Source organism: Salarias fasciatus, chromosome 9 (genome assembly GCF_902148845.1).
Source record: "Salarias fasciatus chromosome 9, fSalaFa1.1, whole genome shotgun sequence".
Lineage (NCBI taxonomy): Eukaryota > Metazoa > Chordata > Actinopteri > Blenniiformes > Blenniidae > Salarias > Salarias fasciatus.
In genome coordinates this window covers 19258898-19312448 of record NC_043753.1, presented here as the reverse complement: position 1 = coordinate 19312448, position 53551 = coordinate 19258898, and the positions used below count along the sequence as shown (strand labels likewise).

At 44.9% G+C, this 53551-nt stretch overlaps 3 protein-coding genes across 4 annotated transcripts; 1 reads left to right on the top strand and 2 right to left on the bottom strand.

Moving 5' to 3' along the window:
- Positions 1 to 3203: 3203 nt before the first annotated feature.
- On the bottom strand, positions 3204 to 9895 carry LOC115394750 (highly reducing polyketide synthase alnA-like). The gene is given in 9 exon segments (XM_030100097.1): positions 3204 to 4291; positions 4739 to 5729; positions 5967 to 8693; positions 8774 to 8955; positions 9033 to 9242; positions 9337 to 9457; positions 9460 to 9493; positions 9587 to 9740; positions 9838 to 9895. Coding segments are annotated over 9 exon segments (5565 nt in total).
- Positions 9896 to 10830: 935 nt separating this feature from the next.
- Positions 10831 to 17752, bottom strand: LOC115394347 (ATP-dependent zinc metalloprotease YME1L1-like). Of its 2 annotated transcripts, none has more exons than XM_030099645.1 (18): positions 17535 to 17752; positions 16177 to 16296; positions 15872 to 16040; positions 15677 to 15778; positions 15482 to 15591; positions 15149 to 15299; positions 14916 to 15023; positions 14371 to 14544; positions 14129 to 14281; positions 13900 to 14032; positions 13748 to 13810; positions 13461 to 13573; positions 13098 to 13253; positions 12819 to 12970; positions 12603 to 12729; positions 12222 to 12295; positions 11836 to 11922; positions 10831 to 11737 (listed from the first exon to the last, which is right to left on the bottom strand). In XM_030099645.1, exons 1-18 carry the CDS (start codon positions 17568 to 17570, stop codon positions 11597 to 11599), a joined length of 2169 nt encoding a protein of 722 aa, XP_029955505.1. In that variant the 5' UTR covers positions 17571 to 17752; the 3' UTR covers positions 10831 to 11596. The 2 variants fall into 2 exon arrangements, with proteins under 2 accessions (XP_029955505.1, XP_029955506.1); XM_030099646.1 differs by having other exon boundaries at positions 14940 to 15023.
- Positions 17753 to 19318: 1566 nt separating this feature from the next.
- On the top strand, positions 19319 to 29412 carry LOC115394574 (DNA topoisomerase 2-binding protein 1-A-like). The gene is given in 36 exon segments (XM_030099918.1): positions 19319 to 19548; positions 19725 to 19821; positions 19922 to 20056; positions 20420 to 20563; positions 20936 to 21117; positions 21300 to 21493; positions 21638 to 21811; positions 21973 to 22139; positions 22268 to 22431; positions 22613 to 22689; positions 22692 to 22793; positions 22796 to 22870; positions 22995 to 23115; positions 23117 to 23283; positions 23286 to 23293; positions 23438 to 23546; positions 23549 to 23609; positions 23876 to 24087; positions 24271 to 24584; positions 24666 to 24728; positions 24730 to 24837; positions 25007 to 25122; positions 25369 to 25411; positions 25413 to 25493; positions 26130 to 26288; positions 26398 to 26491; positions 26570 to 26771; positions 26922 to 27025; positions 27028 to 27150; positions 27255 to 27397; positions 27518 to 27614; positions 28054 to 28217; positions 28441 to 28569; positions 28659 to 28748; positions 29010 to 29171; positions 29279 to 29412. Coding segments are annotated over 35 exon segments (4497 nt in total). The 5' UTR covers positions 19319 to 19548; positions 19725 to 19737; the 3' UTR covers positions 29408 to 29412.
- The last annotated feature ends 24139 nt before the right edge of the window (positions 29413 to 53551 follow it).

The window sequence follows — 53551 nt, the reverse complement described above, 5'->3', positions numbered from 1 at the left end:
CCGCATAGAAGACCACTGACGACACTATGGTGTCATAGAAGGTCCTCAGCAATGGTCTGCTCACACCAAAAGATGCGAGCCTCCTCAGCAGGTACAGACGACTCTGACCCTTCTTATACAGAGAGTCAGTGTTGTCTGACCAGTCCAGCTTGTTGTTCAGGTGAACACCCAGTTACTTGTAAGTCCTCACTCTCTCGATGTCGAGTCCCTGGATGCTCACTGGTGGAGTAATTAACAGTGTCCTGTGGAAATCGATCACGATCTCTTTTGTCTTCGTGACATTCATCTGGAGGTGGTTCTGCTCACACCAGAAGACAAAGTCCGTGATGACCTTCCTATACTCGCAGTCGTTCCCCTCTGACACGCATCCTATGATGGCAGAGTCATCAGAGAACTTCTGGAGATGACAGGTGTCTGTGGAGTAGCGGAAGTCTGATGTATAGAGGCTGAAGAGGAAAGGTGAGAGTACTGTACCCTGGGGGGCTCCCGTGCTGCAGACCACCACCTCAGACACACAGTCCTGTAGCCTCACATACTGGGGTCTGTCTGTGAGGTAGTCCATGGTCCATGCAGCCAGCTGGTCCCTAACCCCCGCCCTCTCCATCTTCACCCTCAGCAGTGATGGTTGTATTGTGTTGAAGGCACTGGAAAAGTCAAAGAACATGATCCTGACGGTGTTCCCAGCATCCTCCAGGTGAGACAAGGATCTCTGCAGCAGGTAGAGGACGGCATCATCCGTCCCAATCCCAGGCTGGTACGCAAACTGCAGAGGATCCATGTATGGGCTCACCAGGGAGCGTAGATGGTTAAGAACCAGTCTCTCCAGAGCCTTCATCAGGTGAGAGGTCAAGGCCACGGGTCTAAAGTGGTTGGGTTCCTTGGGGCGCGAAGTCTTGGGGACCGGGACCACACAAGACGTCTTCCACATTGCAGGAACCCTTTCCAGTCTCAGGCTGAGGTTGAAGATGTGGCAGACCACCTGACAGAGCTGGTCTGCACAGTCCCTGAGGAATCTGGAGCTGATGCCATCAGGACCCGTGGCTTTCCTGGCTCTGGTCTTCCTGAGCTGTGTTCTCACCTGATCCACTGTAAGTGTGAAGAGGAGAGGAGAAGGTGGAAGGAGGGAGGAGAGCCCCGGGGATGGTGGAGATGAAGGAGGTGAGGGGGAGTGGGTGATCAGGCAGGAGGAGCTGGAGGTCAGCTGGACAGGGCTCAGGCTAGAGGGGGATATGGTGAGACCGTTGTCAAACCTGTTGAAAAACAGGTTTAACTGGTTGGCCCAGTCTCTGTCCCCAGGTTCAGGTTCCCTCTTCCTGGCCTTGTCCTGCCCTGATATGGTCTGGAGTCCTCTCCAGACCTCTCTTATGTTGTTGTTCTGCAGCTGATCCTCCATCTTCCTCCTGTAGGTGGTCTTACAGTCTCTGATCTTCCATTTAAGGTCCCTCTGTACCCTCCTCAGGTCTTCTCTGTCACCGGACTTGAAGACCCTCCTTTTCTCCAGCAGCAACGCTCTCAACTCAGCAGTCACCCATGGCTTGTTGTTTGAGAAACACCGTGCCCTCCTAGTAGGCACGATGGTTTCTACACAAAAGTTTATATATCCAGTGATGCAGTCTGTTAAACTGTCGATGTCCTGTCCATGTGGCCCACAGAGCACCTCCCAGTCTGTGGTGTCAAAACAGTCCTGGAGTGCCACACTGGCCTCCTCAGACCACTGCCTCACACACCTCTTGGTTGGGGGGTGTTTCTTCGCCAGAGGTGTGTAAGCAGAGAGCAGATGGACCAGGTTGTGGTCTGATCGACTAAGCTGGGGGAGGGGGGAGCAACTGTCGGCCTCTGCTGTATTTGCATAGAGTAGGTCCAGAGTTTTGTTGTCCCTGGTGGGACAGTCCACGAACTGGTGGAAGGTGGGGAGGGTGGCAGACAGGGAAGCATGGTTAAAATCCCCAGTGATGAGGAAGAAGGCTTGGGGGTGTGCAATCTGTAACTGTGAAACCACACTGTGGAGGAGCTCGCAGGCTGAGTCGGCATTGGCCGAGGGAGGAATATACACCGTGACTGCAATCACATGTGAAAACTCCCTCGGTAGTTGGTAAGGCCGAATACGAACAGCGAGCAGCTCAATGTCTCTGGTACACCGTTGCTCCTTTACATAGATGTTCCCAGGATTACACCACTTGTTGTTCACAAACATTGCAACTCCCCCACCTTTCTTCTTACCACTCTCCCTTGTGTCTCTGTCCGCTCTGATCAGATGAAACCCGTCCAGCTGCACCATTGAGTCTGATGTAAGTTCGTTCAGCCAGGTCTCCGTGAAGTGAAGTAAACTGCACTCTCGGTACTCCCGTTGTAGCCGCGTTAGCGCCGTTAGTTCGTCCATCTTGTTGAGGAGAGACCTCACGTTTCCAGTGATGACAGATGGAAGACATGGTTTGTACCGTCATCTTCTTTCGCGGCGTCTGACCCCGGCTCTGCATCCCCTCCTTCTCCTCCGGAGTTCGGCAGGGATCTCCGGTTGCGCATCGGGATGTAGCCTGGCATGGCTAAGCGCTAACAGATGCTCCCGAGTGTAAACAACAGCTGAGCCACGGCAAAAAGTGTTCGCTGATGCAGTGTTTAAAAGTCCAGAGAACAGTAGAAAAAACAGCAGTAATCTCACCAGCTTAACACCAAAAGATGTACGTGTGCCAGAGCGACGACTGTATAAAAGAAAGCAGTAGATGAAGGCTAAATATGCGAAAAAATTGCTGTAAACAAAGAGAAGGGTCGAAGCTGCTGTAACTGGCTGCCGCTCCACCAGCGCCATCTTGCTTTCACTGGAGCTCATTCCAGATGATGATGTCTGTGCCTCCCCAGGCATGAACCTCACCGGACATCACTGATACAGATATTCATAATGTTGCTCACCAGACAGTTAAAATATATAAAGCAGTGTTATGCGAACTCTCGAACATCTTTCAAAGGACTATTACAAAATAATTATGGTAACGAGTTACAAACTAAATTAGATCAGGCCTTAAATACAAAAACAAAGTAAGACACATTTGTGTTAGCTAAGGTTAATCTTTTCACAGAATTTCTTGACTAAAAATACTTGAGTCAATCATATTATAATTTGTCATCATCAATACATAGAAAGTACACTGTAAAACAAGGAAGGAGGCTGATTGACAGTTGCTTTATCAGTAACTTTACAGCTAATTTCACCCATTCTTTGATACAACTGCTACCAACTTGGCCAGTGTACTGTTTGGGTCCAGTATAGTAATCAAAGGTACATTTACTCCTGTTTCCTGAAAAATTTGGTTCTGCAGAGTCATTGCTGACATGGAGTCAAACCCCAGTGCACCCAGAGTGGAGTCATCATCCAGTTCATCCACACTTAAATTGGTTATCAGACTAACCATTGCCTTCACATTTTCATATGTACAAGACACATGATGAGCTGGCGATTCCTTGCAAACATGGGATTTGAGTTCCACCTCCACTAAAGCTGACAGTCGCTCTCTTAGAGACTTATTTTGTGAAAGGACATGAATGTTAAGATTCTGAAAGTTGAATTTGCATATCACTTGTTGGGGTCTGTTCATTACAAGACATTTTTGAAGAGTCTTGTGAACCTCACACACGTTCATTGTCATCATGCCTTTTGCTTCCAAGAACTTTTGGAAATTGCTTTTATTCAGCAGGAGGCCCAGATTCACGGGACCCCAGTTGATGGACTGTCCAGCAAGTCCAAGGTTTCTCCGATAATGGCAGAATGAGTCGAGAAAAGAATTGGCTGCTGCATAATTACACTGTGAGGCATTGCCTATGAATGATGAGATGGAGGAATAGCACACAAAGAAATCAAGTTTGTAGTGAAGTGTTGCATAGTGAAGATTCAGTGCACCAAGGACTTTGGGCTGCAGCACCTTTCTGAAGAGAGGCTCATCAAGAGCTTCAATCAGTGCATCATGCAACACCGCCGCACTGTGAAACACTCCTTTGACCAGACAGGACAAGAAGCGTCGTTTGATATTTGAGATTGCGTCAACTACCTGCTTTGACACAGACACGTCACACTGGACATGCATGATTCTGACCCCATACCTCTTCTGCAGCAGATCAACTTCAATTTGCTTTTCATCAGACAAAGTACTTCTTGACAGTGTGGCAATGCAACCACCGCCATTCTGCGCAATGAACTTTACAGTCTCAAATCCCAAACCAGAAAGCCCACCACTCACAACATAAACACAGTTTGGCTGAAAGAGCTGTTTGGGTTGCGTGAGCAAAGGAATATCAGACACTGGGCGGTCAAATGTTCCATTGTCTAAAACCACCTGCCGCACTGTATTTGCTGTGAAATAGGATTCAGGATCTGTGTTGTTCTGAGGATTGAACATGCCTGATGAATGGTACAGCTCCTTCTTCAGAGGAAGACTTGGTGTATCAAAGCCCAACGACTGCAGCCAACTGATGATATCCTTGTTTTGTGCCAGTACATTAGCTTTCTGAAGAACACTAGATACATCAAGCTTGTGTACATGAATGTGATCACACTTTGATGCAAACATGGTCTCTGCTAGAGGTGCAATGTGACTGCTACACACAAAAATCATGTATTTCTCAGAACCACCACTGTCCTGCACCTCCTGCCAAGAGAGATCGAATGGTGGCAGGAAAATGAATGCATGACTGTCATCAAAATGTGGAGGTTCCTGACTGAAATGTGTCTGTGAAGACACTTTCCAGCCTGATCTGTTGGCTGTAAGAGCCAAAACCTTCGTCAGGACAGAAGCTGAGTTCGAGGTGATGATACACAACTTCCTGTGCTGTTTTTGCACATCAGACAACACTCTCTGCATGATAGACCATGCTAGTATATAGTAAAATACACATGGAGTCTCTTTCAGAAATGGGAGTGTCTTTGTGCTGTAGCACACTCCTTCTGGAATTATTATCTTTTTCATAGCGACAACTGGGTAACATGAAGCAACGTGGTCTCCCACTCTCAGATCATGAACATCTTTACCCACAGCTGTTACCACACCACTGAAATCCAAAGCCAATAACTTATGATTATGTGATGTTTGTTTGTTCCAGTACATTGTCTTGCCAAAACTCCAATGTGTGCAGCTCACTGGGAAATAATCTGCTGAATGCATGCACACACTGCCTAGCTGAATTTCAACTGACTTGCCATGAACATGTCTTTGAATTGCATCAGCTGCTATCGCTGACAAGTGAGTCATTTTGTAAGGATCCGAAGTCTGTAGAGCAAAGTTCTGCTGAAACATAGAGAGTTTTTCCTCGTCACACATGGCACTGTCCTTCATTGAGGTCCTAGTGATAGTTGTTGCTGAAGCCTGCCCTCTATTGATCCTGATGTCTTGTTGTTTACATGTGTTGATTACACGGGCCAGTGTTTCAATGTCTTCAGTGGTCACAGAAGCAAGGTCGACCAGCTGAAAGGAAATACTTGGCATCTCAGCTGCACAAGCCCTCAACATACCAGAAAGCACGAAACCTGAGTTAACGTGGTCCGCAGTCTTCTCTGTAGATCTGTAAGTTATGACATGAACAGTACAAAGATGCTTGCTCTCTTTCAGTCCTAAGACTGTCTGGCGAAATATGTCGCAGCAAGTCACCAAACGATCCAGCACCTGCTCACATGACAGGTGGCTGAGGTCCTCTACACCCCAAATGAAAAGGATATTTTCAGTATCCACATTATTTCTGAGTGACTGAAGCACAAACTCTCGAATTTGGTCTGCTTTCCCGTCTTGTTTTGTCTCCACAAAGATTGACTCTGGGGATACATAAGGCCTGAGTCTTCTAGCAATGCCAAGATTATCCTCAAACACAATTGCTTTCATTTTGCAAGTATGCAAGTGTTGCTCCTCAGCTATTTCACTTGTTTCATCGTGGAAGAACAATGACTGAGGAACATTGGAGGAGCCTCGCAAAAACGAAAATCTCACCCCTTTGAGTTCCACCAATACATCCCCCCGTAGGGTCGAAAAGCAACCACACACATCCAGGTAATCTGGGCCCTGCTGGGTGGCTTTCATGTATATGACCATTTCCTCCTGCAGAGGGCCTGATATGGTAATGCTCCCGATACCCGATGGTAATCCTTGCTTTACTGTCATGTATCCCATTGCCAGCACAGCAGTCATTTGGAGAAAACAGTCCAGTAGCACAGGGTGAATATAAAAGTCATGGAAATGTTTGAGAAGTTCACCAGGGACTCGAATCACAGTCACAGCTTCCTTGAATTCACTCCCAATACACACACAGTCAAGCTGTTTCAATAACGGCCCGTACTGAAATCCTGCCAGAGCAAGAATAGAATAAATCTGTTCTCTCTTTAAAATCAATTTGCACCGCTGATTTATCACATCAAGATGAATGTTTGATTCCTCTAGTAGAGACGGACTCTCTGTACACCTGTATGTACCAGAGGCATGTGTCGCAGCAGCAGACTGTATTTTGAAAGAGACTTCTTTATCTTTGTGCTCAAGAATCACCCTCAACTTTTGGCAGTTGGAGTTGAGTGTGAGCACGCTCTCAAATCGAACACTGAGATGGAGCTGGGAAACAGGAATCTTGAGCTTCATGTTCGTCATCACTGAAGCAAACACCAACTCAACATAAAATGCACCAGGCATGATGGGAACATGGTTGACTTTATGCTCCCAAAGATATGGTTCCTTCTCTGCAGAGATAGTGCACACAAAGTCTTTATTGTGTTTTATTTGATGTATGAGCAGATGTGGTTCAACAGCAGAAAACTCCTGACCTTTTCTCAAGGCTTCAAAGTTCAGCTTCCTCTTGGTGTTGTCAAACTGATAAACTGGAAGAGGCGTGAGCAATGCCTCACAACCCTTGTAAAGCTGGTGCCAGTTAACATTAACTCCAAGTTCAAACAGTTTTGCCACTGTTGAGAGGGTTGTGTTGCAATCGTCATTTGAATCAGCAGAAGACAGAACTTCAGTGTCAGCTCCAAGAGTCTCACATATGTTTCTATAAAGAGCTCTACGAGGTCCAATCTCTACAAAGACCATTTTACCCCTCGATGGTTTGTCTCTGATAACTGCTTTTAATGCTTTTTCAAACAAAACTGGGTCTCTTGTGTTCTTCGCCCAGTATCTGCCTGAAGTAAAATCACCATCTGAATACTTTCCTCCAGTTACAGTTGAAAAGAGTTCACACTTCATGTTGTTGGCTTCCAAGACATTGATACCTCTTTCGATATCATCCATTACTGGATCCATCATGTGGCTGTGATATGCTGCTGGAACATCTAAGACATGAAGGAAGACGTTTTGATCTGAAAACATGCTTTTCAGCCTCTTATGAAGGTCGTCTACAGCCTCTGCATCCCCTGAAAGAGTGCATGACACAGGGCTGTTGAAAGCAGCAATACACGCTTTTCCAGAGAAGACTGGAATAATATCCACTATCCTTTTCACATCTACATTGCCAACTACAAGCATTTTACCTCCTAATACTTTACTCTGGTGAATACTGCGGTAGTGCAGCACTTTCACAGCATCCTCCAGGGATAAAAGGCCTGAGCAGTGAGCGGCGGCAACCTCACCAACAGAGTGGCCCAGTGTTGCATCGGGTTTGACGCCCCAGTGCTTCAGGAGAGTTTCAATGCCAACCTGCATGGCAAAAAGAAGAGGCTGTGCCACATCTGGCTTCCTGAAATCCTTGTTTTCAGGTTCACCAGCCAGTGCTTCACTGATACCAGTGGTATTGTATCTCTGGAAGACAGTATCTATTTCTCTGACCTTTTCTCTGAAAACAGCAAACTTCCTCATAAGGTGCCTGCACATCCCCCTGTAGGCAACCCCACTTCCACAGAACACAAAGACAACCTGAATGCTAAATGTTGTTGATTCAACCTTTGTTTTCAGTGTAGAGCTCAGATTGTGTTCTAACTCAGACAGAGCGGAGGATGGGAAGACTTTCCTATATTTGTGTTTGTAATGACTTCTTCCACAGGCTGAGGTGTAGCACAGTGCCTGTGTGTCAACTCTTTGATCGCTCCTGAGTCTTTGTTGAGTGTCCATCATGGTAAGGATTAGTGATCTTTCTGTGGCTGCAGATAATACAAAAACATTTGGACAATGTATTTGTGTCTGCGTGGTAAGCGTGGTGTGATTACACTCTCTTAAAATCACATGTGCATTTGTACCACCAAACCCAAAGCTGTTGATCCCTGCCATCCTTCCCTGTAACCCATTTATCTCCCACCTTTGAACTTTAACTGGAATATTTAGATGTAGAGATTTAATATCTATACTTGTGCTGTTTTCTGAGGAGAAAACTGAGGGAACAATAGTCTCATGCTTCATCATTAGAAGTACCTTAATGAGTCCGGCCACTCCAGCTGCAGATTCCGTGTGTCCGATGTTGCCCTTTACAGACCCAATCAGGAGTGTCTCTGAATCAGAAGGTCTGTTTTTGGCGATGGCATTTGAAATGCTTCTCATCTCTGTCGGGTCCCCAACTGGAGTTCCTGTCCCATGCGCTTCAATGTACTGAACATTAGCAATGTCAGAGTCTGAGTAGATTTGTCTCAGCAGCTCCTCTTGTTGATCCATGGATGGTTTGGTGATTGGTGTGGCACAGTGTCCATCCTGGTTGACCGCCGTTTTGGTAATGATTCCCCATATTTTGTTGCCATGCTCTTTAGCCTATATGTAAAGAAGCAGACTTCTCAGCATTTCGCCATATAATTCATTAGTCACAGAAAAATGATGAGTATCAAACTTACTTTTTTCAGAAGTTTTAGAAGCACAACTCCACAGCCCTCTCCTCGGCCATAGCCATCTGCCGTGCGAGAGAAAGTCTTGCTGGTCCCGTCAGCTGAGATCATCTTCGTCTTGCTGAGAGCAACAAAAACTCTTGGCTCGATGATGCAATTAACTCCTCCACACAGAGCCATGTCACAGTCACCTATTTGAAGGAATGAAAAAATTCAATGTGGAATATTTAAATATGCTTGAAATTTTTTGGCAAACAAGACTGATTACCTTGTTTTATAGCCTGACAGGCTACATGAAGAGCGACCAAAGATGAAGAACAAGCACTGTCGATGGCAAAAGAAGGGCCAGTGAGATTGAAGGTGAAGGAAATTCTGTTGGCAGCAATACTCATTGCTGACCCGGTGCTGCTGTAGTGGGTTATTGTGCTCGGACTGTTACTTCTGAGCATCTCGTAATCTCTGTTCATGAGACCTGCAAGGAGCGCAATCACAATTAAAGCGTAGCAGTATGATGAACTCAGGAACGGGATTAGAAATGAAACATAAGCTGATTGTGAAGTGGATATCGATGTAAACGCCGGTTCTGCTCCCGCTGATGGTTTCCATAGCGATTCCCGCATCCTCCAATGCTCTGTATGAACACTGCAGAAGGAGTTTCTGCTGAGGGTCCATGTAGTCAGCCTCCACCTAAGAAAAACACCAAAAAACTTGCAGTCAAACTCATCAAACCTGTGAAAATGAAAACAGTGCATTCGTCATTGCTTAAAATCTTTCAAGAGAAGAAATTTGTTCTCATTCTTCCTGTACTGATCTAATACTTACCCCTCTATAAGAGCTGCTCGGGTTGTCTGTGTCTTTCCCGGTTTGTTGTCATCAGCATCGAACCAAAAAGCGGTGTCAAACCTCTCAACTGGAATATCGACTGCGCAGTTCTTTCCTTCCAGCAGAAGCTTCCAGAAACTGTCCAACCCCTCACCTAATTCAAAATGGACCACAAGAACTGTTGTTCATCGTCACTTTAGACAACACAAAAAACATGGTGTATCCTTGCAACAACATCAATTAAGCCATACCTCCTGGAAAATTGCATCCAATCCCAATGACTGCAATGTCCTCCTCTGCCTCCTCCATGATTCTTCTGAAGTGATTTTTTTTTCCCCCTGGAAGTTTCGCTTCAAATCCAAATCAAAGCGTAAAGCCTCTCCATGATGAAGTATAACGCTCTGTGCTGGTTCCATCTGGTGCTGCTGTATCTTCACAGCTCTTTATAAAGGGTGAGCCAGCTCAGAAAACAGAAGAGGACATTGAGAAGGCTTGTTTCATGCAGCTGGCCTCAACAAAAGGCACTAATTACAGGATCAAGTTATTCAAAGGCAGCTGTGGAAAGACCTGCTTACAAGAAGCACATTCAAATGTATCGCTTTCAATGATTTTTTTTTTCAAGATAAAAAAACCTTTGTTTTAGCTACTACTAATCTACGAAGACATCTTCTTTTGATCACAAAAACATATCTGATATATTCATTTTGAATCTTTTCTTGACACCGACCATAAATAACCTTTCCTTTTGTTTTGTTGTGAATATTGTATGTGTGAATATATTGTAGTCCTATAAATACACTGATCCTTGCTTGTAATGCTTGATAAAATGCTTGCAGTCGTTGCATATTTTCTGACATATAACCTAATTGCTGAGGGCGAGATTTATGTTTTAACGAGTGTTTAACAAAGAGCTGTAGAAACCAAATGTAGGTCATCTTAAAAATTGAGCTCATCATCACGACTTTTTATGGTTTAAGAGATCACATCACCAATATAAACACAACCTCAAGCTTTACTTTATAACTGTCCTGATTTGGTTTGATAAAGCAGAGAAGACATGTGTTGTTTATAGCTGTGACTGGCTTGATACAAAACACAGAATCTCACTGAGCTGTATTTACCATATCATGAAATTTCCTCACATGCCTCTAAAATTTAGAAAAGTTTTAAAGAATAAAGAATATTGGAAAGGTCAAGAAACAACAAAACCAAATGAATATCTCTTTGTCGATCACTACACAAACTCATAAGAGCGATCTTTATTTTTGCTTCAGGAAGGCCTAAACGCAAAGGGTCTAAAGGTCTAAAGCAGTGAACAGAAGCACCGAGCCACTCCTTTTTAAACACTTACAGTATATACACTCCTACCCGTCATCAGTCACAGGTCATTCAGGACGAATGGATCTCCCGCTGACTTCAAAGAAATAAGACACACCTTTGGGCACTTGAATAAATAAGAACAAAAAATGCATCGTATGTATGGTAAAGCAAGAAAGATACAACAAATAGAGACAGAAATCTAATATGAGGAGTTCAACAATTACACAGGGGTGTCACCTGCACCTTGCTACAGCAAAAGAGCACATTCTAGATTGAGGTACTTTAAGGTCCTATGGTGTTCACTAGTCTATGCAGATGAGAGAGACTGATCATATCAACTCTGATGTATGAAAACACTCTGAAGGTCATTTGCTGTGAGAGTCGTCCATGATAAAGCATGTCTGTTGACTTAAGCGAACAATCATTTGTAGAATCAAACTTTTATTGTCATCTGATTAAATTAAAATTGCTTAAAAATCGCTGTGAACCCGACCGCCATCTCTAGAGGAAAGAAAGGTGAACTGAAAAATGGAGGAAACATGGTCATTTCTCTGTTATCTGCACATCGACAACAGAGCCGATACAAACAAAAAAAAAAAGAATTAAATACAGGGCCTCCAAAAGGCCTGAGCTCATTCGCACAGCGTCATATTTACATGATTAAAGAGTGTAACAGGTCTACTGAGGTATCTAGTGGTCCAGGGATTTGCCCTCCAGCACCATCTGGATCTCTTTGGCATCAAGAGTTTCATATGTTAGCAGGGCGTCGGCCAGCTTCTTGTGCTCCTTGCTGTAGGTCTTCAGGATGTTTTTAGCGCGGTCGTATGAGTCCTGGATAAAAAAAAACAAGAAAAATATCAAAATAAATAAACTATACTTCAGTTAACAGTGAATTGAGAGCACTGAATTTGTCGGCGTTGGGCGTTCACCTTTAACAAAGCCCTGACTTCCTGTTCGATGGCTGCTTGTGTCTCGGGGCTCTGCTTGGAGACGTCTCCGTAGGTCATGACTCCGAGCTGCGAGAGAAAAACAAATTACATCCATGAGATGCGCAGAAGCTTGAAGTGGAATCCTTCAAGCTATAGAATCAATGACTTTATTTCATGGTGTATAATCACACAGTATGTCGTGGTAACGCTAAAGAAATGTAGTTTTGAGGCTGTTTTATCACTGTTGTCTGTAGCTTATCAAAAAATCTGATTTACTTTCATTTTAGTTGGAGACACTCACCATTTATTAAGATGGAGACTGATGAGAACTAATATGTAAAATTCATCACTCTAAATTGATTAGATTACTTTTTTTTTTTTTTTACCTTATCACTCATGCCGAACCTGGTCACCATCATTTTGGCTATTTTGGTGGCGCCATCAAAGTCACTGGAAGCTCCTGAAATTCACCAAACAAACACAAAGCGTGTTAGTGCTGGCCAACAAACAACCCAGACGTTTGAGATGCTGTGATTAACTTGTGTAGTAAATGATTTTAATAAATTATATTGCTTCTGTTCACAAACACACATTATGTGCCGATGTTCAAGATAAAAACCAACATTATCATGCATGTCTGGTTTGTAAAGCCAATCAAAGTCGTGCTACTATAATAGATTACGGCACTTAGCACTACCTTTACTCGTAATATGGTATGTCTGGCCTCACAAATCTTATGACTAAAGCAGCTTTGTTGTTTCCTGCACCTGTGGTAATGTAGTCATCCCCAAAGATGAGCTCCTCTGCTACTCGACCGCCCATGCTGACGTCCATCTGAGCCAGGAGCTGAGCTCGTGTCTCACTCCAGCGGTCGTTCTCGGGGAGCATGGACACCTGGAGGACCGAAGGAACAGAAGAATGTGTTACAAGTAAATAAACTTATGGATAAATGACATTCTGTAAAGTAAATTTCTAGAGCTCACATGTCCAAGAGTTGGTCCTCTGGGCATGATCGTGGCCTTATTGATGGGCATTGCATCTTTCGTGTAATAGGCAACGATGGCATGACCAGACTCATGGTACGCAGTAATTGTCTTGTTCTTTTTGTCGATTTCTACACTCCGCCTCTCGGGGCCTGTCATGAACATGATACACAAAGAAGAAATGGTTTCCAATCACAGGTCTCATCCCGTTTTGTGCACAGATCAGTAATATAATGAGAGATGTGCTGTGGAGCAGATCAAAGCATTGTGTGTATTCACCCATGAGGATCTTGTCCTTTGCGAACTCGAGGTCCTTCATTGTCACCATCTCTTTCCCGTCCACAGCTGCCTTCAGGGCGGCCTGGTTGACCAGGTTCTCCAGCTCCGCGCCAGAGAATCCCACCGTGCCCCGGGCAATGATCTCTGCCTCAACGGCTGTGAATCAATACACAATGTCTTCAAAGCACCGATCACAGACAAGTGTGTCCTTCACAGCAACAGCCAACAAAGACACTCTCTGGGAGGAACCTGGGTTGCTTATCTAACATTTGATCAGTGCGTGAAAGGGTAAAAAAAATTAACAAATTCCAAAGTCTGAACTATTCTTTCTAATATTAAAGAGTATTTCACAGTCAAACCTACCAGGATCCACTTTGATCTTGGAGAGATACCAGTTGAGGATTTCTGTGCGTCCTTTCACATCGGGGCGAGGCACCGTCACCTGCATGTCAAACCTTCCAGGCCTGACCAGCGCACTGAACAGCAACAACGATCCAGCAGTTATTAGGACTAAAATTTTATTTTCTTTATTGTATTAAACAAAACAAAACTACAAATCTGACTTTACAATGAAAATCTGATTTAATGACAGCCTTACATCTTATATACTTAAGTTGCATTTTCTTAAAAATTCTGAATTGTAAACGTACTTATCCAAAGCTTCAGCAAAGTTGGTAGCACCAATAACGATGACGCCCTCATTTGGTTTAAATCTGCAAAACAGCAAAGCAATTGATCAGTATCGTTGATCATCCTTTGGAGCCTTTTCTTCTTCACAAACTTTACTTGAGAGCAAACTGACCCATCCATTTCAGCCAGCAGCTGGTTGATGGTTTGTCTGGAGTAAGGATGCATCGGAGACTCAATCCTTTTCCCGCCCACGCTGTCCAGCTCGTCAATGAAGATGACACAGGGAGCATTAGCTTTTGCCTCCTCTGCAAGCCACAAAAAAAGGAAAAAAAAAAAAATCATAATTTTTCTGGACATATCTTCAATAGTTGCACTCTTTTTCTCAAATGAGGCGAGCTTACTGAATAAGTTCCTGATTCTGCTCGCACCGACGCCCACAAACATCTCATCAAACTCGGATCCGGAGGCGTAGTAGAAAGGAACGTCGGCCTCCCCGGCAACAGCTCGAGCCAGGAGAGTCTTTCCAGTGCCGGGCGGACCAACAAGAAGGATCCCTGAGAGGACAGAGGACAAGGAGATCAATCAAACACCACTTTTAATTAACTATGTGTTGTTGTGAACCATAAAAAACAAAGGATGATACCTTTCGGCAGCTTTCCACCCAAAACGGTAAATTTCTGTGGATTCTTCAGAAACTCAACAACATCTTGTAGCTCATTCTTTGCCTCCTCTACTCCTTTGACGTGCTCAAACGTCACATTTTTCATCTGAATGGGGTCCACTGAAGAGTCCAGACCAGATGTTGTGCGGAACCTCACTGTGAAATCAGTGAAATTACAGGTTGAGGGTTTGTTTTTCCAAAGTCTCATAATATCATACAATAGAATGGCTGGTTATAGCAAAGATTAACACTTATTTTGTTTTTTAAATATTTTCTATAAGTATTCATACAGCTGTATGCAACAGAATAATCAAACGCTACATGCACACTACACTGGGCTTTATAAATTACAAGATAAATCCATGTGCACAAGGTGATTCGTAATTCTTCTGCTGAAAATAAACTCCAATGAAACACATTTCACTTTATACCATTGGAGACAGTGACGGCCTTCAATGAGTCGCAGTGTGCATGTAGTGTTTTGCTTTGATTCGCAAGCATAAGAAAGAATGAAAACTGAAACAAACCAGCGTCAGAAAAGGAGCCTTTACCCGAGAGAAAAGGGGTTCTTGACAAACCATAAATGCCGACAAGAAGAAGGACCAGCAGGATCAGCCTGGTTCTCCTAAGTGAGTCTGTTAAAGGCAGAGATCAGTATTATTACTCTACAATCCAGCTGCACTGCTACACACAAGCAATCTGCTGCTACGGTCACAATGAACGCAAAGGAATCTCTTGACTAGATAAAGGTTTCTCTTGCCTTGTGTTTTCTGAGTGAAGGCTTGAGACCTCATGAATCCCTCAGTGAAGCCTGTCTTGAAAGCCTCTTGCTGGTTTTCTGGAAGGTTCTTTTGTTTCATCACCTGGTCCAGTGACTGTGCATCTTGTCCCTTTTCCCTCATAAGCAGCCCCTGTGCGGAAAACAGACAACATGGATGTGGATTGCCGACATGGATTTTGTTCAACAACAATTTTCAGGGACTAATCACGGAAGAAAATCAAGGTTTCGCTGTATTTGTATGAATGGCGGGACATATAAAATCTTTTCATCATACAGATAATTCTGACTGAAAATGAGCCATACTGAGCATACCTTCATGAAAGTCGGAGTGTAGGCATCAGATTCAGTATAACCATCGTAACCAGACTCTGTTCGTCTGGTCTTTGATCTCAGCGTCTTAAAACCTCGACTCTGGACCCAAACTACAAAAACATACACATGAGAAATCACGAATCAATCAAATCCACCACTGTATCTGTTTCACGGTGAGTGAATTCAGTTCCTTACCAGGCAAAAAGTGTAGATTTGAGCAAACTTCTCTCAGGGGACTGTGATATTGTCTGTGGAATAATGGTGGAGCGAAACCTCCAGCACGCCTGTGTGAAAACCCTGCGGGACAAATTTTAAACACATCAGGCATTTCAGGCAAAAGAAGGACGTTAAAGGACGGATTGTGGAAAAAGTGAACCCTATGCTGCTCACCGTGCTTGTTTTGAAAGAAGCTGTTCGTTGAAATGTGACTGGTCTTCCATATCGAAGGGATACTGGGAGGCTCCTCTGGTCCCGGTGAGGGCAGCAACCTGCTGACCAGCTCATCCAGCTGACTCACTCCGACCTCCGACAGGCCCAGCTCCCTCAGACTCACACTGGGCTGTGGAAACACAAGCAACAATCACTCATCTTCACTTTTGGATAGCATTCATTAATGCAATCATCCAAGACAGATGTGATCAGACTGAATTGTGGCTTGGAGTTTCATAAACATGCATCTTTGCTTTCCATCTCACCTCCTTTAGAAACGAGTTGTGTTCTGGAGTGAAGTCTTTGTGAAGGGTCTGTATTGAAGCTGTGGCTGAGTTCTTCAGAGAGTGGAGAGCATTGATGAGCTGACTGAGAGGCACAATCATCTGAGAGACACACAAAAGGTGGAGGGTGAGGAAGAGTCACTGAGCACACCGATTTATTTACCCTCTCATTCCCATGACACGATGTTGAAAGATCAGGCATGCACAACACCTATTAATCTACTTCACTGTGAGTTACCGTTGAAAAAGGTGATGATTTTTAATCATTTCAATGCTTTCATCACAACTGATATCAAACAGATAAGCTGTAATCTCTATAATCAATTTGTATTAAGTCTCAGAGCACAAACAACAATAATACTGTGTATGACAGATGTCTAAATAGTGCTATTATACTACTAAGCTTTTAGAGAAAAATTGTGTGATCAAGTATGATCCATGAATCAAAGAGAAAATAAATGTTTCTACACTGTCAAGTTTCAACACAAACAGGGGATTTTGGTACCCGTCATTATGCTTGTTGTCATTAATTATCATTACAGACTGTAATCCTTGTCTCTGCCTGCACTGGCTGTAGTGTTGTGGCTACAGAACTATCATAAGACATACATTTTACACAACACATACAAACCTAACTAAAACAGTCAATGAGAATATTGGAAAATCATATCTGGTCTTGATTCAGAGAGATTCAATTCGATCAACACCTATTGCGGTGTTTTGAATTGCAAAAGTAGGTTTATGATCTGTTATCATCCAGTGGGGGTAAAGAAGGCCTTACTGTGATTACAATTTAAAACCACAATGACATTTATTTTGAGGTACTTTCATCAAATGGATGCATCTCTCACAAACAGGTTGCATGAGATTTGCAGGGTGTTAAGTGTTCCTGACTGCAGGGTCACTGCTGACTGTTATGTCAGTGTTATTCACAGCACTCAAACACGATGGCCTACAGCGGAGGTTATGTAACCTCGACTCTCTCAAGACTGACTTTGCAACGTCTTATTCCCTTGCTTGATTACCAAGTCAGATCAAATGTCAAACCTCCTGTGCGCCACTCGTACCTCACTTTTACAACGTGGTGTTGGGACACACACTGGTTTTGAGTAGCTTCGCGTTAGCGTGTTGATGCTAACGTTAGCCAGGATATATATCTGTGTCACTGACCGACAGGCAAGAACTCCAAAACGCAAAGCGAGACAAATTCCTTTATCACACTCTTTTCCAACAACAACAAATCTGAACACTTAGTTCAGGAGGAAAACACAGATCACCTTAAGAAAACAAAACAAAACGTCCATTAGCCAAAACACCACAATGCTACCTCGCAGGCTTACCTGCTGGGGCTGAAACGACGTCGACAGGGAGAACATTTTACCGAGAGATACGACTCAAGTTGAGGATCTGAAGAGGTTTGAGGACAGACCCTTTGTATATAGTCAGTGAACGACTCCTCCTGAGAGCAGTGTCCTTTTGTTTTCCCTGTTACACAACTTCAGGGAGCTTAGCTAACGACTAATGGACTCTCCGGCTTCTGAGGTCACATGAACTACAAACTGACGTAAGGAAAAACTACTTCCGGGTACAACTTCTTCTTCGAATTCGACAGACTGGAAATACTACTGGCGAACTGCTGCCATCTACTGGTCATGTAAAGTCCATACGGAGTCATCTCCAGCTTTGTGGATCTGAGAAGCACAGTCTCTTCGTATTTTTTCTCTTTATCCATGTTATCCAGCAGCTCCAAAGTCAAAATACAGTTTCATCCTTTAACTATTTACTATAAGTACCGGTTTTTATTTTTTCAATACCTCCCGCATGTTTTTTTTCAATTATTGTCATTTACACCTTCTTATTCCATCTAAAAATAAAACTTCTAGATTAAAAAGGGAAATGTTTCTTCATTTGAGTGGAATCCATTAGATTCAGCACGAAAGTCAAATCTCTCTAGTTGGGAAAATACAGTTGTCGAGATATACTATACCCTGCAACTTCTTTTTAGCTCTCACTGGTAGAATAAATATTTGAATATGTTTTTGGGGGAAATACTTCTGACTTAACATTGATGATAAATAGAATAGAATAATAGAAAAGCTTTAATAATCTCTGGAGGAAATGGTTGCAACATTGCGCCACACAGAAAGAACACAGAATAGCATAGAAGTTAAAATATCATTATGACAGGATCATTATTTTCCCAGTCTGCCAGCTTTTTTGAAAACATCTATCTGAGTCCATTGGTTTTCGAGATACTGGTGTGAAAAATTTTAGATGTATTATAGAAGTGTATTTATGTTGGTTCATTTAGATTGATATCGAGTAGTTTTCATTTTAAGACTTGGCAACGAAATGGTGCACCTTGGACAAAAAGCTTTTTTCTTCATTTTTACCCCAACTATAAATGCATACATGCACAGTTCTTGTTAATTCTCAGTCACCAACTAAGCCCCACAAGCCTTCATTGTGGAATTCCTCAAGGGAAATGGACAGGAACTGTCAAGGGAAAGTATGTGAATACTATTTTAATAGACTTCAGCCTAGATTTGAACCACAACTGTGAGGCAATGAACTTAAGTGCCATGCAATTCAGGGCACAATGATCTTCTTTTTTTTTTTTTTTTTTTTAATAAAAGTCTACCTATGGAAAGTAACGCAATTATTCATAATCAAACTTCGAGAAACATTTCACAACTTTTATAGTGTTTTAAAAGTAAACAAAACAAAACATGATGACATTGCTTTATTAGTATTTTGTTGAGTTTCATCATGGTAAAGATTTTATTCAGTGAAAGAGGGGAACAAAATCACAGAATGTGAGATGGATGGAGAAGCTGACTGTAGAATCACAGCCTTGATAACCAAGTGAAAATGACCACATGAACTTTAAATAACTCAATTCAATATTGAATAAAGGTGGATCTGAAAAAAAAAAGAAGCGAAACCTGAAATTACTGACTGGTTATCATTATTCACCGAAGCTTATAACTTGAGTTTCAAATAATAAATGGATGGAAAAACTGGTCCAATTCAAACGACAGGGCGGAATTAAGAGTCTGTTATGCTGCGGATCTTTTTAACTTCAGTGTGTTTCCACCCGGACACATTACCGGGGGCACAGAAAGTAATGCTAATGGCGCGAAGACTAATAACAAAGGCATCGTAAATCCGAAAGACTTCTGAAATACTGCAAAACGCGAAGCTATTTAACTCTGCGATCTTATACAGAAACGTATTCGTGGTATTATGGATACTAATGTCGTTAAGACTTTTTTAAGGGAAATGTGTGGTTGAATATTAGCTTCACCGTGTTAACAGGCTCTCTGTGCACAGTCAGTGACAGCAGTGCTAGAGGTAAGTGACTCTGTTTTTATCAACATAAAGCACGATTAGAAGCTATTAGGAATCATGTTTTTGTGTGTGCTTAATGTTACTTAATCTCTTAGAGCCACTTTGGTGATTTCAGTATCGAAGCGTATAGTCTCAACATGTCCTGGTGCCCTGAGATACATGTCTGTTCTTTCATGCAGATAAAAGTTCACTATGTCTAAAGAAGATAAAGGCTTCATTGTGAAGTTTGTGGAGGGTAAAGAACCCAAACCAGAATGTGCTGTCAAGGCTTATGAGGTATTCTTCACTGCATTGGCCCACTCTTGTTGTTGCTTGTGTTGTTGTTCACGTCTGTCTTTCTTCCTGTTTATCGATTGATTTTGTCTTATTCACGCAGGCTATTTTGGAGCTGCAGTCTGAAAAGTATTTGAAAACCGTTACAGAGGATGATGTTTTACAAATGGAACAGAAAGACAAGTCCCTGTTTGTGTTCAGCAGCTTCACCACACCGGCCTTTCTCCACTGCCAGAAGGTCTGTTTCAGTCTTCACATATTGAAACCACCGACTCAAGAAAAAGTTCCCATTTTTGAGATAGATCCAATTAAAATTTCAAAATGAGACACATAGTCAGCTGTCATCAGTAGATGAAAAGTTGCAGAGAATATTGTTATTGTGGCATACCAGTAAGACTTAAAAAAGACTAGGGCTTGACGACAGAATTCCTTAAAATTATTATTTTGCTTTCACTGAAGTAACTGGCAGAAATTCTCCATTCAAATAAGCAAATAGGCTGGCCAGCAGGCAGAATGAAATAAAAGCAGTTAATGGATACGCTCACACATCTGGTAGAAACGGGTGAAATATGATCTGTCTACCTTGTGATTTGTCATCCAGCTTGGCTGCAGAGTTGTCAGTCCATTGGTGGTGTTGTACTGCCTGCAGCAGCAACGCTGTGTCCCCAAAGCGGAGAAGCCTGTCTACAACATGGCCATGGCAGACGTCACTATTTCCTGTACCAGTCTGGACAAAGCGACACGGGTTTGTTTCCTTCATCCTACTCTTTACAGAATATCACTCTTACCTTTCAAGCAATTACTTCCATGAAATTCTGAGCTGCCAGTGCCAATGTTAAGCATGACATCTCTTTTTAAACATTCTCTATTGCTTGTCAATCACATGGTTTGATCCCAGAAAGATGAGTTAACCTATAATATCCACAACATCATTTATTTATTTTGTTTGTGTGAAGGAAACTCAAATGTGAATTGTGTTCACAGCTGGTGTGTGTATGCAGGTATATGGCGTGTCTAAAGGAGCAGCAGAATAGACACATTGATGAATTATGATAGTTTAGAGAAATAAGTGAACGGCAAACTTTTTATAAAACTTGTTGTGTCTCTCCTTCAATAGAAAGACGTGATGGATCTGGTGCAACTCATGGGTGGAAGGGTCTATCTTGATCTCAATGTGTCTGTCACACACTTGATCGCTGGAGAGGTCGGCAGTAAGAAATACTTAGTTGCAGCCAGCCTGGGTAAGCCCATCCTGCTGCCCACATGGGTCAAATCCTGCTGGGAAAGATCACAGGAAGGGTATGTTTTTGTTTTATTAATGTTGTTCAGTGTCAGACAGGCTTACTTAGTACTTCATGTCAAATTACTTGAAATTCCAGATGCTATTCTGAAGCTAAACAGTCGAAAGTAGGAATATACTTTTATTGCTAATGGAAATAATGGCTTTGAAGAATAAAACATCTATCTCTCTGTGTCTTCAGTCTTTTCAGGTACACAGACCTCCCCCAGGATGACTATTTGTGCCCTGTGCTGCGTGGCTGTACGGTCTGTGTTACAGGACTCTCCAGCACAGAACGAAAAGAAGTACAGCGGCTGTGTGAGCAGCATGGAGCAAACTACACCGGCCAACTCAAAATGAACGAGTGCACACATCTCATTGTGAACGAGCCAGCTGGTGAGTCACCACCGGTTTAGTGACACTGGGTGGTCTCTTCGTTAAATACTTCTGACATACAGTCGTCAAAGAAGTGAAATTTTACATTCTTAAAGTTTGTCTTCATTCATTTATACTGAGTACAAGTATTTGACTCATTTGCAGGTCAGAAGTACGAATGCGCTCGAAAATGGAATGTGTATTGTGTGTCCCTTCACTGGCTGTTTGACAGCATTGAGAAGGGCTTCTGTCAAGATGAGAGCAGGTACACAGTGAAGCACAGCACGTCGAAAAACAAACAACCAAACACTTCGACCCCGACTGCCACCAACAAGGAGGGTGAGCCATGTTCTTGAAAATGTTTGGTCAAATCTTTGATTCTACTTGTGACTTTTATACTGATCAGAAAACATTTTGAAACCTATTTATTCAGAGATTTTTAAATAATTTAAAAGCCTTGTAGTGATAATTCAAGAATCATCTTTTTTTTTTTTTTTCAGACGTCTCTTCTTTGTTGGGCTTGAGCCACATATCTGTCAACACGAGCAGAACAATAAACGATACAGTCATCACAAATGGCACCATGAGTCGACTGGATACTCCTGATCCTCTGGACAGTGTGGACCTCTCAGTGTGTCCGTCCGATGATATATTAGATGGCTGTAAGGTAAATAGAATGTAATAATAAACACGTTAACTTTGTATTATTCACAATTTTCTATTCATGTAACCATTTACAGATGATCTGTAAGATGTAGATCTGTTGTTTTAATTCATTTGTTCTAAATCTTGTAGTTGTACTTGTGCGGCCTGCCGGGCAAGAAACTGGAGAAGCTGCGGCGCCTTGTCAACGCTGCAGGAGGGCTGCGCTTCAACCAGGCCAGTGAGGAGCTCACACATGTGGTCATGGGAGAAGTGGACCAGGACCTGAAGAATTTTCTCTCCAAAGCAACTCACAGGTTTGAACCGCAAGTTAAAAATTCTCTGTGTAATGCATGCAGCTATTAGTGTTTAAATAGTATAGATTTTGTCTGTTTCATCACAAATATGATTGATGTTGTAAAAATGGATGCTCTGATGACCTAAAGTACAAACATAATACTAAAAACCTTTTGAATATGTCTTCAAACAACTTTGCAGGCCCCATGTGGTAACAGTGCAGTGGCTGCTCGACTGCTTCTCTAAAGGCACTCTGCTCCCAGAGGCAGGTTACCTCCACCTGACTGTCTGCCTCCTGCTCCAGCCGCCGTGTCTGTGCCGGCTTACCACACTCACCACTCCCCGCCCTCAGATGGCCCACCTTCAGCCAGCCCCAGCACTCCGGGGCAAAGAAAGCAGAAGACGATCTGCTGTCGCAGTATATGGACGATGACCCACAGTGAGTAAGTATCCATGATTGTCCAGGATCTTTTAAAAGGAGTGATGGTTGTATTCATCTTGTGCCTTTCAGATTTAGGTCGCTTTTGCAAATTGCACTTATTGTCTGTCTCCTCTTATCTTCCAGTTGACGTGGCTCAAGGAGCAGATAGAACTAGTAGAATGTCCATCAGTGCCGCAGCAGAGCCTCAGCCGACCCCCACCCAGGGCCCGGAGCCAGAGTCAGCCCTGCAGGAAGCCAGCGAGGCCGGACTGTTTTTCGGAAGAGGTTCTCCTTGTGGGTTTTGGAAACGAGGCTGAGGCGCAGCTCTCTCTGCTGGTGACGGAACACAGAGGCAGAGCGCTCGTCGCCGGACCCGGGTTTGTAGCAGACTACGCTGTGGTGCCTCTGCTGGGCTGCTCAGTGGAGGCCACAGTCGACGAGGTGGTCACCGACACTGGCTGGTAAGGTCACAGACAGGCCTTTTCAAATTAGCAGTGGAGAGGCAGTCTGCATCCATATCAGGCTGTACTGATTCACACATGATGATTTTTTTTGGGTGAGAATTTTCCTTTAATCATTTATTTTTGTGTCTCTTATTGCTTCAGGCCATGTGTGGGGAGAAGAGAGCATTCTGCCCACTGTCGACCAACCCTCTGTTCACCCCTGTTCCAGCGATGGAGGGGTATCTTCCGCTGAAGGGCTGCGTTCTCTCCGTCAGCAGTTTACCGGAGCAGAGAGGGAGTCTCTGGTGGAGCTGGCCAAACACCTCGGAGCCAAGTACAACTGTTTTTTCTTTTTTTAATTTTGGCTGCTTGATATTTACAATCAATGCTGCATTTCTGTTTAATGTTTATTGTTTCTGAAGTGATGTGAAGGTTTGATTTGTTCCATAAGTCAAGATTTACAAGGGGGTCATTTCATTAAACCCAAGCAATTTAAACATGGCATTGGATTAATGTGCCTCTGACTTGTGCAGATTCTCATCGGCCCTTTCACCCTCTGCTGCTCGTCATAAGTGCCCTTCTCTTCTGTCCCTGCTGCAGTGTCCAGGACTACTTTGTTCGTCTTGCCAACCAGAAGAAAGGCATGCTCGCCAGCACCCACCTGGTGCTACAGAGTCCTGAGGGCACCAAGTTCCAGGCCGCCAAGAAGTGGGGGCTTCCTGCTGTCACCATGCACTGGATACTGGAGTCTGCTCGAACGGGCAAGAAGGCAGTGGAGGACAGGTTCCTCGTGGATTTGCCGCACTCTCCAGGTTAGAAACGTGTCTCTGGTCGAGCGATTTGCGGATTATTGATGTGTTTTTCAAAGACTTAATGATAAAACAAAAAAATATATCAATTTTATAAACTTCATTTGGGTAAAAACCACTGTAGTGTAGTTTAATTATTGGTGTATTTATTCCAGACAGGTTAAATGTATTTTTCCTCGTCTACAGAGAGAGATGAAGAGAGTTTTGTCGGTGGTTCCCAGAAGCCGGCCACACCTCCACCAGCGCGTTCGTCTCCTGAGATCCCTCTGCTGGGTTTTCAGAGCAGTGCGGGGGTCACCCCGCTGGATTTGGGTCGATTTCAGAGCAAACTGTTCCGCTCTGTATTGGACAAGATGAATCATAAAGAAGACGCCAGTGCCCCCAAACAAAACCAGGAGAGTGGCAAAAAGAAAGCTCAGAAAGAGGCCGTCCTGCAGACGGACACGCCCTCTCGCTTCCTCAGCAGAGACCAGCTCTTCAGACCCTCCTTTAATGTCAAGGTTAGAGCAGAGTCAGTACTATCCATCGGAGTCATAGCCATATACATATATACACGCTGTTATGTGTTTTTATTTATTCAGGATGCATTAGAAGTTCTGGAAACCCCAGGCGGGGCATCAAAGCCAAAAGAGCCAGCTGAGACATCCGCTCACCGAACTGATCAACAGAAAGATGAAAGTGGCTCTGGCCAGCAGCGCCCGCAGCGGCATCTCTGAGGCAGATGGCAGTGTCTGCCAGTCCCCAGTTCGCAAAGTCCCGCCGAAATGGAGGTAAAAAAATATTGACATGCACAGATTTGTCAGAACTGTTTGGTTACAAAGATTCAGAAGAGGCAAAACACACACTCTCTCTCTCTGGAGACAAATATTGAATAAACTGCAACCGAAGTTACAAACAAATGTATTTGTGTTTTTGTTTTAAGGCTCCGGAGAAAGAAGTTGGTCCCCTCGCTGGTGTTGTCGTCTGTGTGGGGAAAAAACTGAGCAAACTGCAGAGTGAGCTTAATGGCATTGCTGCTTCACTCGGAGCCGACTTCAGGTATTCAGCACTGAGCAGTAAATAGTGGCTCCTGTTAAAGTAAACATCCTTCAAGTGTCTTTAGTTCCTGCTCTGTGTTGCTTTTTTTTCTCAGCCCTGACTCAAAGATTCTTTTCCCTTCATGCTGTTTCCTTACATCCTATGGAAAAAGGGCAGAAAAATGTGAATGTTTCCTTTTTTTCTCCCATTTTGACTTATGAATATGGTCAGAAATACACACAAACAAGCCTTTGCTCTTGTTCTCAGGTGGGCTTGCGACGACACGGTGACACACTACATCTACCAGGGCCCGTGTGGGCGACAGCACACGGGAATACAAAGGAGTGAAGGAGAGAGGGCTGCATGTGGTCTCCCAGTACTGGCTGCATGCTGTACGTTTCCCACAGTGCAAATCAAAGACTCGCATGTAGTCAAGCTGTTAATCCAGCAGTGATCACAGAACTCATCTTATATGATTGTTGCTGAAATTTCTAGTTGTGCTTCTGCAAATAGGAATGATTAGTCTGTTAAACCTTTCTGTTTCAGTGGATGTTGACTGGCACAAGTCCGTGGCGCGCTATAAATATGAAAGTTTTTCACTTCTTTCCAGCTGCTTGTTATAATACGATGTGGTAAAGAAAGATGTTGATTCTGCTCAATCTTTCGAAGTCAGCATGACGTGCTCTCGAAGAAATAGGCAAATATTTTGTTTCCATTACTCCAACATCCTTTTAAGTAAATGCCGTCTTTAAGAAGATACATAGATTAAAATCGAGATGGACTTTAATTTGGGATCTCATTTTGCTTTTCAGTATTCTCCTGGAACATTTCACCCAGGGGAAATAATTATCATCCCATCAACAGACACAGAATAGGAAATGAGAAATGGCTTTGATATGTAAATTTGAGAGACAAATTGCCATTTCAGTAATGTTTCCCCTCCCTAATCGCTGTCGCTTCATTTATGTTTAAGCCCTGATAAGTTTCTCTGTGCGGTAACAAGCTGTTCCATTGTCTGGCGAACGCAGTGTGCCGAGGAGCAGAGACACGTGCCGGAGTCTCTGTATCCTTTCACCTACAACCCCAAGATGAGCCTGAACCTCAGCCAGGTGCCCACAAACTCTCAGAGGTCGCCGCCTTTGACGCGAACACAAGTCCGAGACCTCTCTCAGGCCAGGACCGACCAGGTGGGACTGAAGCTCAGATTCATTCAGACTGAGAGATACCATTATTTTCTGTACCGGTGTAGAATAGATAATAAATCAATGTTATTAATGTTCTTTCATCCTGTCCTAGTCTGCGCAAAATGCCACAGAAACTCCAAGCTCACGCCGTGTGAGCGATGGAAGTGCCGATCAAGAAGAGGCGAAAGATGCTGCAGAAGCAACCAGTGAGTCCATCTGACACCCGACATTCTGAGCTTTTAATTCATGTAGAGACCAACGTGCTCCATGTCTTTGGATTCCAGTTACTTCTGAGACTGTGGAAATGAGGGAGAACCTGCAAAGACAGCTGCAGGAGATCATGTCCGCCACCAAACTGACGACGGGGAGGCGGTCCTCGGTCAGACTCCGGAGGACGGGGTCAGGAGGAGCAGAGTCCAGTCCTCAAACACCCAACGGGAGCCGAGTGGGACGCAGTGGTAACAGACGAACTCTGGAAGCTCTGAGGTACAAAATATGTTCTTTCTTTGCTACAAGTAGGAACAGTCTTCAATGTCTCTAACAGACTGATAATCTGTATATTTTGTATTCTTTTAGGAACTCTTCTCAACAGTTTCTGGGCTTCACGTTGTTGTTCTGTGTTATCCTTATCTCCAGGGTGTCCAGAGAAGCAGCTCTGGATGTGAACACAGAGCCGTCTCAGAGTGAGCAGATAGTTTGGGACGACCCCACTGCCAGGGAGGAGCGGGCCAGGCTGGCAGATACCTCCAGTGGCCCGGAAGCCCCTCACAGCACTCGGAGCCCTTCATCCCTCCACCCCCTCCCACTGCAGAAAACAGATCTCCCGCCACGCACTCCATGACCGACTCGGAGCTGGTGGAGATGGGTATGAGCACGATACGACGCTGCCGTAGCTTCAGCTAGCGAGCACTACGCTCAGCTGAGTCATGTTCTGATTTATTTGGATCCTGTTCTCTCTCTCTCTCTCAGCTGCTTGCGAAGTCATTGAGCAGCACCTGGGTCACAAGGTCATGACTCCTCCTCCAGAGCGACCAGACGACGGCACCCCGACGCCACGAGCTCCCAGCATTGCCTTCCCGCTTGCTAACCCGCCGGTAGCGCCTGATCCGCAGGTAGCTGTTCATGTTCATGATGGCCGCAATAAAGTCTGTCCATTTATCAGTTCCAAAGCAGCATAGATGTCTTATTTCATCGTCTTTGAAGCAAGCTACTTGTGCAAACGTTTCTCTCAGGCAGAGAGGAAGGAAGAAAAGCAGCCACCCAGATTCCAGCTGTCCTCCCTCAGCCCTCAGGAGCGCATCGACTACAGCTGCCTCATAGAGGAACTGGGTGAGTCTCCCATCTAATTAATGATCTAACGGCGTCTCAACACACTGCAGCACAAAAGACGAAACATCAGAGTGTGGAAGTCAGAGGAGAGAATCCCTGATGGCTGGAACTGAGGATGTGCCTCCAGGATCTGTGAAAAGATTTCCTCCAGCAGAATGTTTCCTCTGACAACCTTCAAAGTTTGTTGTCAACACTTGAGGTTGACTCTGCTCCTGACATCCTCTATTATCATCATCATCATCATAATTATTATTATTATTATTATTATTATTATTATTATTATTAATGAATGATTTACTAATTGTGAAACCGTCACTAATCATGCAGCTTCTCCACGAAAAGCGTGTTTATTTTTAATTTTCCATGTCATTTCATGATGAGGTTTGTCTCTCGTCACCTCCTCTAATCATTCCTGTGTTTTACTCTTCTGGCCCTGCAGGCGGCGTAGTCCTGGACAAGCAGTCCTTTGACCCCAGCTGCACACACATCATCGTGGGGACGCCGCTCCGTAACGAGAAGTACCTGGCAGCGATGGCGGCAGGCAAATGGATCCTGCACCGCTCGTACCTGGAGGCCTGCCGCTCTGTGGGCCGTTTCGTGCAGGTCAGAATCTGAAGCGCGCCGTGTTTCAAACTTCCAGGGCTTTAGGCAAGTTCTGATTAGAAAGCGGGTCATCATTTTATCAAGAATAAAATCTAAAACGGGATGATTAAAGATCTCCATTTTCCCACGCTTAAACAGGTCATCTTCAGTCATGATTGTCATTTAAAATTAAACTTTATTTCCTCTTGAATTAATAATATGCTCGTCATTCGTTTTCCTCCAGGAGGATGAGTACGAGTGGGGCAGTAGCTCCATCCTGGACGCTCTGCCCTCCATCACCCCGCAGCAGAGGAGGCTGGCCTTAGCTGCCATGCGCTGGAGAAAAGCTCTGCAGGGACGTTCTGAACACGAGGTACACACTCTCACACACACACAGTTAACACCACTGTCATTAAGTGTGACACGTTTATTCTCTCTAAACAAGCATTTGTATTTTCCCAGGGAGCCTTCAGTGGATGGATTGTCATGCTGAACATCGACCAGAACAGAGAATCGGGCTTCAGGCGGTTGCTGCAGTCTGGCGGCGCCAAGGTAGTTTTGTGTGTGCGATTCTCTTTTATGAGCCACTTCCAGCATTATCTTCCTTTTACAAACTGCAGGAGCCGTTTTGAAACCAAATAAACTGAAACACATTAAGAGGAAATATCACAGCGAAGTAATGGAAAGTGAAAAGTAGCAGCCACGCAGCGAGACACCGATACCCCATCGTGATTTTATTTATACCAGGAGGCTGGTGTTTATTCCGCTCTAAACGCTGTAAATCTGTATTCATTAACTGTGACTGCTTCGCAGGTCCTGCCCAGCCTCTCCCCGCCGCTGTACAAAGAGGCCACGCATCTCTTTGCAGACTTCAACCGTCTCAAACCGGGAGACTTCAGAGTCGACCTGTCAGACGCTGCCTCGCAGGGAGTCACATGCTTGAAGCCTGAGTACATCGCGGATTATCTCATGCAGGTCAGCAGAAATATTCATGCAAATGTGTATTTAGAAGTAAATGATTGTATTGATTGAATCAGATTTTGAAGCTGCTAAAAATCCGTCCTGTGCACCATTTCTTCAAGGAGCCAACCCCGCCTATCGAGCTGTACTACCTGACTGAAGCCCCCCATGAAGACGCTCCGGGCACGCCGTCAAGGAAGCGTAAAGCCGGACCAGACTCCTCCAGGCTGAAGAAGAGCCGTCTGAACTGAACATCGCCGTCCCTGATTTTCATCTGTCTCGAGATGGTTGTGGATATAATCAATGTGGCACTGTTTTTTTTTCCACTGGTGCCTCCACGCTCAGGCGGTCCTGGTGATGGATGACTCAATTGGAAAGACCCAGAAAATGTTGAGTCACGTTTTGTTATTGACCGCAGTGTTGATCGACGGGCTGTAGAGGGCAGTGTACTGTTGGTGTTTCCTGAGCCAGTGTGCAAGAAGGACTTCGAGCAACTCATATGTCTTGAAAGTGCCTTTTTAACATTGCTGATATTTATTAAATATTTCACCTAATTAAAAAAACAACTAGTTTTAATGAGTGTCTTTGAAAATGAATGAGATTAAAAGCGGATGTGTTGAGGATGTTCTGCTCTGAACATTTCTTGTGTTCCTGAAGTCAGTGCCTGGTAAAATCCGCTCATCCTGATGAATTAAGCACGCTGCTAACCACCTAATGACTATTTGCCACTTACGTCTGTAGACGTCCTCATCCAGTCAACAGCAGGTTCTGTTTACGTTGGCGACGGAGGCTTTTTGCTGAGGACTGTTTGCCGTTTCATACCCGGATGCCAGCTGAGGTCGGAGGCCTGCGCGCCTCCCCATATGGACAGATAAGTGGTTTAGCCTCCTAATAGATGGGCCAGCTGACAGCCTCACCACCAACTCAGTGCTGAGCAGTTGTTTTGGGATTAGAGGAGGAAGAGCTGCTGTCCTCAGTACAGAGTGGAGGAGAGCATGACTCAGACTGCAGGGGTCTCCGGCAGAAGGGTCACTCTGGGTCATCTGGAAAGGATGACTCCTGACGACCAACACGTCAAGTCGGTTCTTTAAAGGATTCATACTGTTTAGACTCAATGATGGCCACTAACTTAAGCAGAGGCAGATGTGAGCTGTTTTTCTAATATTGAAATGCTCAAAAGGTCATTTATTATTTATCATTTAAAGGTAATTTATATATTAAGGCACTTTTCTCACTTACAGAGAGAAAGAAACAACAAATTCATATAATACAGTCTGTCATCATTTTCACTGAGCTCCAGAACTAAAGCTTTCATAAGATATTCATATTATCTTCCCTCCTCACACTCAGTCTGACAACTTTATAAGACCATCACCCTCCTCCACGTGACAGCACTCACATCAACCTGCCAGATGGTTTTCTCTTATTCACTCTAACACAGACGCTAGTCACAAATAATTATGATGAAACAGTATAGATAACAGTGAAATCTTACTTTGAAAGGGTGCAAATTTTATCCACAAAATAGTTAATGCAATGTTTGTATTACTTAGATGGAAGAATGAAAAACTGACTAAACTACCCAAAAAAATAATACTGGTAATGTAATCTAAACATGAATGGTGTGTGAGGAAAAATTGAAGTATTTATTTATTTATTTATTCATGTTTTTCACTGTTAAAGCAAACTGCTCTAAAGAGAAAGATGTTAACAGATGTTAATAAACTCCTCACAGAAAACTGATTCAGACCAGGAGTATTCTTGATGTGAGGGGAGACTTCAAACCACTTCACCAGAGGGACATGAACAACTTTAGAATCATGTTGATATAGGGGAAACCGGAAGTTATGTGCACCTTTATAAGGAGAAATATGTATTTTGCTGTTGCATTGATTGTGCTGCATTCCTGCTCGTTCCTCTATAAACTGCAGCCCCGTGTTTCTGGATGTGCTTCTGCAGCACTCAGTGCAGGTGTCCAGACTGTTTCCAGTCAACAGGTGTTTCTCGGAGGTGGGCTTCGGCTCGAGCCCCTCTCTGCTGACCGCCCGGCAGCGTGCTGGACTGGGCTTTCTGCGTCGGTCGCCCCTCTTCCTGTCAGGTAACTTTCGGTTTTGTTTTTTCCTGTGCTCGCTGTGTTTTCAGGGAGGAAACTCTGCAGCAGCCCTCATTAAAATTCCCCGTCCGTATCCAGTCGCCACGGAGCGCGCGTGTAGTGGGAGGCTCCGCTGCGCGTCCTGCGCGCCTCTTTAATTGCGCATCAGACATTAAATCCCAGTTCACCGGCAGCCCGCTGCCCCGAGGCGGACACTCCGCGCCCCGTCCCGCCGTTTTTACTGACGCTCCGTACGGAGAAAGGGTCCGGGGGTCCGGGGGTCCGGCGAAGGGTGGCGCCCTGCGCGTGTAGTCCAGAGCCCGGACGCACCGCGCGGCTTCCGAGGGACCGGGAGGAAGAGGAGGAGGAGGAGGAGGAGGAAGAGGAGCAGCGACACGGTCCGCGCCTGCAGTCCTCCACCGGGGGCTCCACTGGCTTCACCGTGATTTTGACATTTCTCCCAGGAGGACTGGCAACATGTGCGCGTGAAGTGTGACACGGCGGCTCGCTTCGGGGCGGCTTCGCTCTCGGATACGACGAGTACCCGACGTTACGGGCGCACCGTGTGTAATAGGTGAGTCCGGTCCATCACTTTGTATCTGCACTTGGATCAGACAGCTCCCCCGCTGCTCTGCGCCTCCGGGGTGTCTCATCGATCGCTCCCGGAATGCCTCCGCTCATCGATTATGTGCGTTTTGGGGAGGTTTCCAGCAGCTTGGTCAGACGTGAAGGTGTTTTTTTTTTTTTTTTTTTTTTTTTTTTTTTTAGGGGGGGCATCACATCAGTGTCAGTGCAGCAGAACATGTCACTGCAACACATCCTAAATCACACCAGCTCTCGGTCTAAATGCATTACATCATGACAGCAGACACTGATACCAAGCCAGAGAAATACACAAGTTCAGATGTTGTTGATCAGCCTTCACGTTGCATGATCAATGGATAGAGAAGGTGAGGTTTAGTTTTCATGGACAGTACTTTTTGTGGCATTCATATTGATCTACAATGTCTCCAGATCCTTCAGAATCAAATATTGTGGTGAATTAAGAAGGTGTTCCCTGTTTTGGATGGTATTCAGATCCATTGGACTGGATTGCTGGTGGCTGTTTTCTTGTCAAAGATAAAGTTATTGAAGAGAAGCTGAACCATCAATCTCTGCCTTCAAGAGGTTTATTTCTGTGGCAACATGGCAGCAAACAAAGAGCACAAAAGGCCAAAGTCTCTTAAAATGTTGCAACATGAGGAACAAATGGCATCACCCAAAAAGCCCCATGTCAGTGAGGAGCCCCGGCTTTGTTCCTGGAAACAGTGGCTCCGTTTTGAGCCCAGTTTTAAAGTGTGGACTAATTGAACCTGCGGGCCACTCTGCCCATTGTAAGAGGAATGTTTGGATGCCTGCTCTCCACAGAAACCCCCCACTCTTTTGTTCTGGGGGGAACAATCCTCCAGTGCCATGTGTGCCGTGGCGGGGGGAGGGAGCGGGGTCAGCGGGGGCAATGACATCTGTAGCTGACGGCTTCCTGGGGGCAAGCCGACACGCCGTGATACCATGAATGAGCATTAGGGAACATGGGAGTAAAGTGCTTAACACTAATGAGGACATTTATTTTTTGTGCACGATGCTCGGGGACTGCTTGTGCATCCAGGGAGATGAATCATGCAACGGCGCTGTTCTCTCATAATTTACTTAATGTCACTTAACTGAAACATGAAGATGATTTGTGTCAGGTGCTGCTGATTAAAAACGCTCGTTTGCAACATGCCTTTATTGAAGCATAATCATCCCGTTTGTGTTTCTGATTTGACAGGTGTTGAATAGGATCCCAGATGCAGTTTAGTTTATGGTCAGATGAAGATTCAGATCCCAATTTTGGGGGGTTATTGATCCGTTTTTATCATTTATCAGTCAACAGAATATAGGAAAAGACATGTTGTTCTGTATTTTGGTGCAGCTTCACTTATAAGCAATATACAGATAATGTCGTTTTCCAATTAAAATTGAACATTATTTCCTGAAACATCCCCTTGATTTGGTCTTTACAAGTCATCATGTTAAAAAAACAAACAAAAACAAATTTGGTTTAAAAATATAATCAAAACTAACCAAACAAAACCCAGAAAATACCGAAGCAGCAGCGAAATGGCCAGATAGTAGTTGGTGCACATCCTTCCCTCCTGCAGACGCCCCCGTGATGCCAACAATACTCCAAAGAGCGCAGACCATTTGGTCTCTGATGATTCGGCTTTTCGGCTCTCTGAGTAGAAGATTCGTGATCTGGATGCAGCTTGTTGCTCTGGAGATTTTGGAAAAGAATCTGCTGAAGAGTCCAACAGAAAACTACAACCGTAACCGTCCTTTGTGGCACATCAAGCAGTTTTCTTTGAGCCCAAATAACCTGATGCCTTCGCCATTATCATTGTTAAATCCTGTCATGTTTTCTGATGTGTGTATCAGTCATTTCAACACTTTCCTTTTTGGCGGGATATCTTCTGAAACCCTTCGCAGGAATTTGAGCGACCGGTAGCTAAACAATCTCCACAGCTGCTCTCTTATCACCAGTGACAGGAAAAGTTTACTCTTGGACCGAAAACACCCGGAAAATCTCAGCCATCCCATCCAGGGCTGCAAGCCTCTGTCCTACGGACTTATCGGGGAAATTCCAGGAAGAGGGAAAATCTGGTTTGTGACTCTTGAGTCCCAGCCGGTGGGAAAGTGTTGAGGTGAACGTGGGTACGGCCGCCTGAATGGGTTTTGTTCATGTAATTGAAGGTCCCTCATGACTGGTAGAGAATGGTACACCGCGAGGTGGAATGCAGCCCCCACTGGCCCCTCACGCTCCGCAATATGTGCTCAGGATGGACTTCGCACCTTCCTCCGGCCTGACTAAACAGCGAGCGGCCAGAACAGGATTTCATCTAAAGCGAAAAGGAGGAAAGCCAGCTTGTGGCTGCGTTTCTTTCCCTGAGTTTTCTAAATACCAGGCAGTATTAACCAAGGCCCTCAGCTGCTTTCCAAATTACTTTATTTAAGCAAAAAGGGGGGGTCTCATATGCAGGAACTACAGGGGGAGTGCCTTTCCGAAAGCAAGTGAAAGCCGCTCCATTCAACGTGGAAGAAAAATAATTTTCCCCCATTCAGCCACTTATGATCCTATCAGCTAGAAAAACGTTCCCATAGGAGCAGGAGCTACGAAGAACTGCCCGATCTCGAAGAATGGAAGATAACGCCTCGCCTTTTCAAGGTGTTGACATTTGAAAAGCCATTTGGCTGTATACAGTAACATGGGAACGGGCTCTGTTGGGCACTGGGGGGTATCGGACTGAATAATATACGACGCGGCGCCTCTGGTAAACACACGACGAGAGCTCTCGGCGGCGGCGGTCCGCTCACTTGCACAGGCCAAGCGGAGGCCGCAGGAAAGCCAAAAAGAGGAGAGGGCGTTGGTAATGATTAACTTAGCATTATCGTGATTAAAGGGGGCCATGGGCACAGGGGAGATAAGGGATATGGGGACGCTCGGAACACGAGGTGTTTACAAGGGGAATTCCTGGCATTCCTCAGCTGCAGCCCATGCCACTCCGATCTGCACCTACCACCCTCTGATGTTACCCTCCGTGCCAAAAGGGACCTGAGGAGCAAAAAGGGCCCATTAGCTTCCACCCAGTAGTGAGTAGACGCGTTATGTAATAAGATTTTTGAGTTTTTTTCTATCAGCCGTACGCAGTCATTTTAGGAATATGATCAGATCTAAAAGAAGCACAAATATATGATTATGTATGTCCTTTAATCCTTTAATATAAAATGAAAATCGTCAGTTTTCCACACAATCTGCAGCAGAATCACCAGATGAGACGTGGCTCGATCAGTATCTCTTGATTATGTTGACGTCCCAATCACAGCAGAACTGCTATTTTAGTCACGCTAGCAGCCCAGGCCTCGGGGATGACATGGCCGGGTCTGTTGATCAGCCCAGCACGAGGTCCGCTTTCAACTACATTAAAACCTAGAATGAAGAACATTACTTCAGATGCATCTGATCTTTATTCTAGCATCATGAACAAAAACTTTTTTTTTTCACTTATTTACTGAAACATTTTAAATTCTCCTTAGAAGTGATGAAGATCACTTAATGAATGACTGTCGAGAACAACGCCTCACAGCTCTACTTTAGATAATCGGGACATTATTATCTTTTCGTATACTACATGCGCAAATGCAAAAACAATACCGTGGTGCCTTTTGTATGAGAGAGTCACAAGGATTGGCTTAACTCTATTCTTTAACCTCACAGCTGATTGCAAAGACCCGGAGCTTCACAGCGATCCGCCGCACCACGGCTTGGTCTTAATGCATTCTGTTTGATGTGAGTGTTTTGTACTGTTAACATCTGCAAGAAAACTTAATCCAACTGTAATGAATATGTATGTTCTAAACAGGCCTCAGAGAAAAAAAAACTAAACAATGTGTAGTAATAATACCTGAAAAGTGAAAGGATGGAGAAGAAAAATGGAGTTTTCCTCTGTGAGCCGCCTCAAAACTCGGAGAGTTTGTGGTTTAGGATCAATCAGCACATTTTTAATGCTGCGCGGGTGACTGGGGTCTAATAGGATTATAAGACGGCCTGGAGGAGGAGCGGGAGGACCAGGAGTCCGCGGGTGACGCACGTTACCCCAGCAAACACGGCCGGGGGGGGGTCATGTGACGGAGTGGAGTGGGCCGATGCGATGATTACAGGGTCTGGGGGTGGCTCACCTATGGGGATTACTCAGGCCTCTAATGGATGGCGGGTTGTGACCCCGGCTAACAAGGAGGCAAATCAGCAGCCTCTCACCCAGAAAAGTGCTTTTCCATCAGTTTTACAATAGGGACACGAAGACGAAAGACAGCGCTGTGCTCTGTAGTTTCCTTGGCAACTTCTTCAATCGGGCAACTTGCAGCATCAGAGCCGAGCATCTTGCAACACAGAGAGCATAAAGATCCTTTTAATTCATAATTTGTGGAGCGTTCATTTTTTAGTATTTAATCAGCTGAAATCAAACCGTGTCCCCCGTCTGATGGAGGCTGCAGATTAAAGTGGCGCCATATGCTCGGGAATGAGGAGTCCCCACCCTCCGCCACACTGGAGCTTATTATTGGGCTTCTGTGTCACTGTCAGCTGCTAATTGTCGCAGTGAATTGAGGTGACCAGAGGGAACAGCTCCCGTATCTCGCTGTAAATGCTTGGTCATCTTTATTTTATCCTTTCTGCTCTCTAATTGAATTATTTCCCTCTCTCAAACACACAATCTCATACTGTGCATTTGTAATCACCAGCCAAAGCCAGCATTTCAATTTCAGCAGTTACTCCACAGTTTTTTCAGTCCGTTTGTGTCCAAGTAAAGAGAGCCAAGAAAGGAAATCAGGAACTCTTAAATATAATAAAACACTGTTTTCTCTCTGGGCTCTGCCGCATATGGCTTGTTTCATGGCTGCTGGAGAGTCAGATTGATGGGCTGAGGAGCGCCGCACCTGATGTTCCTCATGCACAGTGGAAGCCAAGTCCTCAGCCGGGTCAGCCGAGGTAAAGGGCAAGTATAGAGGAGGCAGAGAAAGCACCTTGCGCCAAAACCCTCTTCATAATTCTCAGTGCAGCCCTAGCTGACATGGCAGCCAGGACACAAACCATCATGAACATACTGCGTGTTTCTGATGGCTTCCTTGTCAAAAGTGTCGTGGGAGCTGGCATTTCATCGTAATCACATTAAACACCTCTGGAGAAACTCCTCAAACATGAGCCCATCAGCGTTTGTCACCCCCATCTTGTATTTCCTCCTCTGTCTTGCTCTCCAGACCCCATGGGGCTGAGGAGCTGTCCTGGTAGACGACACAAGCGTTCACTTTGGACAGGATGGACGGATCTCTGCTGCATGGTGTTCGTGGTTCGTCACCCAGTCCAGCGTTTAGCCTGCTTCCATCCTTTTTGACCTCAGATCGGCTGCGGGCCCTGCATCTGAACAGGATGTGAAGCAGGAAGGATGAATGGAATGGGTTTCAGCCTCCTGAGTAGATTTTGATGCAAAAAAATTTTACTTTCAAATGACGCAGCAGTCTGTGAGCGTTGCATGGTTTGTTTGGGCTACTGCCGGCGGTGGCGGCAGTGGGCATGTTTGTTTGTGGCCACCGCATCGCCATGGAGACTGCGGCTTTGTCCTGCACGTAGGGACAATCGCTGCCTGAGTGAAATAAATCAACATCATCAGCTTCATCACAGCAGCGAATCTGATCGGTCGGCTAAGTGGACGGATTTCTGACTTGGAGACAACATGAAGACACTTGGGAAACGTTCCCGGTCCAGAGTACCCTTCATCTCATCCATATTCAAAATGGCTGATGTTTCTGGCCCGTGTCGCCGCAGATGCGAGAGATTCACATTCGCACCCAGATTATCTCATAGTGGCAACTGCCTGCCAGCACGAGCCAAATGACACTGCTGCTGCTGGAACGACTCCTCAGCTCCGCTCTGCTCCCTCTCCGAACCGGGAAGTGTCTCACTGGAGAGGCGAGGTGACTCGACGATTTTGCTTCGTCAGAAGTACATTTGAACACACTCCATTCACAGTTTTGCTAATTATTATTTATGAAACATAAAACCAGTGAATTCATAGAAAGGGAGGAAAGTTTTCAGGTGTGCATCGTGCCTGTTTTGCAGTTTGACTTAAGGCATTTCACCAGTGGAAAACACTAGAACGATCCAGTGCTTCTCTCAGCTCTGTCTTCTGAGGCACAGAGGTGCTCCTGCAGAAATTGTCACCACTGCAACTCTTAAAATAATGTCAGCGAGGTTTGACCACCTCCTCTGTTTTTCCCCCGGGCGCTCGCTTCATTCCTCACTGTAACACTAATAATAGATCCTGCAGCTCGTCCCTGCTATATTGTCCCACGTCTTGCATCACAGGGAGGAGAGAGGACGAGTGATGGAGCAGAAGACGCCGGCAAATTCTCTCCCCGCTGCCTGCCGTCTTCATTTTGGGGACAAGCATTTGACTTTTGACTTCAGTAGCTGTTAACACGCCGCTGCAAAGCCATTGACATTCATTTCATCTGGCACAGCTTTGTTGTTGTTATTGTTGTTGTTGTACCTGATCAGTTTAGTCTGTCCTCAGCTCCGTTCTGTGGTCCTATCTCTTGCTTGCTGTTATTTGACGTTAGGATTAGGATGATAGTTTTGCTGGTGTTGCTGTTATATGTTTTTTGTTTTTGCCATAGACGTTGCATTAAGTGGGTCTACGTAACACTTTTTAACCGAAAATACAAAAAGCCAGACAGGAAATTCTTTCTTTGTGTTAATTTGATTTCCAATTAAGACCATCCGTTAAGAAATGCTTTACATTATGGGCTGAAAACTGCCTCGAAATGCAAAATAGCAGAATTTTAAACATGCAGTTCAAAATAGATTAATCATGATTAACTACAAACTTTAAATGAACAAATGCTAAAATTGTTTTCATGTTTGCAGTATGAAAATTTCCTTCAGAGTTCATACAGCTATAATAAATACATTATAAAATGGCAACGGACATGAAGTTACTGGCCTTTATAGTTAAAGATGCTCATGAAGACATGAGCATGTGTTGATTTATGCATCTATCGGATCATAACACCTTGTTGAAGAGCACCATCATTAAAATTCAAATGAGGATCGGTGTTTACCTCCTTAAGTTGCCTCCAAGTGGCTCTTCTTCAGAATCATTTGTCTTTAATTTGTCACTCACTTGTATTCGTCTTCTAGTGGGTAGAAAACAGTGAGATTCATGATAATCCCACAGGCTTCTGTGATGAAATAGGGCCATGGCGTTCTGCGTGTTGTTATTCTGTCACCCGCTGGATGTTAAAACTCCGGGGTGTGGATCATCTGCGGTTTATCACTTCATCACACCGTCTGAAGCTCAGAAAACAGTCACGCACAGGCCCAGCTCTTCTTCTCAGCTCCCCATCTCCACCCAGCGTGGCCTGGAACCAGCGCTTCATCCATAACATTAAACAGTGCTGACTCTGAGCGCACGGCGGTGCGGATCTCATCCAGACCGTGCTGAGTCGGGCTTGCTCCTCTGCTGTTTACCTATTCATTAATTCAGCCATGAGTGATGGCATGGGTGCACCAACGCTCCTCATCTTCTGGTAATTAAACGTCTGTTGGTGAGACATTTTTCTCCTGGAGAGCCTTTGAAACACACACATACACACACACACACACATGTGCCGGTGGGCGTCTAAGGCTAGCTTTGGTAATTAGCGTGCTGAGTGGCTGCGCTGATTGCTTCATTATTTCTTCGATAGGCATCTGCGAGAGGCGTTTGATGGATGTTGCGTGTTGGAGAGTGTCCCATGCTAAAGCCGCTTACTCTATATTATGTGATCAAGCTCTTTAAAAGTTGAGACTGCTTCTCACATTATCAGAACGGGGGTTGCGGTCCCGTTCCGTAAGGAGCTTACACCCTGAGCTTGATCCCCTTGCATCAGGCCCGGTGTCACACCAAACCTCAGCGCAAACCAGCCGCCCTCGACGTAAAAACACCACGTGATGTTCCACTTGTGCGGGCTTGTAAAACAGAATCCTCCTCAGTTGTTTCCAACAGAAAAATGTTCAAAGCTGATTCAGAATAATTGGCTTGTTTTGTTCGCAGCGGTTTTGCCTGATGCTGTGAGCAGGACAGCAATTATCAAGCCAGTTTCACAAGGATTTTTTTTTCTTTTTGTTTAGCATGACATTACTGGCTGTGTGTGTCTGTAATTGGAGGTTTCATCAGCCACGACAACAAGACAAAGTCTTCAGACTGAGAAGGTTTGGAAGTCTGGTAGATATTTCTGAAGTCTTGTAAGTTCATTATTGAAGCCAATCGGTTGGTTCTTTGTCGGCAGCTACATTTTATATGGATGTTTTTTTTCTTTTGATGGAGATCAGGTTGTTCTGTTCTTATCAACTCTGAAGAATATCATCCAGTTCAGTCCCATTGTGTGTGTGTGTGTGTGTGTGTGTGTGTGTGTGTGTGTGTTGTGTGTGTGTGTGGGGTTGTGTGTGGTCTCCTGCATCAGTGAGAATTTTCATAACACTTTACCTGGTGGAGGAGTTGAGACGTTAGGACACAGCCATAAAAAAAAAATCCCATGTGTTGCTATCTTTGAGCAGATCATAAAGAGGTTTACGCCACATGCAGAATCCCTTTTTCAGTTAAAATGAAAAAATATTGACAATTTTTAGGTTCTAAAAGAAGCAATGTGCTGTTTGTGCTCTGTTTGTCTCTTTAAAAGTGAAACATTTGGTTTTGTCTTGATAACCAAGAAAAAACAAGCTATTTTGAGATGACAAAAAATCTGCACTGCAGCTAGGATTTTCTTTTTTTTCCATTATTCAAATAATTTCTCTATTTATTTTAACTGTGCAGCCTTTTCATTTGTTTATTAAAAGTTATTTTTCCCATTTGTTTCCTCCATGCTTCATTTCAGTCCGCAGACAGAAGATCCTTCACATTAATGCCACGCCGCTGGTGCCGTCTGCTCGGCGAGGCTGATCCAAATATATATCAGAACTCGGCTCCTCCGTCGCTCCACGATGCGACCGGGACCTCCCGCTGGACCGGCCTCGGTGGGCTCTCCCCTCAAAATGTCAGCCCTGTCTGGTCCCCACGACAGGTGAACGCTCTAAGAAGGCTCGCCCTCATCTGGGCTGTGACTTCAGGATTTAAACGTCTGGAGCTGGATCGGCTTCGCGGCATCCCTTTACGTGTTTTTTGGTGTTGGCATGTTGACACACATACAGTTAGTGTTGTTCTAATTGGCTTGTTAGCCTGAACAACTGGCCGCTCATGCATAAATAAATTCACCAGTTTTTAGGCCAATTTCCCGTGTTGTTTTTTTCGTAATGATGCATCTGTCAGTTTCGATAACATGGAGAAGGCCTAATTGAAGTGATGTGTGCGATCCTGTTGTGTGTGTGTGTGTGTGTGTGTGTGTGTGTGTGGTGTGTGTGTGTGTGTGTGTGTGTGTGTGTGTGTGTTGTGTGTGTCTGTGTCTGTGTGTGTGTGTGTGTCTCGGCATACAGAGAGCCAGACACACTTTGGACAAGCAGCTCTTGGACCTTAATCCGTCTCACTAATGGGGGGGTTGCAGTGGGGTAGAACAGGAGGAGGAGGAGAGGAGAACAATACAACATCTCTCTCCCCGCTCCTCCTGCTCTTCGGGCTGCCGACACGTGGTCGACGCCCGGCGGGAAATCTCAGGACCTTGGATGTTTCTGTACGGACGCCGCTCGTCCCGGCGGCTCTGGAAGGCCTCTCTGCGCCGCTGAAGGAAACGAGGTACAATACACCCTCTCTAACCACGCCCCCCCACTAACCACCGCACCTCCAAAAAACATCCTCCGCCGCGGCCTGTTGTTCCTTCCATTGTCACCCAGAAAAGAGGCTGCGTCAGGAGGTAAAATTAGGGACGTGTGTGTCGACTCAGGAATGTCCGGGAGTTTTTTGCGCGGAGTGATTTACTGTTACTGTGGAAACTGTGTTGCAGCACATTAATGGAGACAGGAAGTAGAGAGGGACAGTAGAAACAATATGGTTTTCCTCCTCTGAGATGTACGTTCCGGCTTCCAGCTCTGGCTTTGCTGTGTCTACCTCCATGGACATTCCTGAACGTGACAAAGAGCGCGTTTCCTGTCCTGCTCCGGACCTAGCTCTTGTGCGGTTCATAGATTTCAGATAATCTGTCAACAGGAAAGCGTGAATTCACGGCTCATTTTCAGATATTTGGCCGCTGACATCATCAGATGTCAAATTATTGTCATTACGAGGAATTTATTGCAGCGATGGTCTGGATAACAAAGACTTCGAAGTGACCGATTTCCCTTTCATGATTCCATCAGTTCCTTTACATCCGTTTGGTTTGGTTGTTTGTTGGATATGAACCCAACCAAAGCTTTTCTTTTTCTTAATTCAGAATCAGTTGCTAGAATTTTTTTTTTTTTTTGGTTTGTAATTGTATTTGCAGTTATTTTGTTTGGGTTTTTTTTTTTTGTTTTTTTTTTTTTTTTTTTACAAACAAGTGGTTATTCTCAAACTATCCAGTGGCCATGTGTGAGATGCCAACCTCTAATTAAACGAACCAGCATTCATCAGTGAGCTCGGTCACTTGTGGTCGCATCAAATTTCAAACTCTCTGAGATGAGTCAGCAGCGGGTCTGAGGCATGTTCAGACCTTTGCTGAATCATCACGTCACCATACGGGATTCACAAAACATGTTTTAGTGTAAGAATTGGTTCATAAATTAATGAAACATCTTCATTTGCTCATTATCTTTTTTTTTTTTTTACATAATTGAGACAAATTTACAAGCTAAACATTCCAAAACTGTCACACATTTTAAAACTATCTGGTTAATAGCTGATCTACCATACTGACTAGTTAATTTGATATGTTCTTTTAAGGTTTCCCTTACCTTCCGATCGGATGCATCTTCTCATTTCTTGTGGTTGGCAGATGAATAGCGTTGTGACACTACTGCCTAAAAGCTGTTTTTTTCCTGTCCCTTCCCCGTGTGTTGAAATAACACTCTGTCCCGCCCTGTTTTACAGCTTATGGTAATTTAAAAGGAGTAAGCCTGTTTACGGCTTCTATTATGATGGTAACCTTGAGCTTTGTTATTCTACAAATGCCCCCAAGACTAAACCTTTCTGGTTTGTCATCTTACACAAGTGTATTTCAATGGCTCACCCTCAAGACAAATGCAGTTTCTTTCATGTTCATGCACGGTGTGTTTTTAGTTGACATCTATAATTCAGACAACGTAACTTGAGTGCAGACTGTGTCCTTCTTTCATCTGTAACCTCACTTTCATCATTAATCCCCACGACTGAGGGTTGTCTGCAGAGGGGAGCGCTGGTTACTTGAGGCCGGTGGAGAAAAGTCTGCTCTTCCTCGAAAACAGCTTCGCGGAACAAAACCTATGGTCCGAAACGCCTTGTGGCGAATCGTCCGTCTTGGTGTCGCGTTGCAGCAGTTTGTGCTGCTGTCGGTGGGCCAGAAGTTTGTGCCAAGTCCTGCGCCGTGTGTTTGTGATAAAGTTGCTTCTGACGCCCTTTAGCGATTTACCTGCTCGGTGTAAGAGGGTGAGACGCATTCAGGGTTACCGCATGCCTGCTGGGAAACCGGAGGATATATGGCGGCTGCCAGCACCCTGGCGTTGCGGTGCGACTGCCGTGTCGTGCTAGTTTTGTGCGATGGTGATGGTGTTTATCTCAATTTAAAATCTCAGGAGGAGCTGCGCTTTTATTGAATATCTGGAGCTAAAATACCTCCTGCCTCCCCATTAGAGCAGAGAACCACTGAACCGTCAGGCATGACTGGGTGGGATTCCCATGGAGACTGCACCCATTTGCTTGATAAAAACAGGGGTGGTTTTTCTGAAATTGGAAAAACAAAAAGGAAATGTGTGCTCCCAAATCAGTACCTGGCAAAAAATTAGTTGCAGCTTCCGTTCTTATTTTAGTGGCAATCTCTCTCTTCTCTTTCCTAAGTGACCCCCCCCCCCCCCCTCCTTTTATGTGCCTCCTTTTTCCTAAGGCTGCATCTAGTTGGACTCACGTTGAGCGTTTTGATGAAGCGTCGGCTCTCCAGCTGACACATTCTGCTTCGTGCCGGCGGATACTCTCAAATCATGGGCGACTTGGCCCGGAGGGCGGTTTTGTCCACCGGCAGGTCCTGCCTTGGCCTCCTCTGACAGACGTTGAGGTGTGACAGGTGTTCAGCCCGCTGCAGATGGACTGTCAGATAGGACCGCCGCCACGGCACCCGGCATTACAGGGAATCTCACCTACACAGCTCACTAACACGGACAGATTTGCACCACCAATCAAAAGTTCCCCAGCGCCGCGTCGGCTTGACCGATCCGTCACTGGAAAAGTAAATACTTTTAAATCATGTGAACTTCTCGGCTTAAGACTCTTGCAGGACTAAACCACGAAGGCCAGGAGAAACAGGTGTGACCTGAACAGTAACTCCCATCCAGTTATTGTCAGTGGAGCCTTCCAGACAGTTCAGAGGCTGTCAGGTGTACAAAATAAGCACGTTTGATCCTGATCTATTGTTAACTGATGTTGGCAGCATTCGGTTTGCTTTGCAGCTGTCATGATCAGTATGTATCCAGAGCTTTGTTTCCTGGCAGAACTGCGTAATTGTGCATTCATGAACTGAGAACAGTGAATTTCTGACTTCTGAGTGGGAGAGGAAACTCAAACCTCTGTCAGAGCCTTTGAGAGCTTTGACAGCTTTGAGATGCAGATTGACTTTATTCAACAAGGCGGCATTCTAGATTTTCAATGAAAGATGTGTTTCTTAAAAGTGCAATAGTCGTGTTGTTTTCACTGCAGTGAGGATTACTACACAAATTGAGTGGGGCTTTGCATAGAATAGTTAAGGTACTTTTTTTTGCATGTGACATAATCCAGAGTAGAGGAGGGGCGGCGTTGTGGACTGCTCCATTATTCTCGCAGAGCGAGCAGACGTCAGAGCAGCAGCGCCTCTAATCTTTCCACAAATTGACAAATGGCAAGTGCTGTGTTTCAAGAATTAGGCTAAAATCATCGCCCTATTCAGAGTCGGCAGTGTGGACAGACGAGAGGCTGAGGGCAAGGTGTCCAAAGCTAACACACACCCTGTGTGTTTAATAGTCCACTTTAATGAACGCTTGAAAAAAGAAAGTTCAAGCAGTGTGTGAAAAGCTGTAAAAGTCAAACATAATAACTTAAAAGGTTAAACACCCCCCAAAGATCTTCCATAAACTAATAGTTTTCATGCAGATGCAATCCCATTCTTCTATTAAATGTGGCCTGTGCATTAACAGCTTGGAGGCTAAATATTGCATCTTTGCACTAACTCCTCAGAAGAACCCCCCCCCATGACTTGATCACACATCACACGCTAGTTTTCAGTAACAAGTCATTTACATCTGTCAGCATTTGTTTTTTCCTGTTTTAAAAAAAACAATTCATGTCGATTTCCGTTATTTGACTTCCAAACTGTGAGCATATGCACATTTAGACTTGCACCGAACACGCCCACAGCATTAATAAGTCCATAATGGAAGCTGAGATTTGTTGTTGATGTTGCTTAGAATCTTTTAAAAATATTCCTCATGCCATTTTTTTTGAGGAAAGGAAAGAAAAAAAAAGATCGCTTTTCAGCTTTGAAATGCCCTCCTTGCTTCAAGGGACTTCGAGTGCTAAGGGCCGAGTCTGAAGTGGAGATAAGAGCGGGGAATGAGAAAAGATACTTATTCACGTAAAGCAGGACAGAAATTAAAGATGTGCAAAGCAAGGAGAGACGGGGATGAAGGAGAAGAAAGCGATCGCAGCTCAAGGGCTTTTGCTCCAACATCCAACCTCGTGTCGGAGCTGTGGCTGCAGATCTCTTGGCAGACCGCTAACCGTCTCTCCGTTTGACATCCCCTCTGCCTCAGACGCTTAACAGCCGCACACTTACGCGATTTCAGTCCTCGTCCCCGGTCTGCCAAGGATCTCAGCTGGAGATCAGATAAGTGTAAAGTCATGATCAAATAGACCTCTTAAACTGGTTGTTTCGGAGCAGCTCTCAAAATCAAATTGTTTGAATCCGATCTGCAAACATTGTTTTTCTTTTTTTTTTTTAGTTTTTTTAAAGTGTCAACAGAAGTATTTCTGCCCCGCAGAGACAGAAATCTGCCATTGATTCATCAAATGCTTCATTTTCCTCATAATTTCTGAATCTTTGCCCGCCATGGCGAGCCTGTTACTGGTTACTGTCGATTATTATCAATGCAGCGAAGCGGAGAGGCTCGGTTTACATATCAGTCTGTCTCCTGAACCTTAGAGATCCGGCTGCATTGTGAGGAGTGACGGTCCAGAGAGCTCTGGCAGCGAGACGGAGGCCGAAGATGAGTGTTTGATCCAATCTTTTCCTCAAGTGTTTTTAGATCTGATGGAAAAAGGGCAGAGTGTTGTGTTTTCCAGGCGAGGCAGCTTCGCCCCGGCTGATTTCGATCAGTTATTCTCAAAGCGACGGATCAGACATCTTGTTTTCCCCATCGCTCATCCTGCCTTTTGGCCCGCGCTGTGGTCACGTTTCATCTTCCCCGAGTTGAACAAAAGAAGTGAGTGGGCATTTTGCCTGACATAGCATCTCATTTCACTTCATTAGTGCAGAGCTGCGAAAAGGAAGGGAAACATGGAGGTGAATCAAACAACTCTTGTAAAGCTGTGGGAAACAAAGCGGCAGCGAGGGAGCTTTGAAACTGTTTTATTTTTGATGCCTTTTATGTGTTTTTTTTTTTTTTTTTTCATGACTGTGAATTAGACCAGTCTCGTAATCTTTTGTGCGATCAAATATTTATCGGAGGTGGACTGAAAACGCTGCATTATCATCATTTTTATGATACTCAACATGGACGTCTGGTCCGGTCTCTGCTCAGGCTGATATTTCTGATACAGAATAACTCTGGAAAGTGTAATTATGCATTCAGCGTGTGTGGCGAATTCAGCTGTCGTCTTCTGCCCTTTTCACCTGCTGTGCTCAGTTTTATTACTCAGTTACTGGTTTTGACAGGCGTGGCTGTGATGTGACACGCTGTATTTCACGTCCCTCTTCATCATCAGCGATCTGCTCCCAGGAGCAGTCAGTCACTCCGTCAGGGGTCGCATGAGGACAAAGAAAAAAGAAGTAAGGAAGGGAAAAAAAAAGCGAGAGAGGAAGACTGATGGAGAGGAGGATATTTATGACTCAGACAGTGGCGATGGTGAGCTGCATCTCAATGTCTGATCCTTTGCTGCCTGGCTCAATAACTCTCCGGGGAGCAGGAATAAGCTTTTGCAGAGATTTGCAGGTATCACAGGTCCGCAGGTCTCCAGGTGAGACTGTCTGCACACTAAAAATAACAAAAACACCAAATATCACTCGAAGCGAGGTTATTATTTTAGAGTAAACTGAGTGCTGTGTTAGATGTTGTTTAACACTTCATTATTCTCCTCCTATTTCAGCCTCCTAGCTGTGTTGTCCCCAGTTATAGTTACATTTCACATTTCTTCAAATGGACGAGGCTTTTCCCAGCTCACATACTGCAACAACTTCTCTGTTTCTGAACATCCAGTCCAAGCAACAAGTTGCAAAACTTTTCCTCGCCTCTCTGGTGTCCGTCACATTTGACTTCCTCCCTAATCAAACCTGTCCGCTGACAGCGCTCCTCTCTCAATCTTTCCAAGTGCCTGATTTCCAGGCGGCAGTGTCGTCTTTCCGGTGATATAACCGGTCTGTCACAGGTTTCCTCCCCTGGGCTGCGTTACCTGTCTCACCTCTCTGCTCCGGACCCGACCTCGGGTTTTGTTACACCGCCGATCTGAAGCTGTCAGACAGTCTGGCCTCCCCTCAGTTTTAATGACTTCCCTGTGTGATACACTCCGTCCAAGTCTAAGTCTGACTACTTCTCCATACATACAGAAATGAAATCACAGTCACAGAAACGACACTTTAACTCTAGACTTCGCTCTCAGCATCTGTTCCTGAGTCAGGCATGGATCAGGCTTGACATGGATGCATTTCCCGGGATTTGATACAGATTTGTTGAGCAGAGGAAGCTCCCCCTGTAAAACTTCTGCTTGTAAATGGACTCCGTGCTACAAATCATCAGGAATTCTAGCTGCCGTCGTTTATCTCTTCGTCGGTGTCTCACATGTGTTAACACACCCACAGATAGGCCTCTGGCCCACGATTCCACTGATGAATTGCTTTAGTCCTTGGTCCTGGCTGTGTGTGTGTTTGTGTGTGTGTGTGTGTGTGTGTGTGTGTGTGGTGTGTTGTGTGTGTGTGTGTGTGTGTGTGTGGTGTGTGTGTGTGTGTGTGTGTGTGTGTGCTGAGTAATGAAGAGGCCGCTGATGTTGTTCCACTCCTCCTCAGTTGCCCCGGAGCACAGGTGCTCTGCTCCATCTGAGTGGGAGTTCTTCACTGAACGACTTTCAAACTCATTCATTCTGCCGAAGCCGCCGCCGCCGCCGCAGCAGCTCGCCTCATTGTGGAATACAAAGATGAAATTCTGCGTTCTGGCACGCACGCCGATGACGCACCGGAGAGAAACAAAAAGCAATCCCACTGTTATCTATAATGTCACCATTACTAATGGATGAAGTTGCTTTCTGCTTATGTGCTCCACATTAATGATTATTATTCAGTGCATTTTCTTCACTCCTACACAGTCCTGACATATACAGTATGTAAACCTGAGAAATATAGAAAAAATGTGGATCCGGCAGCACTGAATCGATCTGTTTGAGCACAATGCTGAAATCTGAGACACACGAGTGCAATGCTGTGGGTATTTCTCCTGCTTGACTTATTCATTTCATTTAGATTGCATTATTTTGTCACGGAATCTCATTGAAAATTGACCAGTTCCTCAGTCTGCGTCTCTGTTCACTGATGTAACGTTTCACTCACCATGACACAGTTTTTATTATCGCCACATAGAAAAAAACGCCAGATCTATCCAAAAGACAATAAAAAAGACACAGTAGTAGATTGTTTGGAATAAATAAAATGAAATCGTTCATAAAAACAACAAAGTAATAGTATTCTTCTTGGTAATATCCAGACACTAATGTCATTATGCAGTTTTAACTGTTAATGTAATGATGTCTAGTTATCTTTTTGAACACCGTGCTGCTATTCTGATGTTTTTTTAATGGCGGAAGCGTCGAGGGGAGCCGGCTGATGAGTGATTGCACTGATTGAGTCCTTGCATAACGGCTCATCAGCTCTCCTGACACGGCACCCGCCAGGGTTGCCGTCCAGGTCGGTGCGGCCAAGAGCACTCGTGCACGTACGGCTTCCTCCAGGAATGGAAAGATTAGAAAGGGGCTAGAGAGATACCTGGAAACCCGACTCCAAGCGCCTGCTGTTTGCATTTAATTTCAGCCTGTTGTTGCATCCAATCAATACTTGTAATCATCCAGTTGTTGGGTGTATCCTGGCTGGAGGATTAGGCTATCAGAGCGCCGCAGGAGAGCCACTGTTTTCTCTGTTTTTACCTTCCAGCTGAGGTAATGTGGTTTTATCATAGATTTGTTCATATTCGCCGTAATCAGCAATCAGCTTGAGCCATGAGGCTCGGTCACACAGGCTGCCAAATGGCATAAACACCCCCAGATGTGAAGCCTCACTTCTGAGTCACAGCTGCAATCCGCAGCAGGTAGGAGCACCGTCGACGCGACTCGCAGGAAACACAGCGACTAAGCAAAAAAGCTGCGGCCGCCGATTTCCATAAAAGGGTAGAACAAACATCAAAGGGAAAGCGAACGCCCTCCGTCCGGGTTCGTCCCCTGGGCCGTGTTGGAAGGCAGGGCTGCTGAGGGAAGTCGGGCTTCACACGACTTGAAAAAGAAGCTAAACTGTCTGAGATCAGCCAATGCCGGCGCTTTGATGTGATAAATTCAACACTGATGTAACCCGATTTTTACACGGCACACAGAGGCGGGCGTGCGGGGATCCTACTGGAAGGCAGTGCTGAAAGAACGCGTGTGAAAAGGGGGGGGGGCTGCTTAGTTGGAGGTCGTTCTGAAGCTTCGGTTTCACCGTTCACCTTTCTTTCATTCTGTTTCGCCATCCTTGGGCAGAAGTCGCGTGAAAACTGTCCGCAGCTCGTAACAGAGAGATAAACCTGGAGCGCGCCGCAGCGTCAGGAGTCGATGGAGGAAAGCATCCGTCTGAGCGGCGATGATTGGACGTCCAGTTATCAGTTGACTGTGAGAGCCACGCTGTTGTTCACACCACGGTCGCCGTCGACTCCCACACTTCTCCTCCTCCCTCCTCCCTCTTTCTTGTTATGGAAAAGCTCTCAGGCGGCGGCTCCAGCGGGCGGGCAGCCAGCCCGCCGTCACGGCCCCTATACATAACCGCAGAATGGAGGGAAGTCCAAAATTAAAAGCATTGTTATCCCTGCGGCTGGTGGCCGCACGGCGCAGGAGCGACAGGCTCATTTCATTGTGCCGTCTCGGGTGACCTTGGCCTCGGCCTGTGGTCTGTGCCCCCCCCCCCCCTTCAGCGGGGACGGCGGCTGTCAGCAGGGCTGCAACACAAAGCGTGCAGCGAGTCCTGGAGCCAGGCGGGATCGTTACCACTCCTGGATTTATCACTCTCCTGTCAGGCCTGGGAGTGTCTCAATACCCCCCTTTTTTTTTTGTTTTTCCCCCCCCCCCCCTTCTGATTGAGCCCCAAAATGTCCTTGTGAATGAATTTGAATATAATGTACTATTAGGGTTGCCATGGCGATGGCTGTCGTCTGCGTGCATGTCAGTTGCCATGCAACTTTTTTTTTTTTTTCCCTCTCGAGTTTAAAGCCAGGCGTCTGTGTGAAAAGTAGTAAGCTGCCAGTGTGTGCCAGAAGGAAAAAAAATAATTTCACCTGTGCTTCATTCTGTTAGTGTGTATTTGGTGTATTTTCTTATTTGTCTGTTTTCCAGATTTTTCTTTGCGGTATGAAGAACACTGATTTTCTTCTGCATGGCTGCTGCCGCTGCAGACAGTGTTTTCCGGCTGTGGGAGGATGTGCATACGTAGATGTCCTCCAGCTTATACTCTGACTCGCTTATTGCATGAACACATGTTGCTGGTGAATTTTTAATGAGGGATTATTTTCAGTGTGGTGAGATACTGTCTGTTTTTCAGCAGCCTGCTATAATCTGTCCCCCGAAACTAAGCCATTTCCCTTCCCTTATCAGGCTGGGAAGAATCTGAGTGGCACAAAAACATGAACTACAATCTGCAACCTTGAAAATTCACACTTAAACTTAGAATTCCCTAAAAAAAAAAAAAAAAAACCCTCCAGGTTTAATTGTGTGATTGCGTTTATTTCACTTCAGAGCATCAGACTCTCCTGTTGGTTTGAAACTCTCAAGCAGAATTCAGTTTGGGGTCAATGCACGGCAACCAAACCGTCACAGTTTAGCTCTGCAGCGTCTGACGGAGCGTCTCAATGTCTGATTGATTTGCTGTTGTGCCGTTCTCGTCTCTCTGTGACTGGTGGACTGAAACTGAATTGCCCTTTGGGAATAAATGAAGTTGTCTGAATTGAATTGATCGGGACAAAACCAAAACCCACGAAAAGCTATGAAAACTTCAAGCGCTCAAGGTCCGCTTGATCCTTGGTGAAAAATCGCCACAGTCTCCTCACTGTCCTGGAATAAATATACGGCTGATAACTGAATATGTTGAATTCAAACAAAGTGTTTCATCTGTTCTGCTGGATGAACGACATTGGCGCTGACATTGTGACATGGTCACACTCGGCTGGGTTTCGGAAAAGATGCTCTGAAATAGAGCGTAGCTTCATTTGACAAGTGATTTTACTCTGATGTCAACAGCGACCTTCTGGGCGAGAGTCTCTGTAAATCTGTCCAACCAACCTCAGGATGGGGAATTTGTCTCAGAGCCACCTGTCAGCTTCAGATGCATGATTTTTTTGGACCCTGGGAGAAAACAGAGGTACCTGGGGGATAACCCACATAAACACGAATAGAATAAACAATTAAAACTCATTCAAGCCGTTCTGCATTAATCAGCAGAAACTTTTAATGGAGGCCTGGATATGTTCTTTTAGGTTTCAGATCAATATATCCGAGATGGGATCGATGTTTTGGTTTTTGAGTGAGTGTTAAGCTTTGTAGCGACCAAACTGTCAGTAGCAGTCGATAAAACCACTTCCTCCTCCTCCTCCTGTGTTTGGTTGGGCAGTGCCACGACCCCGACTGTCACCCTGTATTATCTCTTACCTGCATGGCTCCGCAGAGCACACACCCTATAATTCAGCTCCTCAGCAGGAGGCCCGAAGAGCTGAGCACTGTTTCCACCAAAAAAAAAAGAAAAAAAACTCTCCTCGACTCTGTGATAGCAAGCGGACATGAAACACTCCCTCTGCACTGTCTGTTCCACCGCCTCCCCTCCCCGTTCTCATAACCTCACCCCCCCCCCCCCCCCCCCACCCCCCCCCCACCCAGTCCCTGCAAATTAACCAGCGTGTCTATGAGCCTGCGCCGGCCGGCAGCACTGATGAGGCATAATCACCGTGGAAAGGTTCAGCTGCTCCCTTCACACCCCGCCATTGAGCTCATTAGTCCGGGGACGTGACGCAAAGAAAGGGAACGATTAAAGCTCAGCAGAGGAGTAAAGATACATGTACTGTCGCTCCATCACGGCGGTTGAAGCTGATTTCTAATTTCTCGGCGTGTTTCGTGAAAAACTAAATCTCCTGCTGTTACGACTGTAAACTCGCAGTTTCTCTCACACGACGATGCAGCCGAGCCGAGACCTCTCTAATGCAGCCGTAATGCTGGGAGTTGAGAGCAGGCGGAGCGGCCAGTGTCTCACTTGTCATTTTGCAAACACTCGGAGGAAGAGCGGAATTGTGCGAGTGAAGTGAGAGTCTGTCTTATCAGCCTGTTCACTGTTTTGTTTTCATTGCATTTTTCTCTATTCATTGTAATCTTTACTTCTCTTTCATAATAGGAAGTTGTGTCAGGAGAAGAAAGAGTTCTGTTGCTTTATTTTTCCAATTTGCATTTGATAGAGGCAGCGCTGCTATTTCATGCTTCTTGATTTCCCTTTGTCGAGAAGCTAAAACGCCAGAGAGCTTTTTGAATTCCTGTCATTTTTGTGCCGTTCAACCTCGGTACTTTGATTCACTCTCAGTGCTCCCTCAACAACGCCAAACATCTTGATTTGTGAAAGTTGCACTTTAATAAACATATAATTGGAATGTATTCTTTTGAGAGCAACGACTTGATTGGCGACATTCAGGCAAACTCAAAGCGGTGCTGAGTAGCTGTGTTTGATATGATCAGCGATATCCAGTAGGCAAACCTGCACAGAAATCATAATTTCCCAAGAACTGGCTTTTCCTTGAGCTTATCTCCGCTAACACAGATTGAAGATTGAAAATTTCAATTTTGTGCAATGACTTTGACAGCGCCACCTTTATGAAGCAATGTTCTAAAAAGGAATATAATGTTGGGTGGTTCTTTGAGAGAAATTACTTTTTTAAATTATTCTATGCAAACAACAGTGACATATTTACTTTATGTGCAGTTATGTTGTAGATTTTATCAACTGTAAGCATTTTGTACCATTTATTTCAGTAATGCTGAATAAAGCTTCCTGAATTCTTCTATCTTGAACTTGAATTCAGATATTGTTGCAGCCTTTTAAAATCGCAGAATGGTCAGTTCTTGCAGTGAGCTCCACCGCTGTAGATACTTACTAA

What these genes read in the sequence shown, in the direction of transcription:
- LOC115394347 (XM_030099645.1), bottom strand. Translation starts at nt 17,570, where the DNA reads ATGTTCTCCCTGTCGACGTCGTTTCAGCCCCAGCAG. An exon ending in ACACTCCGACTTTCATGAAG is followed by an intron (nt 15,300 to 15,481) that starts GTATGCTCAGTA and finishes TTTTCCGCACAG; the next exon opens with GGGCTGCTTATGAGGGAAAA. An exon ending in CTGCTGGCTGAAATGGATGG is followed by an intron (nt 13,811 to 13,899) that starts GTCAGTTTGCTC and finishes GCTGTTTTGCAG; the next exon opens with ATTTAAACCAAATGAGGGCG.